This window comes from Calypte anna, chromosome 4B (assembly GCF_003957555.1).
Source record: "Calypte anna isolate BGI_N300 chromosome 4B, bCalAnn1_v1.p, whole genome shotgun sequence".
In the NCBI taxonomy this organism is placed as follows: Eukaryota; Metazoa; Chordata; class Aves; order Apodiformes; family Trochilidae; genus Calypte; species Calypte anna.
This window is the reverse complement of record NC_044249.1, coordinates 7,181,056-7,233,807: the sequence shown is the minus strand read 5'-3', so window position 1 is coordinate 7,233,807 and position 52,752 is coordinate 7,181,056. Positions and strand designations below refer to the sequence as shown.

The 52,752-nt window shown below is 43.2% G+C and overlaps 2 protein-coding genes across 2 annotated transcripts; both read right to left on the bottom strand.

Annotated features, from left to right (window-relative positions):
* Positions 1–7,260: 7,260 nt before the first annotated feature.
* Positions 7,261–19,023, bottom strand: REELD1 (reeler domain containing 1). Its single transcript, XM_030450884.1, has 7 exons — positions 18,804–19,023; positions 18,340–18,562; positions 16,619–16,776; positions 15,391–15,670; positions 14,723–14,786; positions 11,963–12,608; positions 7,261–7,442 (listed from the first exon to the last, which is right to left on the bottom strand). The coding sequence occupies exons 1-7, from the start codon at positions 19,021–19,023 to the stop codon at positions 7,261–7,263; spliced, it is 1,773 nt and encodes a 590-aa protein (XP_030306744.1).
* A 7,471-nt stretch (positions 19,024–26,494) lies between these two features.
* Positions 26,495–33,581, bottom strand: LSM6 (LSM6 homolog, U6 small nuclear RNA and mRNA degradation associated). The gene is made up of 4 exons (XM_030450631.1): positions 33,500–33,581; positions 31,515–31,627; positions 28,765–28,878; positions 26,495–27,304 (listed from the first exon to the last, which is right to left on the bottom strand). The coding sequence occupies exons 2-4, from the start codon at positions 31,606–31,608 to the stop codon at positions 27,270–27,272; spliced, it is 243 nt and encodes an 80-aa protein (XP_030306491.1). The 5' UTR covers positions 31,609–31,627; positions 33,500–33,581; the 3' UTR covers positions 26,495–27,269.
* Positions 33,582–52,752: the final 19,171 nt, after the last annotated feature.

Below are 52,752 nucleotides of genomic sequence, written 5' to 3'. Positions count from 1 at the left end.
TGTATGAGACAGTGCTGGGAGCTGACAGCATCACCTTGTTCAGAATTGTCACCACCCATAAAGCCACCATGTAATGAAGGTACATGAGGTGGCAGCATCCTGAATTCTTTCACTGTCTGGGGTGGGAATCAAGCTCTGAACACTGAGCCCTCCCAGGAGGGCTGAGGGACACTGTCTGCTGCCTGTGTTCCCCTGGGTTGTGTTCTCCTCCAGCAACCCAGGGATGACCAGGGCAGCTGCTGGGATCTCACCGTATGTAGCATGTCAGATCCATGTCTGAAGACAACAGCAGATGGCTTCTTGGACCAAATTGCCCTTCCCTAAGCTCACTGACCAGTAGCTGGCTCCATGTGGGAACAGTTTCCTTTGTCTGGGCTTAAAACCCTGCTTGCAGCAGAGAGCGCAACCTCAGGACGGTTTCTTTTTGATCAGTGCCCATAAACCTGAACTTCCAGAGGATATACTGACTTAATACCAATCCCACTGACTTCCATGGCTCTTCCTGTTGGTTTTGAATGCAAAGCAACAGGTTCAGAAAGAGGATGAGCTTTTTTAAAAAATAGGTAGGAAAAGTTCAAGCATACAATAACTCACTGTGGTTTTGTCAAATAGTCAGAACACTGCAAGTACCTTTACTGAGCTACCTCTGTGTACTGAATCTCTGACTTTCAGTACATCCAACAACTTGCTAAGATTCCACTGAACACATCCAGTTTTTCTTCATTACATTTTCTTCTTCATTTAAGAATATTTCAAACTGTTTAAAGGGAAATTTTGTTAGAGCCTTTACAAAGTTCTTGCTGATTGCTTGGAGCAGCCTAAATATTGTGTATGAGTGTTGGAGGTGCTGGTCTAAGGGGAATATAAAGCAAAACAGAAATACATGTTTTAAATCTGTACTTAGTGAAACTTAATTATGTATATCAATTCTGTTATGTTTAAAAATTGTTAAGATGTTTGTTTTATGACCTGTTGAGATGCCTATATGTCTTTAATAAAGAGAATTGTTTTGAATTTAATTCTGTTAATAGAAAACCAAGATAAAATTACTTATCCTCTAGGTCAAGTTTTAACCTCTGTTACCTATGTTTTGTTCTTCTGCTGGTAAGCTTTTCAACTGTTTGCTTATTCTTTAAAAAAAATAAATCTGTGAACTGTATGGAAATATTTTCTGAACTAAACTCGGGGAAAGAAAGTCCTCAGAATACTGCAAATTACCATCAACTGAAAATTAATAAATGTACTTCACCAGTTTCTCAGTAGAGGGTTAGAACAGTTCTTAAATCTTTTCAGTTTCTTGACTTTAAATTTAACTGGAAGAAATTGAACATATTGAAAATAATCAAAGCTGATGGCAAACAAGAATTTCCCCATGTTATAAAAAAGATTTTCTTAATCATCCACACTTTATCTTCTGCATGTCTGTAATCCCATCTAATGACAGCAGAGGAAAAAAAGCCACCCAAACAATAAAAGAGCACTTTAGAGGTCACAGAGTGTCCTAGCACTTTGTGTTGTTACTCAGACATTTTATTTCTCTTTTTCTGCACTAAATTGAGAAGGTTTTGATGACCCCTGTAGTAGATCCAAGATAAACCATTCTTTATGCAGTTAAAATTGTGGTTGTTTTTTCTTATAGATCCTTTAGTTAGAGCAAATAGTTTATGTGACAGAGAAGGCAGTCTCAGCAGAAGCTGCACAGTTGTGCTCCTTCACAGAGCAAAAGGAGAGTAACCCAGCAGCTGGGTTTTACAGAAGGAGTCCCCTGCTTAATTCTGGCATCCAGGGAGCTGTTGGTTTCATTTGTATATGAGTTTCTGTAGAAATACCTTGACAGCAGGAGGTGAGAAGGCAAGATGAAATATTGGCTGTCTGCAAGTACAGTTATTTTTGTGCATGTGCATACGTACATGAGAGATGAGCAGTTATACATGTAGAAATCACTAAAAAGGACCGAGTCCCCAGTATACATTTTTTGCAAGACTGCATACGGAGAAAGAGCTACTTTTCTGATGTTATTCTGACATTAAAAATGAAATTTCAGACATTGAATTGTGTTTTATATTGAATCCTAATCTCATACAGAACCTTTTTAGCAGACAGTCACAGTGTTGTGCTGGCAAACTGTGGACTATTTTGTACTTAAATAGATGCTGATGCATTTGGAAATTGCAGTACAGTGAAAAGCTAAAGCACAGTTTCTCCATTTTGTTATAATCCAAATGCATTTAAATTACTATTATAAAGTGGCAGAAACACATCCAATCCCTGGTAAAGAGGTTGAATAGACAAGAGACTAAATTCTGCCCCTGGTTACACTTGCATATCTCCAGTGAAAGGGCTGGGAAGCTGCAGAGCAGTCTCCCTAGGGAAGCTGTTCCAAAAGCTCTGCCGTTGTTCTAACAAAGCTCAGTGATTATGATTATGTAGCACATGAGGAGAGTGGGTGAGCATTTTACCTTAGATTTGATGTATTGCTTTTTCCAGCATCTAAAAAACTGGATCTCTTTAGTCTCTGTTCCACAGGTATCTCCAGTGTCCCAGACCAAAACTACAGCATCATGTAAGAACAATGTCTGAAGAGGGCAGTTGTCCCCTCTTTGCCATGTTCTTGTTCAAACTGCATTATCACTGTGATCATTAGACTGTGACTTCTTTGAGGAGGCATTTGGAATTAAATTATTTGAAGGTTTGGGGTTTTTTGTGTACGATTTTTGTAAAATTCTCATTCAATAGAGAACACCCTGCAAGATGGGAAAGTAATCCTCTGAAGCAGTATGGAAAAGGGCTGTCCAAGGCTGTAGATGTCCAGGACAAGAAGAAGCAGTGCCAGGAAATGCAGGTGTGAGGCACTGTTGCAGGCAGGTCTGCTTCATGCTGTCATCTACAGCTGTAGCAGAGAGGTCATGAAAGCAGCCTCTGAATTATTCTCTTGCCACAAAGGTGGAGAGTGAGATCTTCAGTGAGAAGTGAAATTAAGTTTGCTAAAGATTAAAAGGACAAGAGAGATGTGTTGGAAGCAACTGGTGCCAGTGAGGCCTCTCAGCTGCTCTCATAAGCAAATTCAGTCCCAGTGGAATCTCAGCTTCTCAGTCCCTCAGATGGCAGCAATCAAGTCTGGAGCTGATGGGAGCGTGAGTCACCACTTGATTTCCTCATCAGCAGAGGCCAAGTTTTCAAAATATTTTTAGATGCATTTCTGCAGAGATTTCTGCCCGACAGTGACCTGTGGAGTGACAAGAAAATGAGCAGTATTTGCTGTTGAATCAGCTCTGCTCCCTGCCACCTGCCCTGCTGACAGCAGTTTGGGGCAGGGAGATCAAAAGCCTTGGGCATTGCTGTACAGAAGAGAGCTGCAGAGTTGATCCCAACACATGGATTTGGTAAGTAATGAAATAACCTCTTACTGCTAAGGCTGTCTGGTAGGTTCAAATCAACTCTAACTCCGTGGTGTTGGCCCAGGCCACAAGAATTGATTGTGATCCCTGCTGAGAGAGACAGCTGATACCCAACCACTGCAGCACCAGAAGAGGCTGTGAATCTCCTCAGGATTCTCCTCTGTGGTCTGGTGAGTATTGTCTGCTCTTTACCCATCTTCAAAGCTGCCACCCAGCACAACCATTTTCCACCCAGTTAAGCAGCAGCAGCAGCAGCAAAAAAGCCACTTTGGATGGCACCCTCTGCAGGTGGACTCAGTGTGGTATAATGGTAACAAAATCAAAGGCTTGCAAATGTTAATATGCTGATGTTGGTTCATCTCTGTCAGAGAAAACCTTATATTTGTGGTCAGTTTTTTTATGAAACTGTTCCAAATTTAAGGGAAGTCTGCTCTCTTGAAAGGGAAGAAAATGGGCTGCTTTGAAGGGAAGATTAATTCATTGATAGAATCATAAAAGTTATGGAGGTCATGCAAGAACTGACCTTTTGCCAGAAGAATTGTAGGAAATAAAATTTGAGTCCCATGACAATAATTGGATATGAATATCTATTGACAAAAGCTTTTGTAATTCTGTGTTCCCTCTGTTTATGTTGTGACTGCAGTCCTTCCCCATCAGCTCCTTTTCTGCACAGCTTATACCCAAGATGTTAGAAAATTCTTATTTTCTGGTGCTCTCCCATATAGTTTTGCCTCTTCTTGTCAAAAGTATTTGATGAAAATAAGTAATAAAATATTTTTTCCTTTATCTTCAACCTAAATTGCAGCAGACACACTTTGCTTTCTTTTCTTTTTTTTTTTTTAAACTCCTCACAGTTAGCTGTCCCTATCTGAACCTGCTGGTGTCATCACTGGGATGATGCTCTCTGAGAGCTTCTCTAAGATGCTCTCTTCTTAGAGATTGTATCCTGTAGCAGCACAACAGAGTAACTGTGCCCGAGAAGCCAGGGCAGCTTTCCAAGATGCTGCTTGGGGAGCAGAAGTCAGGTTTTTGTGCTGACACTGAAGAACTTTACCCATGCAGATTAAGGTTTTCATGTTCATTAGGACTTGCAGCTCCCCTGGATGGAAACACTGGGATGCACACAGACCTGCAGCTCCCCACTGTATCCATTATAGTTGTTGGTGGTTGTTTGGGCAATCCTGTATTACTGTGTCATATGTTTCACCAAGTTCTCCAGCAAATCCTCAGTTGTCTTTCATAATACTGCTTTGAAGTGGACACATTTCAGGAGAACCTCAATATTTTTCTTTATAAAAGTTGCTAAAAATCTTTGTGAAGTATTATAGAACACTCTTTGTCTAAAAAAATTAACTGCAATTTCCAAGCAGTGCTTCAGGACTGTTATATTAAAAAAAAATGCATGTGTAGTATTTGGCTCATACATTCCCCCTGCCCCTTCCCCAGACATACACAAGTCTCTCAGGTACTTCACAGCAAGTTACCTGCCCCCTTTAAAAAACCACTACATCTGTTTAGGTCCATTTCCCTGATAAATAAAAATATATCCCAGAGGGATAATTGTGTACTAAAAATAAGAGGATGACACAATTTCAGCCAGTTAATACTGATGCAGCTCACAGAGTGTTAATGCTGGAGCCTGGATCTGCTCAGCCTTGCTGCCTGTGATCACCACGTGTGGATCTTTTCCCCACACCAGAACCGTGGGAGCAGTACTGCCCTGGGGATTTTTCACCCTCTGCCCACAAACTCCTCTCTTTCTGGCCCCACCAAATGTAAAAGCATCACCGTGCTGTGATAGGTGAGGTTTTGTGTGAGCCAGGGGAACAGGGTACAAGCACCACGGGCTGATGTTCACCCTGCTCCTGATCCAGGAGGACCTGTTCACCATGCACAATCCTAATGTGTGTAACCTCTCTGATTGTAAAGGGCAGGAAGAGCTCTGTGTAGCTGTACTACCACATATTGCTGTTCCCAAACAACCTCATAGTATCTGTCAGGATGTTGCTTAAAAAACAAAAAAACTCAAATCTTGCTGGTACCAGGTTTTTTTGATGATCGAGGTAGCTTTTTTTTTGTTTTTTAAGTAAGGTGCATATTACACATAGAAAAACATCTGTGTGTAACAGTATATATATTAAGCCATTATTTTTTGTGGTCTATAATTTAATATTTTACATCTATTTAAGAATGTATTTTGCTTTTCTAGCTCTCTGCTTTCAACAGCAAACTCTTGATTCATCCCATTTGAATTTTTAGCTTCAGTATTCATATAAATATGCTCCAGTGTATTGCAAGCAGCAGCTTTCAATGTTTAAAAAATAAATTTCATGAGAAATCAGTGTTTTTCAATATTAGAAAAAACAAAATCTAGTGTGTTAAGGTGGCATATTGGTAGTCTTTGAATAGCTGCTGCCTGGAATGTGCTTGAAATTTTTTTTAGAAGCCCCAGTTTAGGAGTTTATTGTCTTAGTAACAAAATGTTTTCTCTGAACAATCCCAGAAGCACAATACATTAGCAGAAGTAGATGAGTATTTATAGTCAATATTCAGCTGTTATAAATTATGACTGTAAAGAAGAAAAAAGGGTTCCTTTTTAAAATGTGCTGCCAGATTCTGGTTTCAATGATGCTGAGTAAGGTAAGTATCGTTCTTTTGATTAACAGTCAAGCCTTGAGTGGTTTTCATTTAAAGAAGTCTTTATTAAGCTTTTTTCTTGAATTCATCTTTTTTGTTGTTTTGAACTGACTTCCATCTGCAGCGAACTCTCAATGACTTTTTAGCCTACATTAAATTCCCCCTGACAAACAGATGAGAATTATTATTAATTTGCTCCAGAAGGAACTAATAGGCTTTGCCAAATAAATCATGCAGATCGCCACGTGTGCTCTTCATCTCTTCTGCATATCACTGCTTGAAAATCATGATATTGTCCTTTAAAAGGCAAAAGTCAAATGAGTCCTTTGACTTGAAGTGGTAAATTTGGACTGATGGTTGTCTTGGGCCTTAATTTTTTCCCCTTTTTTGGTTTGCATCTCAAAAAATGATGGTAAGCTGGTGGTGAGTGTTGGTTCTTGGCTTTTAGGAATCCGGACATTTGAGCCTATGCTGCTGTATCCGCATCCTTCGCTTTCACGGGGAGTTTCCAGCGCGGCCTCACCTGCAGCCTGGCGGGAATTGCCGGTGTTGACCAAGAGGGCTCGGCCGCTTCCCTGACCAAAATGACGGAATCCTCCAAAGTCTTCACAGAAGCTTGGGTAAGACCGCGCTCCTTCACCGCCATCCTAACTCCGGGACTCCGCTCCGGCCCTTGGTGCTCTGAAGCCGGAGCCCAGGTCCCGCCTGCGCTGCTCCGTGTCGATCCCCTCAGAAGATGGCGGCGCCCGGTCCGAACCCCCAAGCAGAGGGGGGAGCAGAGGGCGGCTGCGGGGCTGTGTCCGGGGATGGATATGGGGGCCCGTAGCGGGAGCCGTGTCCGCTGCACGGCTGCGGCGGGGCCGGGACGGGCTCCATGTCCGGGGCAAGGCTGCCCTCAGGCGGCGGCGCGGGGCAGCGCCGATCCGCGCCGGTGTTGTTGGATGGCACTGGGGGTGCGGAGAGGGAGCGGGAGCCGGGGGCGGAGAGGCTGCGCTGCTCCTGTGGAGCCGTTCACCTGTCAGTCCCTGGATCCTCAGCCCCCGCCGAAACCCGCGGCGGGGTGGCTCAGCCTGCACCGGAGGGTGCTGGAGCAGGAGGTGACGGTTCCCTTGTCTGACGTGTAGAGTTTGGGCTGCATGAGGCGCTGGGAGTTACTCCTGGCACTTTGCTTGACTGGGTTAAATGTTTTTCCACTTTGGCCCCCGTGTTTGCATAATGCAGATCACTAAGTCGCCTCCCCTGCCTTTCCTGCTCCACCAGCAGCCCCGTGTCCTTGGTACCTGACCGCCGCTTCCAAACGCCCATCAGCATCCGCTGGAAGGCAGGGGGCTGATCTTTGACTCGCCCGTGAAATAGCAACACGCAGTCTCAACAGCAAATTATCCTTTGACTGTAGAAGGTGGCAATCTGTAATGGATATTGCAGTCTGAAGATTCAAAGAGACTATCTGTGATCTTTGTCCTTAGCCAAGTAAGCTGGAGTCTCTCTTCCCTCCTACATGTTATTTGATTGTGGTACATAACCTTGGGATGTACTAATAATCATTAGTCAGAGCTGATGTATCCATAACAGGCCTGCCCTCCTCGGGAAGGGAGACGTTCTCTAGAACAGCAGTAAATCAGCCAAACATCCACTTAAATATACAGTAAAATGTGGCTCAAGACACGAGCCTTCATACATCATATAACAAAATGCTTTATTGAGAGTCACACACGTGCTAGTGAGGGAAGAGGGCTGCTACAGTGAGACCCAAGAAAGGGGAATGATCCAGTGGTGGGAGGGAGCCAGGACAGATCCCTGAGCAGCTCTGATCTGAGGGCAGCCTTGACTCCTCGGGTGCTTCTCTGCCCTCTTGCAGGTGATGTGGTGCCTGGCAAGAAAAGGAAGGGACCCTTGCAGGGCGTAGCTGCCATGGCTTTCAGGTGGCTTTGAGTCTTGAGACCATGGCAGGGGCAGTGGAGGGGGTCTGGCTTACCAGAAGTAGTGAGGGGGCTGTTCTGATGTTCACCAGCTGGGCAGGCCAGGTTGCTGAACTGTCATTGGTTTTTGCTGGTAAGCAGCTGTCTTTTTGCAGCTGAGTGTTGCTGGAAGTGTTAAAGCATCTCCACATCTTCTTATAGGCATTTCTATGTTACTGAAAATTTAAAAATAACATGTGCATCTGCAGTTCTGCCAACATGCTGGCTGAAGCAGGGGCAGGCCCTCAGGGGGGAGGGAGAGGATGAATGCCCACCCCTCAGCAAGGCAGCACAGGTGTCACCTCCCTGTGCTCAGTTTGCTGGGGGATGTGCTGAATGTTATACTCTCTGGGATGCTGGCCTTGCTGCTTTGCCTCCCTTGTTTTTTGTAGTCTTAAGATCCTGCAGAAACTTTGCCAAAAGGGTGGGCCAAGCCTCCCATCCAGATCTTTGTAATACCTGTGGCCTCCCCCTGCTCTGCTCTGGGGAGAGCACTGCCTCTGCTGACAGCCTGAGCTTGCACACCCCTGCTGATCCCCAGAGCTGGGCCTAGGGGCCCTGTGGATTCTCCTGTGAATCTCGTCACACGTTTTGGAGCTGACAAAATCAGTGTAAAATTGGTCTATTTTGCTTACTAGCAACAATTCAACCAGTGTGGGAAATGTCTGTGGTGACTTAACCAAACTTTGGGATATCTGTGCTGCTCAATGCAATCTCACATCCTTACAGTTAGTGGGACATACTGGAGGGCTGCCATCCTCTGCTAAGTGCAGTTGAGATGGACAACTTTAATCGAGCAGATGCAATATTACATGAGTCATCTTCTCCAAAGCAGAGGGGGCTTACAGGAGGGCTTGATGAGGGACAAAACCAAACTAGTTGCAGGTACCATGGAAAAGCAGTAAGAATCAGCAGTGGTGTTATATGCTCAGCATGCAGGACTGATGGTTTAGGGGCAGTGATTTACCTTTTTGTGGAGCTGAGCAAAAGCAGGAATCACAGTGACACGAGATGGGAAAATGATTTTGCAAGGCTGTGATGAACCAGCATGTCTTTTAGATATCTCAAGCATCATAATGGCATCAATTTAAGCCACTGGAGTTTTTTGACTGCCAAAACTGTGTTTGATGCCTGTTTGCCTGGTGGGGAGACACAGTCAGGATCAGTGTGCATTAGAGCTAAATGTGAGATGCTTTCTGTGCCTTTGCTCAGTAATTCTGACCCAAAGCCATGTCACTTTGCTGAGGGATGGCAACATAATGCGGGGCACAGATGGCTGCAGGCTGACCTGTGCTGGAGGAACTGGGGACCCACAGTCCCAGCAGAATGTCTGTGACCAAGGCAGTCATGCACCTAGACAAGGAAACAAGTCAAGGCTTTTACTTGTCCCTCTAGTAAATATTAGAATGGTTTGCACCTTTTTTTTTTTCTAATGCAGTCTTTTTTTTCTCCTAAATCTGTTCTAAACATAAGCACAGATGGATTTCCATACAAGGCAAGTCACTTAAGAATGAGGGTGTTTGAATGGTTTGCCTTTTAATAAATTAATCAGTGCTCATGTTTTTAATAGCCTTAAGAAGAAATAAAATCTTCATCGTCTTGTGATGGCAACTACAATAAACGAAACATCATTCAGAAGTCAAGAAAAAAAGCACAAGCACTTTAGGTCTCAGCCAAGTCTGCAAAGTAGCAAAGCTCATTACTAATTGAAAGGAACCATGTCCCTCAGAGCTCACCATTACTGGTTTTACTACTAATAATACTAGAGCTGCATAAATTTAACAAAAGGCAGAGTTTGGCAGAAGACAGAGTGGTGCTGAAGTGCTGCTTCCCTAATCAAACATCTCCACAAAGGTCTTCATTTGCTCTGGTCAGCTTGGCAAGAAGAGGTGTTGGGTCATGGTGAAAGTGCTGGGGAGAGGAAGGCTTTTGGTTTTAAGGCTATACCAATCTGGTGACATTAAACCTAGGAAGATAGTGGAAGAGGCCATAGGTTTTTGTAATTTATTCATAAACAGCTATGCCATCATAAGAAACTTTTTAAAATAATATGTGATAGTTCTTTAAATATTTAAGAGTTTGTTGACCTATTTTCTCAGTTAATTAGGATTTTTGGCTGCATTAACAATGACTTGAATGCAGTCTGCTTTAGTCACTACAGAGTTCAGCTCCACTGGGTTACAGAAATACGTATTCTTTCTAAAGCACATAACAGAGGAGAGGAATGCCATTGTAAGTGTCTAGACTTGTGCTTAAAAACCTATAGAATTCCTAGTAGGTAATGCTTAAGCTTGACTTACTGAACAGAGAACCATTCACCAAGCATCCTTTTGACTCCTAAACCAAATGTCTTATCAATTACAGCACTGCCCTTTGTTACTCTGCAGTGGAAGGGCCTTGGTGAGGCCACACTTCAAAGTGCAATGACTTATCCCTACCAGCTGCATTTATGAGTACACTTCTTTCCTTACCCATTCATTTTGCCTGAGGCTCACTAGGCCTAGAAGTTAACCAGACAGAAATCTGGCCACATGTATAGCACAAAGCATCACATCACTTATTGCACTACAGTAGTATGGTCAGAAACCAGCTCTTTCTGAATGCTCATAGAAGGTGCTCATCATGCTCCAGGTGGTTGTAGAGGAGAACTCATTTATGTCTTGCCTGGCTCCTCTGAAGCCATTGGCAAGGTAAGGGAGAACCAGGGAGCAGAGCTTTGACTGATTATCAAACACAAAGATGCCAGCTGGCTGGAGATGGCTAAAGGGCCCTCCTGGCAAAAGGGGAAGTTGTCATCAGCAAGGATTCTGTGAGCCATCAGACTCTCATCAGTGTTTGCTTAGCTCAGGGTGGGGATTGCTGTGGGCTGTGAAATAAGATGAAGCACTAAATTTTAAGTCTATCCTCCATGACACAGCTTGAGGACCATCTCAACCCTTCCACTAGAGAAAACCAGAAAGGGTGACTCCTGCTCTAAAAGGCTCTAAAATGTACATCCCAACAGGATCGATATCAGGACTATTTCTGGCTCTTTCAAAGCTGCAGTAAAACAAACCTTTACCCTTGCTGTCATCACCTCTCCTTCTTAGAAAGTGTCCAAGGACCTTTGTGTTTTCCAAGGGCCTCCTGCAGAAGACCACACGGCTGGAGAGAAATTTGCAGAAGCTGAGAGTAGAGGATGTTGTTTGTTTTCCAGGCAGCCTTTGCTGGGCATCTCCAAAGTGACCTGGGAAGGGTACTTCTCAGTGCGTGCTTCTGCACGGAGTGTTACTGAGCTGACTTGAGGTAAAAGACCAAGTAAATGCTGGCTGCCAAGCTTCAACAAGCTTCCCCATCAGGTGCAAATGGACAGGAAAGATTTTTCTTCCATTTGCACCTGATGAGGAGGCATGTTTCTCCCCCAAAAGCTGGTGTCCGCCACTCTGTGTTTTATTCACACAGATCAATTCAGTGTTCCTTGGATCAATGTTCTCCACTAACGAGTTATTGCTTTTTATTTTCAGATTGGAACTTAAAATCTACCGGCAAATACTTTGTCATCTGAGAGATACCAAGTGCACGGAATCAAACCTGTAAACTGAATGAGAATGGTTGGTTTTATAGCAGTGCTTTCTCGTTCCTAGAAAGAAATGTAGCACTGGAAACTTTTGCTGAGGTTAAACAAGAGACAGTATCACAGCACAGAGGGAGCAATTCTATTTTTGGCTGCACCCTTAAGGCAACAGAGGAAGCGTCTGTCATGGCTGCAGTGACAGCTAATGAGCAGATATACAATATTAATTGCAGTAAGTGTAACACACGGGATAATCTATCAATTTCTATTTTCTTAGCAGCTGTAGCTTAGATACTTCTGACTAACACCTCTGTCTGAAATGGCTGCTTCGTGTTTGTTCACCTACGTGTCAGCACACAGAGGAACTACCCCACCACTTCCTATAATCCACGGTGGGCTCCCGGGGCTGCTCTCACCCACACCCAGCTGCTCTGGGGCTGCTTTTGGCACTGCAGATGTGCAGATGATTGTCTTCTTCCCACTGCTTGAGGGGCTGACCCAGTTGTACTCAGCTTGCACCAGCACAAAGCTGTTCTCCCGGATCTTGCGGAAGTGCCTCACCTCCCCATTGTCCCTGAGGGTGATGAGGCCGGGGTCGGGCTGGCTGAAGGAGACCTCTGTCTGCCTGTGGCACTGCTGGGCACAGAGGCACCGGATGGCAGCTGCTAGTGCCAGGCCCAGGGCAGCCGTGCAGACCAGAAGGATCCCAAGTTGGGCTGCCAGGAGTCGGGTCCCTCTGCCGGGGTCTTCCACCTTCTCAGGAACAGCAGATTTGGGAGCTGGTCTGGTCACCCATGGCAGGGTATTTCCCCCCACCACTGCCTCCTCCTCCTCCTTCTTCTCCTCCTCCTCTCCCCTGTTGTCCCCCTCCTCTGGCTGGGGTGCCAGCTTTCTTTCAGCCATTTGCCTTGAAGCTGAAGACAAGTTGCCGGCAGCATCTGCATCGCCAAGCCAGGCTGTTGTCACAGTGGTGTCACCCAGGTGAGTGTGAACGTGTGGGGCAGAAGGAGGGGCTGTCACAGCTGGGGAGGCTTTCAAGACAGCCCCACTTTCAGTATTGCCCTTTGGAAGCAAACACACAAGATGCACAGTGAGGGAAGAGAAAGTGAGGCTGATGAGATTCTCACTGCTGATGTTGCAGTACAGTTCAGCTTGGTGTTTCTGACACCCAGGTGTCCCCCTGGCCTTGGAGTAGCCCTGCTCCATCTTCTGTTTACACAGTAGCTTTTAGAAAATGAGGCAGATTCAACCCCACTCTGTCCATTGCCAAGGGAGGGATGAGGAACTGGGAGGCAGTGAGGGGGGCAAGGCAGAGTGGGTTGAAGGAGCAGAGGTGAAGTGCTCAGGCAGAGGGGAAGGGCACTACTTTGGCTAAGTACAGGTCTGCAGCTTCTGTGTTGATGGTGGTATTTTTTACAGGCATTGTTATCACACAACAAAACCCACCAAATTATTTCCATATTCACTGATGCCAGGGTCATGCTGAAAGGACAGGTATGATTTTCCTGGCCAAGCTTCATGCTCAGGGTCACACCAGGCCCACTGGGATTTGGTACTGCCCTTCTGAGGCTGTGGGTATGGCTTTTGGCATCAGCAGTTTTGGGCAGTCACGTACAACCTGTGGACCCTCCCCAAAGCCTGTCTTGCTTTCTCAGTCTACACAGCCAGTTCGAGACCATCTGCCTCTCAGTGGTGCTTAACCACCCATTTTAGTGGGAATGGCTGTTCTTGTATGATTCTGTTCTTAGGGTCTTTGCCTGGTGCCACACACCTTATTTTATCCATCCATGCCATGCCATGCCATGCCATGCCAGTTCTGCAGCTCAAGCTCTGCTGCAGATAACATCCAAGACTAACTGTGAAACAATTGTGAAGTTTAGGAGGCCCCCACTGAATTATTCCATTCCCACTGTGCACCTGAGCCCCCATCCAAAACCAGAGAAATATACTGCAGTTTTTTCTTTGGCTCCACTGAAATTTGGATCTGACCCTCAGTATCTGGCACCTCTCCAGCCTGTCCAGCCCAGCAGGCTTTTTCACACATCCATTAATTACACCAGAGAAACTCTCACCCTCTGCTGTCATTAGCAATTTCTCAAGCTTGCTGGGAAGACTGTGACAGGAGCACAAAGCTGAGGTAGGAGCCCTGGCAAGCTGTGAATCCAAGGAGGGGAGGATCAGAACATCTTTTGTGGAAGGAGACCGCTTCTGTAGGTGCTAGTAAAATGCAGTAGTAAATAAGAGACTTCCAGTGGCTGAGCTGCAAACTGTAAAGGAGTTGGCTGGCAAAGTTAGGATTGCAAGTGTATGGATCACCTTCCCTCAAAATACAAACACCATACTGTAGGGATATACTACAGAATTTGGGACTCTGGCATAGTAAATGGAACTGCCTTGCAAATACTTGCTCTATCTCACCTCATTTCTCTCTTGTTTTTGTACCTCTTTCTTGCCTAATTTCTCATCATTGTTATTTTGTTATGCTCCTCTGATCTTGCCTTGTGCAATAACTCTTCTTTTGATTACCATCTTCTCCCATTTCTCCACTTCTCTCCATGGCTATGCCAGGTACTGATGTTACACATCTCTCCTTTACTTGTTCACTCCTCCACTCCTTCCTAAATATTCCTGCCTCATCCTATGCTTCATGACCCCACCCCTGTGACTAATCCCACCATTACACCACCACTACTGCTCTGCCTTTCCTGTCCATCCAGGCTTCTGAGCTGCCTTCGGTAGGCACACAGCTTCCTTGTCCATCCCCTGGAGAGATGAAGTCTTTGACCTCTGGTGAATGTCATGGGTGCTGCCTATCCAGCACCTCTGGGAAGGAACATATCAGCCTTCTGCAGGAATAAAGCACACATTCCCAGACCAATAGCATCCAGAAGCCTGTAGTTGTGTCTACATAAGGAAAATTATTTTAGATGAGTTTTACAGCACAAGTCTTTAAAACCTAGGCAGCAGGCTCAAAAGGAAAACAAAAAAACTCCCCCCAAATTAAAACCAATTACCAGCTAAAGTATAATATTCAACCTCTTAATAATCTCAGTGTAGATTGAGTCACTTCTGAGATGTACATGGGCTGCTTGGAGCTGTGATGCAGCAGAGAGGCTCATACTCTCTTAGAACTTTCTGTCTTCAGAGATGACATCCTCCCCATCCCTGCTGCTTACCTGCCTGTCTCCTTGGCACATCAGACACAGGTGAGGGGTAGCAGCACTGGCAGTGCCTCCTGCTCTGAGAGAGACAGAGGAGAGGCAGAGTGAAGAACTGAGACTTGTCACTGTGGCTCCCATGGGAATCCCTGGACTCCACACCCCTGGAGAATCCTACCACTCACTAGAGCAGTCTTGGGATGCATGCAGCCAACACAGACTGTACAAGGCTGTATTTTTATTAATGCCTGGTCATTTTTTCATGTCCCTATCATTTTCACCCTCAGTATGAAATACTGCATGAAAGCACATGCAGCCCAAACTCCTCTAAGACTTCTGAACCCTTCTCGCTTTGAACCTTTTCTTCCTTTTCCCTGCAGATGAAGAAATGGGCCTGCTGAGTTCATTGAATATTTGGATGCACTTTTAGAAAATTGCTGTAGCAGTCTACAGTTTTTAATCACATATTTCAGCCACCTGCACAGTCCCCTGCTGGGCTGAGCAGTGGAGTCCTGGGGTTTTAAGGGTTACTTCTCAAAATTTCAGTAAGCAAACACCCTCTCCCCTCCCCCCCTAGGCCACAGACACCTTCCTACATGGACCCTCGCTCACCCAGGGAGAAACTGGTACTATTGTCCCTCCCCTGAAGAGCTGGAGAAAAGAGCTCTTCCCACTGCCTGGTTTACCCATCAGAGGAGCTGTGGCTGGAGGCTCCATCCAGGGAGAAGAAACGTGGTGAGGTGTCTGCTGTGCCTGGGTCTCGTGTGGGGAGGGAAGGTTCCAGCCCCCTGGTGCTGGACCCACTGCTCCCGCGGGATGCAGCCCGGGAAGGCCGTGCCAGCTGCTTGGGCTCAGCAAGGGGATGGGTGTCCAACCCCACACCCAAACCTGGCTCCGGTGATGGGGTTGCCACGATGCTGGTGGTGCTGGAAGGCATGGGGGGGTGCGGGGAGAGGGCAGTGGCAGCTGTGAGAGAGATGTGACCTTGTCCAGCATGGAGACAAAACAAGAAGAAGGGAGAGAGAGATGCAAAAGTTTATTGTCCTTGGTTTGTTTATGTCAAATCCCACTCAGTGCTAACATTTGCCAGGGGGAGTCATAATAGTGACTTTTTTCTTTTTAATTTTCAAGTTAAGTGGGAACACAGATGGAAAGTAAAGCAGTAAAGCCTGCTGCCTAAATTGTCATCAGGTAAAATAGTTAAAACTTGGTCTTGGTGCCATGCCAAAAATGCTGAGAAACACATCTGATTTGAATGTAAGTGAATTTCTGGTGCATTTTACTGCACCAAAGACCACATAAATACAACTAATTATGTATCTGAACATACATTTAGAGACAAATTTTAGAATCATAGAAGAGTTTGGGTTGGAAGAGGCCTTAAAGATCATCTAGTTCCAATTCCCCTGCATGGACAGGACCACCTACTACTAGACTAGGTTGCTCAAAGCCCCATACTGGCCTTGATCAGTTCCAGGGATGGGGCACTGGAATGGGCAACCCATTCCAGTGTCTCACCACCCTTACACTGCAGAATTTATTCCTAATATCTAATCTAAATCTACCTTTCTTTATTTATATAGCATTGCTAGTTGTATTTGCTTGTCTTCAGGAGCTGAGGTTTTAGATAAACTGTGTTTTATTTTCAGGTTTGCATTGAAAGCATAAGATCTGGCAATCCTGTTTATCTTCCTGTATCTCCTCAGAACTGGCTCTATCACCTCAAATGCTGACCCATGCCCTCACTTCAGAGTTCTCCACAGCCATCACTCATCTCCCCAGTGGCTCCAGGAGTTAAATGGGTCCCTCCAGCTTTTTTGGCTCACTTGCGTGCAAGGCTTGCCTGAAACAAGCCATAAAACTACTCTCTGGGAAATGTTAGGTAAGGAACCCTGTAAGTTTTGCTCACCATACCTGTGGGGTGGGGGTCAGCCATTCTCTGCAAGGGTGCCAGGGATATGGGGTCAGGTTTCTTGCCACTGCCACCAGGTGCTTCAGTTTGCCCTCGCTGAGCCACAATAGCAGATTCAATCTTTGCCCAGTAAACAAAGTATGACTGGACAATGGAGATGCTGTTAAAACACAATTAGGCAAAATTTTACTGCCTCTATAGCATTAATAATAAAGCATCCATCTGTTTAACTAATCAGAAGGACTGGTTTAATCTGAAGACAAAAGCAACACAGAAGTATTTTAAAGGATTGGCCCATCACATATTTTATATTATGAATAGAAGCAGGTTCCATCAGAAAGATACAGGGGGAAGAATTGCCTCTCATAATTAAGATCAGCCACAAAACTATGTTTGGAACATAAATGAAAAGAAAAAAAAAAGAGTCTATTATATCTACTGTGTTGACAGAAGTACATTTGGAAAACTTGGACTTGCTCTGCTTACAATCTTCCGTAGGCAGGGAAACAACAGTGGTATTTACTAATTAAAACAAGTCAATGTTACTTGTACAAACAGCAGAATAGGTAGGGGAAAAAAAAGTCTCTTCTCATCCCCTGATATTTGAGCTCTTCTAACCCTCTGCTTTTTGTCAGGTGCCAAAACTGCATTGGCCAAGCTTTAACTATTCACTCAGAGAGCCTTATTTCAGCTGGAGATTTTGGGAGAATTTCAATTTAGATTGCTCAGCTGCCTCTGAGAATTAGTTAAGGGGGAACCAGCTTGGCTTTTCCTGTGCCACATGACTCTTACAGAACATTTCTGAGCCTAACAAGGAGTTTTTCCAGATGCTGTGATAGGGAGAAAAGGGAGAGGCTATCAGAAATCAGCTTGGAGATTCAAAAGCCAGAGGGCAAAAGAAGCACCAGAGCAGGTGGTTAGGAACAAACTTTGTTGGTTTGGGTTGGATTTCTTAGGTTGCTTGAGTTTTATGTGGTTTTAGTAGTATTTCCTGATCTAAAACAATGGGCAAAATTGGAAATGCTAAGCAGCAATATTTTTATTTCAGTGAAATATACAAACCATGGCACTCACCAGGATGCTTATGTTTTGGGGAGCTGCCAAGGATCTGGCTAAGAAGCTTCTAAGCAGTTTTGGAAAGTTAAAATGTAGCAATTTAATATCTTCCAAAATTCAAAGTCACTGTGCTTCCTCTAAGACAGACAGTTAGAAGGTGTTTCATTTCATCCCAAATCAGAACCAAAATACTTGGATTGTCTGTGGCTTTGGTACAGACCAGGAATGTCAAGTTTTGTCTGAGGGCTCACTTTCTCTTCCTACTGTGACTACTTCTAGTTACATTTAGCTTGTTTTAAAAACACTGGTTTTTAAATTATTTTTTAAAAAGAAGTTATGTACAAGATTATCCTGCCCTGTGGGCTGTCTTATTTAGAAGGACAGACAATGTAATCAGTCTCTTTAGGCCTTATTACTTCTATTTCCTAACTGCTTAGGCTGTCATCTTCCAGTGTATTTGTTCTGAGAAAATGTTGACCATGTAAATAAAAAGCAGCAGTACATAGCAGATATAAATGGTGATTTATGTACCAGCTGGGATACTGCTGCAGCATTTGATAAGTATTTAGCTACACGTCCAATCTGTTGGACAGGTACAATGGAAAAATAAAGCCAAGCCTTTAACTGAGAAGACACAAATTCTGGTTAGAAGCCAGCTCATTCTTACAAAAACTTGATGTCTCCAATGGGTTGATCTGGTGCTTTCCATACAAAGGACAGGTTTCTCTTCAGTGACTTGTCTGAGTGGGTCACGGTGTCACCATCTTCAGAACAGGTGAGCAGCTTGGAACCAGGAGGAATGAAGATGAATGTGCCAACAATTTTGTCATTAGAGACTTTGCGAGCTTGAAGCAGAAAGCCCATAAAATCCCGGGTGCTCCTCACTGTCACTGCAACACAAAACATGGGACACAGAGGGATTTGTCTCATAGTTATGGAGTGAATTGTTTCCATGCTAGCACAGAAACCAAAAGAAAACCCTGGGCAACGACAAGATCTTTGTCCTCATGACCTGTCTTGGATGTGCTGACTGCAGGAGGTCAGACATCACCTTTAATTCTGTAGTATGTAACTGCACACTAAATTTGCTTCATTCTTCCCAGCCCCATCCTGCTGTAAGCTGTTCCTTACCTGGAACCTTGTCACCTGGGAAATAGAAGGACATGTTGGTGTGGACAGTGACGTAGATGTTCCTGGGGCTGTGCAGCTGCACTCTCAGGTGCTTGGGCATCATGTCAGTGCAGGCAGAAGGGCTGGCACCGTGTGAGAAGGCAGTCGTGTAGGAGACCAAGCACAGGGTTGTGCACACCCAGCTGATGAGGGCTGTCTGAGTTCTCCTGCCCTCCTCCATCCTACAGCTGTAAAACAACAGGCAGGTTCACTTCAAAGCAGCAGCTCCAGCAGCCTGGGAGCCTGCCTGGCACCTTTGAATTAGCCGAGCTCCAGAGCTGCCCTTCCCACAGCCTTTAAATGAAGGAGGATAAATGATCTCTGAGGAGCATGGAGCTCTTTTGGTAACACACAGCATTTAACAACTTGAAGTAAATTGCTGAGGCTGGGAGGAGAAAGGCCCCTCAAAAGGATGCATTTCTTGTGAAGCTACCCAGGGAGGGAGTGGTCAGGGAAGATTTCCTCTAAAATGTCTTGTAACATTTAGCAGGAGAAGGCTCTGCACAATCCCCCTCAGCACCCCCACCATTCCCCAGAGGTACAGCCTGATCAATGGGGGGAACATCTGCCCTTAGACCAGCAGGACTGCTGCAGCCCCTGTCACTTACAGGGCTGGTGCCCAGCAACTGAGCCTCTTGTCACCATCTCCCTGCAGAGACAACACGTGTCCCCCTCCTCGCAGAAGCATGAGGCACCCTTTAACAGCTCATGCATTGTGGCTTGGAGGTGCTGGGCTGTTTGTGACCATCAGATCTGTTCCTGGCTGCCCAGAAGCATTTCAGCTTCTTGTTCTCATTCAGGGCTTGCTGTTGCTAACAAGCTTGTGGAAATACTACCTTGAAGTCAGCATTGCAAGCCTGAGATAAATGGGCAGCTGTTTGGGCTAATGCCAAGATTTCTCCTTAATTTCCAGTTTTCAATCCAAGCAATCTTTTTTTTTTTTCTTTGCATGCTTCAAGATTAACGTATGGCATGCTGTGTCTTATCACCTCTCAGCTTTGGTGGCTGGCACAACATTTCCAGACTAGCTGGAGTATTGTGGGATTGTGACTCTTCAGAATGTTCTTTAGAAAGTGCAGGTAAAGGTAGAGCCCACGATACTTAGTGTAATGAATTTCATAAGGCAGGTAGCCCTGCTTTTAATGCAGCACTTTCTAACATCATCTTTTCAGCATGTAGCCTTTCCTGGCTTAGGTTTCATTATGCTTAGTTAATAAGTAGATTTAAACAAACCAGAGGAAACCAGAGGCTGAGGTCCAGCTTACACTGTTGTCTCCAGCACTCTTGAAACTTCCCTGCTGACGCTAACAACCCACCACACGCATGGGACAGCTTGTGCCCAGCCCTAAGCAGGGAGCAGAGGGATGCAGTTCATGCTTCCATGGCTGAGCATCATTCCACCCAACCCAGTGAAGGGCCAGAAGATGCTTCTGGGGGTCACAGCAGCCTTCACTCAATACCCCATCCCCTGCAGGACCAGCTGTGGGATGCCTCCTCCTCATGGGATCAGTCCCCTCCCTGGGCACACTCAAACCTCCTTTGCTGAGGATGATTTCTCACAGGAGCTCATGGAAGTGCCCCTGGTCCTTTCCCAGGCCATACCACTGTTCCCACCCCACCTGCACCCCTCATTCTCCAGGCACAGGGCCCTGTTCCCGTGGGGCAGCCATGCCTTACCTCAGGACACGTCCTCTGCCGGGCTCGCTGCCACCACTGCCCTCCCAGCCTGCCCAGTCCCATCCTTTCAGGAACCTTCTTCCCTTCCTCCTCTAATGGGGAGCGCAGCAGCTGTTACTGCTAATACCCACCACCTACAAGCAGCTCTCTGACTCTGCCCAAATCCTGCCTTAATCATCTTAGTTTTTCTCTTCACATCCCCACCCCTTTTTTTTTTTTTTTTTTTTTTTCATCTCCAAGCTTCTGCAGCGAAAGCAAAGGCAACTATTAGAGGGGGCAGCAGCAAGCAGTGGGGTTTGTGTGGGACATTCTGGGACTCCTGGTCAGAGGTGCAGAGGGATCAGACTCCTGCTTTGCTCCCCAAACCCCCCTTCTCCCCCTCTGTGCTGAAACTTTGCAAAACAAAGCCACATCACCTCCCCTGAGGCCCTGACCCCCTACCAGGGTGCCTATCTCCTGTGCTCACATGGGAGTTATTGTGATAGTAAAAGCTGAATTCTGCTAGGGAGATTGGGAAGGTGCGTCCCATGCTCCAGCCCTGCTAGGAGGAGCCATCAACACCCCACAAACCCTCCAGAGTTGTCACAGGATCTGAACAGCTGACAGATGTGTCCCCTAGCACAGGAGCTGCATATATGTCAAGGCTGAGGTCCCTGCTCCTTGCCCAGGCTATGCTTGTTCCCTGTGCCCAGCCAGGGACTGCTCCTGTCCCTGGGCTTCCCAGCCCCTCCTCAGATCCACCTTGTCACTGCAGACTGCTCTGTGATCAGGACGCTCAGTCAGCCCTGGCCACTCCCTGTCACCAGGCTCTCCCTGCTCCCTGCTGAATGGCTCCTTGCTCACAACAGAGGGAAATTAGGGTCCAATCTCTCATCATAATTAGAGATGCCATCAGGAGATGCTGAATAAACTGCTGGCAGGTTAGGGCCCCAAGCAAGGCTGGTGGAACAGAATAACAGCCCCATCAGCTGGCTGGCTTTCCTTCAGCTAGCAGAGACTTAATAAGATGCATCAGATGTCCTAGGGCCACCAGGAAGGGATTTGGCCCTGTGGTGCAGGAAATCTATTAAAGATGGGTGTGTAGGGGGGCCAAAAGAGCTCTTTAGTCCTCCTTTTCCTCCACTAGAAGTGTGGCTGATGGCTGAATGACTTTATGCTGGTGTTTAGGCTGCTCTCTTTGCAGGACACCACAAAGCTCTGTCCTGTCCCATGACTATAAGAGTTGCACCAACATGTAGGTGACACTACTGTGTTTTGTTTCTGCAGCTCCTGCAGTGCCTGTATTTATCTTCCTTCTGTCTGACCAGTGTACTGGGGCACCATGGTGACCCCTGTCTGGGATGCCCTCCAAAAACTGGATGCAGTCTTGCAGACACCCCACTTATTAGTGGTGTTCTCATCAGCCTGCCCTGCTCTACAGCCTTGTCCTTCAGAAGTGAAACAAGATGCTGGTCTGGTGCTGAGACACTGCTGCTGGCAGCCCAGCTCTCTTTTTTTTGACTGATTTGAAAACATGGGAACTGGTGGTACCAGGGTCTCAGCAGCCTGCTTCCTCTGCATTTGAGAGTCACTGAATTTCAAGATAAAAGTGCAATTCTTATTCTTTTCTTTTGTTGGTTGAAGCAGAGTTTGCATTATTGCTTCTGTTCCAGTTTCCAGTGGCCCATACTTTATATACAAAGCAGAGTACCTTTACACTGTGTTTATCCCATCCTTTCCTGACACCTTATGGATTTTCCTTACTTATTCCTAAATTAAACCAGCTCTTGCTTATAATTCCAGCATAACAAAGCAGGAGCTCCAGACCTCTGACAGTCTGCAGGGGAAATGCCAACTACATTGCAGTCATTCTGACACAGTAACCAGGTCTGAAAACAAGTATTCCAGGTATGTGCAGGTCTTCGCATCCCAGCGTGGTGTTACAGCATGGAATGGTCTTTGCATCTGCTGCCATGCATTGAGCTCATTTCATTATGCTGCCTTCAGAGAGGACCATTTCTCTGCTGGTCTCCACCTGCAAAAGGGGGGAAAAGCAGCAGAATGAAGACCCTGAAACAGAGGTGCCAGGTGCTCCAGCTCTGTGGAGAAGAGCTTCAAATGGGTGAGATCCAGACCTGACCCAACCCACCTGTAAGAGCACAGGATGTCCCACAGTGCTGTCCTGGCTCTGCTTGCTGCCAAAGCTGGGGCAGTCTCTGGGCAAGGCAGGACATGCTGTCAAGGAAGGGCTGCACACAGGTCTGGCAGCACCTCTGTGCAGAGCTGCCCCGTGCTGCCTGGTTAACTCCATGCTAATTGCTGGGATGATCTGAAATTCATCCTCATGCAGAGTGCATCCTCGCTGTCTGCTCTCAAAAGGAGGAACTCTGTGGCTTCAAAACTACACTCAAACCAAGTGTCACAGCCATCTCCTCCTTTGAGAGAGAAAAAGCTTGTCACAGTCATTACTGTGACACAAGACCTACCAGCAGCCTCAAACTGCATGTTGAAATGCCAAGTGACAGGCAGATGTTTCCAGTAAGAAATACAGCCTCTCCATAGCCTCTGGTTGCGTCACCCACCGGGACAGCATTGCCTCAGCCTTCTCTGGCCAGAGCCTTGACCTGCTCGAGTCACTTGAGCTCAGCCAGGCTCTTCATATCACTCTGGTGATGGGGCCCAGACAGACACAAGAGGAGCACGTGGCATTGCTGTCACCACTGAGAGGTTTCTTTTTCCTGTCATAAATTTCCTTGTTAGTAGGAAGCTGGCAAGGAGAAGGGGATAGGAGACAACTTACAACCTGCCTATTGTTTTATCAGCAGCATTTGTGTAGCAGTTTTCTAGAAGAAAAGAAAATACGCAGCTGGGATTTTAAAATAGCACCAGGGAAAAGTGTGTGTGCTCTGTAATAGCTTGATAATTAAGATAGACTGTAAAACACATAGCTTGAAGTTTCATTGACGAAGCACAGAGGATTAAAAACACAGTAACATCCCAGGCTCTTTGATACAGAAACTTTCTCTTTGCAGATTGCTTCTCCATCTCCACACCATCAGGACACAACAAGGACAGCAGGCATGGAGCAGGCACAGTGAAGATCAGTATATAATACAGGTATGTATTATATAAGCAATCCAGACCTGACATTGAAGAGCAAGCTGGCTGCTTTTGCATTGACAAGTTGAGAAATACTTTTCTACTGCAAGAGAATAAGGTTTATAACGAGACAGAATTCCTTCCTGGTCAGCTGGGCCACCTGGGTCCTGTGAACAAAGTTAGAGAATAGTGGGCAGGTTGATCAACTAAAGAAACTGAAGGTGGGAATAGTGACTTGAGTCCAGATCACAAGGAACTGATCATTAAACCAACCAAAGCTCGCAGCACTGTCCTATTTTAGAAAATTTCAGATCATCTTTAAAACAAAGAGCTGCAAGAGAAGCAATTAAAAACCCACAGTAGGAGAGCAGTAAAAACAGGGAGAATCATGCCCACGAACTGGGATCCCAGGGCAGGCCTGTGCATGTATGTGGCTCTGTGTTTGGGGACACTGGGGAGAAGAGGACATTTCTCTGACATCTAATTAGGCAGAAGGTTGGCAGAGGTACTGTCAGGATATTTCCATTTCTATCCAGTTAACTATTCTTGCTATTCTATCCCACTTACTGAAGTGAGACAGTGGATTCAAATGTTACTGCTGAGAATGAACTGACACACATGCAACATACAACATGAGCCTCTTTCACTTGCAAATTCAGCCTAAAAAAACACCCCAAACCCTTTATTTTAAGTGGTAACTACTGTAACCTGGGCGATGGTCTGCACTAGAGGCTGAGGACAGAGAGAGAGACATGGTACAGGGCTCTTTCTGGATCTCAGTAAGAAAGACCCAGCAACAAATAGCTTAATGACTGCTTTAATAATATAGAGTAAGATGAGGAATACAGAGAGCAGGTAAATTGTACATCCCTTCAGAAGCTGTGCACACCACAGTCATATAGCATAGGACTGAGCCCTGTTGGATTTTTCCATGGGGAAAATAGCTTGAATAGCTTGAGCTATTTTATAATTTGCTTCCAAGAAAACAACCTTCTTTCTCATGAGAACTTAACTGCTGCTGTTAGATAAAGGCAAGGCCAGGCAGGTGGTGCAATCATGGTGCTGTGTGGGAGCTGCCCACAAGCTCTGCTGTTATGATGAGCTGCCAGGGGTGTCCTGCAGCCCAAAGCAGGGCTGAAAGCTATGCCAGGGGTATGCACAGGCCATACAAAAGCTGTTGAGTGGGTCACTGACTCCTAAATGTCAAAGGGTCCCTTGGTCAAGATGGATACAGCAGCTCAGGAAGAGCCTCTCCCTGTTTGATTTGTCAGTCTTGGAAACCAGTTTGGCACAGGAACCTGAGACTTTGAAGCTGCTGGCTCCACAATGTTTGATTTCCAGACCAACATGAGGCTGGAGCTGGCATGGCCATGGGTTGGCATATTAAAAATCAGGCACTGCTTTGGTACCACCAGCCAAATGTCTGGAAGCTGTCACTTTGCAGACACTTTCATGCTTCCTTGACTACCATGAACAACACAGCCAAAACGTGCAGCTGAGGGGCACAGCTGATTTTTGGAGCTGGGTAAGAGCCTTAGGACTTAATGAGCAAGTCATTCCCAGAAGGGCTCTGGGTAGCTATTCTGTCACACTAGCATCGTGAAAAAAGATAGATCTCAAATAAATAATGCTCAGAGTAGTTTGCATTAGATTCCCTTTGAACCAGATGGCAACAACTTGTAAATCCAGTGGTGATCACAGAATCATGATGGCAGGAAAGGACCTTCAAGATCATGAAGTCCAGCTGTCAGTCCTACACCACTGTAACCACTAAATAAACTCCAGAAGCACCAGATCTATCTGTTTTTTGAATACAATCACTGTAGCTTTAAAAAAAATCTCCAGCATCCTTTGCTCCCTTTATATAGTGGTACTGCAGGGTTTAGTAACCTGACTTCTGGCTGCCCCACCACACAGTGAGTTCTTTGCTCCTTCTTCCAGATTTGCTTTCTCTAGTTTCTACAGATTATGCTGTGCTGCTGCTCATAGCCAGGCTTTTGTTTAAGGAGATGTGGCTTAGTTTGGCTTGTTTTTAACTTGCACTGGATGTGGGGATGTAGCAAATCTGGAGTTACTTCTCTTCCTAGAGTCTGCCTGTGAAGTGAATGTGTGGGAACAGGTTGGAAGTGAAGTGCTTGTTGAACAACCTTGGTTTCATGGAGTGATTTCTATGGGAAGGGAGGTTTAGTCTTTGAAATTCAACTCATTTATTTTTGGACTACTTAATTTTGGGTGCATTCTGCTTTCTGTAAGCATTCTGCTTGCATTCTGCTTACATGCTTTCTGCTTGCATTCTGCAAGTTGTTCAAGGAATGTTTCAGGGTCAGTCATGATCTAAGTAAGTTTGATCCACAAGTAAAACTTTTATAGCAGGTGCTGGGGCAAAATAAGGGGGATGTGGTAAGTAAGATAACATGAAGGACATGAGCATTGCATTAGTGTTTAATGCAGTCATCAGTGTGTGAAAACATTTTATAAGCGTGTATTTGTATCTCACAGTGGGATAAAGATCTTACAAATAAGTTAAAGTCATTTTTAAGCATCAAGATTTTGTGAAGACACCATCTACTTTGATGTTTACATATCTATACAATGTATGGCTTACCTTAAAACTTAAATTGTGGGAAAAGTTCCATGTGCTAGTCTGACAGCTGTCCAACTAACATCCCATTTATTTGGAACTGGTATGTTGTCCTACAGAACAGAGTACGTCAAAACAAAATCTAAAAGGTAAGCAAAATAAATCCACATTGAATCTTTTATCCAACTCAGACTACTTCCAACCACTGGACTGCCTAATTGAAGTCAAGCTTAAATATTCACTTGATTTAAGCACAGGGACTGAAAACTGAATTAAGGGGAGAAAATCTTGTGAAATGTACATAAAGGTCTGTGACTGTAGGAATCAAACATTTCATTTATTTTGTTGCTTTTAAAATTTGAACATGAATTACCATAGCTTATCTTTAATGCAAATCCTGCAACACTGCAAGCTGAGGTAGGGTGGGAGGCAGAGGCAGGAGGTGGAGCAGCTGCCATCTGTGTTGGTACACCAACTGAGAGCTCTTCATCAGTGAGTGACTTCCTCAAACTGGCACAAAGCTTTCTTTTCACCCTTAGAGCTTTTCTTAAATCTGATTCAGTTCTCTCCCCACCCCTAACTATTGAAGTGTGACCAACTCAATCCGCAATTCAAGATTTTTTGCACAGCTGAACTTTTTTTACCCAATGACTTTTACTACCTTGGCATTTAAAGCTGACCCCGTGCCTCCCAAAAGGGACAGGTCATTGTCACTAAAACATTAGTATTTCCCTTCCCAACATCAGTTAAATTACTTTTTTGCCATCAGTACAAGGCTGTGATTTGCAATTACTCCAGACCTGTTTACCTTTCTATCAGTATTTTTGTAACTGTTTGGATAATTAAACGAGCTGTTGCATTTAATTACTCCTGAGGCACTATCATATGCTTCACTTTTATTTCTTCTGGTACACTGGAACAAAGCAACACTTTGAAACAAAAACATTTAGGAAGTTTACACTGTTTTACATTTATTTAAAAAAATACTTAAACACTTGTGAATTTCATCTGTGAATTATTAACTAAAAATCCAGTAGGGCTCATCACTCTGAAGAGGTTCACAGGTACAATAAAGCTTCTTTCTGGCATCCTCACATCCTCCTCTTCTGTGTGCTTATGTACAATACTGTGAAAAAGAGAAAGCAGCACAAATGAGGGCCCTGGTCAGTAATGTGCAAAAGTTTGAATATTTAAAGCATCTTATTTCCATGGCTTGTAAAGCAACAGTGTAACATCCCATTTAGCATTAACAAAGTCAGGAAACCTTTAAGTCCAGGCTTGGACTTAGGTATTACTTTACTTCTGAATTTATTATATTCAGAGCCAAGCTACACTCCAGCAGATGCAGGATGAACAGAGGGAGAACAAAGCAGCCACCCCGCAGCATTACTGAGGGAAACATGAGAGGGGTTCTAAGCAGCACAGTTTTGGGTGTCAGGAACTAATGCTGTGATCTGTCAACAAAAGTTGTAAATCCCAAGCACTAAGGACAAAGCTAATGAGTGCCTATGAAGAAGCAGACATCTGTCCTCCACCTGCCTCCATGGTGATACCCCCAGAACAGATCCATCCACAACATGAAGCTGCATCACACTCCTAGACCTGGCATGTCCTCCTTTCACTGCTCAGCCTGTTCTACAGCCTCCTGCCTCTCATCCATTTGTTTAGACTTTTACAATACATTCTTATTTCTGTAACTGTTTCTTCAGGTGCAATGTCACTAAAGTCCTTAGTATAATCATCCAAATTCCTTGCAAAAAGCATCTGGCCTTATTCAAGGATTATTTCTGCCAGAGAAGTCTTTCACACCGGTGCCACACGGGATTCAGTTCTTGTTTCTTTTTATTCCCTCCCTTCTTCTAGCCTTCCATTTTCTTTGCAAGTAATTGGTCAAACTCTGCTTCATTTACCTTCTGTACAAGTCTCTTCAAATCCAACATGTGAACCTTTTCTATTTTTAGATATTCTTCTCCATGGCATGTCCTGCTGTTACAGCCTAGCTGATAGAGTCATTTTAGGAGCCTGGGATTTGACTCTAATATTCACTAATATTCCCCACTGCACTGCAATATTCAAAGGCTCAGTAGAAAGTATAAGGGATTTTCTTGACTGGTGGTAAAATCTTTACACACAAAGATGAAAATAACCTGCAGGAGTAATAAGGAACATTCAGATCTGGAAAACTGCATCACAAGAAAATATTAGTTTCATCAATATCTGTACTGTATCATAAATTTGCCTAAAAACACATAGAAACTTCTATGGACCAGAGGCCATCTCAGCAGGCAGTAAGTGCAAAAAAGTGAATGTGTCAAATGACAGGAATTTAAACCCGAGAAAGGCTAGAAAAGACCATGTTTCTCTGAGTGAACTTCAAGTTTAGCACCAAAAAGGGCCCCAGGAATGCAGAAAAGCACAGACAATGAAAAGTGAAATTGTTAAAAGTAATTATGTTGAGCTTTCCAAGAAAGCCAAAAAATAGTACTCTTACAGGCAGCTTGCTTACACCTCAGCCACTCTTCAAAATCAGAAATAAATATGAAAACACAACCTTCCAGTGAGCAATAACGTAGGCAGAGGAGTTACCATTATTTCCTCGGATGAATGCGTCCCCATACTTGTTCTTTAATTGTCCATTTACATATTCTTCTGTCTGCTCCAGAGCTATGTTCATATATCCATCCAGGCAAGCCAGGACACCTGAAGACAGTGATGGTTTAAAAGCAAATCAGCTTAAACTGATTTTAAAATAAACAAAGATGTATCCTGTTTGAATAGCACTGAAAACCTTGCAGCTTCATAACAAACTCTAAGCCCCAGCCTGGCAGATGAGTCAGTGGATCTGAGTATTCTTCAAGGAATTAAGCTGGGAGTGAGGATCCCAGGGAAGCCAGCAGCAACTTTATCAGCTGATATAAGACTGGGGGAAAAGAAGTCCTAAAGGCATGACTTTTAAAAGATTGACAATTTCCCTTTTTCTTTCCACAAAGTTGTAAGTTGTCCCTTCTCATCTGTATTTTAAGCCACACATCTGAAGAGAACTTGTGACATTAAGTGTAGCTGCATAACCTAAGGACAACACTACATCAAGTTTTCATCAAATCTTGTGAAGAACATAGCAGAAAAATAGCCCTTTTAACACATGACCCCAGACACAATTTTTCTGATTTATTTTCATGCACACAGCTCCAGAGGAACACTGGCTGCAAGTCTCTGGTTTTGTGTAAACAAAATTCTACATTTTCAACAAGCAAAGTGACAGTGAAATCTTTTCTCAAAACAATAAAATCAATTAATATTTAATTTTAATTCTGTTTAATTTGTAATAATATTATCTGTTCTTTTGACTGGGAAAATATGCATTTGAGTAGCAATGCTTTTAGAGAAGTGCTTGTGTTCTCACAGCCCCTGCTGAAGGCTGTACCTTGTTCACATAGTGCTGCCTCAGTGCTGGCAACATGATGATGTTTTTTCATTTAAAATCACTCCCACTACACCCACCCTTAAGATCAGAACCATGGCTGTCTACAAATATAACTTGACTGATGAGCAAACTGTAAGGAACTGAATGTGAGGATTAACAGATGTAAAGAACTGCTCAGAGAATACAATGATTTGTTAATCATGCACACAAAACCATCTGTAAAAAGCTGTATTTATTATCTCCATCTTGCATGTGTGTTCTCCTGACCTCATCCTTGCACACACAGCCAGTGCTACTCAAACACTCTTTTTCTCTGTTTGAAAAGCACCTGATTTGCTTACCTGGCATTAAAAATTGAGAAATATAATTTAATGGCTGTGCTTGGGGAAGGGGAGAAAACTCCAGTTTGAGAATCCTCCTCTAGGACATGTTCTCATTTTTCAGAAGTGTTACTGTAATATCTTCCATTAAATAATTAGGAATTCAAGTTCCCTTGCCAACTTGTCATGGTCTGAGGATTATGATTTTCCGATGTTTTTCTTTCCCCTGTTTCCATAAAATTGGGAAAAAGTGACTGACTGCTCCAAGTGTTATTAAACAGACAAAAAAAAACCAAGAAAAAATAAAGGGTTTTTTTCCTTTCTAGTAATCTCAAGTGTTCCACATAGCAATAAGAAAAATGTTTGGCCAAGATTAAACTGAGTGAGGTTTCTTAAGCTACCATTCAGAACATAAATGCAGTATTTTAGAATTCTTTTGTTCCTCAAGTGCATTTATGCTTGTTTCATTCTCTCTGTGTCTGTGTTTAATCTCAGGTCTCTAATGGCATTAAATCTTGTCCCTGCCCATCCTGGCTAGTATTTTATCTGTTTTATCTATATGAAGAGATTTTTTTTAATGTATATACTCATATATAAATTGTACATACTTATTATTGATTACTTTCCACAGGCTTCTTTCCTCTGATGTGCACAGCACTTGGCAGCAAATCTCACATCAACACCTGTATTAGGCCACATCTGTGCTTATGGTGGCTCAGAGGGTACTGCCATAAAATTAGCAATGCAGTCTAGAGGCAGAATCTAGACAGATTTGCAAAAAAAAGCCTGAGGTGCTGGCTTTTTTACTGTGTGGCTTTTACAGATGTTGGTAAAAAATGTTGGTCGGAAACTCAGCAGAATGCATATTTTTCATATGAGAATAGCATGCAGGATTTTAACTGCCAGATCACATCAAGTGGAAAGGAGGGAGAGCAGAGGGAAATAAGGAAAGGAGAGGAAAAAAAAAAACAGTAACAAATAAGGGTGGTCAAAAGAATTATAGTTCAGTTCCTGGTAAGTCTGCCTGCAGGCATGTTAAACTGGCTTTGTTGAGGGGAAGGCTGAGTAGTCCATCTGCAGCAGTTACCAATGGATCTTACCAAGCAGAAGGTACCAATGTTCTTAAAATAGAAATGGCATCCCAAAATGAAATCTGGTTTTGCCCTGCCTTGTGCATATCTCTAGGGAAATGATGACTTGCTTTAATTTACTTTAATAAGTTGTTGCTACATTCTCCTGCAAGAAAGAATGTAGAGGTCAAAGACCAAATATGAGAAGCAGTGAGTTCAGCCACCAACCCTACCTGAAGTGCTCAATGTGTTTCTCACAAAAATGACAGATTTGCAATTTTTGCACATCATTAGAGTCAGATTGATAATAATGATTTAGATAAGTAACTCTAATTTCTAAATCCACTGTTAACTTTCTTTTCATCAGTTTCTCCACGGAAGATTTTCTGTTTTCAATGTTACCACTCTGAGACTTGGAGAATCTCCAAGATTCTGGATCAAATTGTTTTGCTTTCCAAAACCAATGTGCCTGTTCCAGCCACCCCAAACAATTTCAGTATGAGAGACAGATGGAGAACTCACCTCGATAATCAACTCCAGAATTTAATTTTACAACAACTGGCCTTCCAATGATTTGTTTTAGGAAGTCACTAGGGGTTTGCTTCCGTAGACTCATTTTGATCTTCTCTGGTAAGCTAGGAAGAGAAGTTGAGAGAAAATATTTGGGTAAGCAATACACTCATATATAATCTTTAAACACTGAGTACAGACAGGCAATCCCCTGTCTCTTAATACTTTCAGTGTCAGGAAACACGGAAGGACATGAAAGCAAAACTTTAAGGGTCAAGGTGGAAGAGCAGTGCTTCCAGAGCTATAGGAATAAACTTTCCCTTTGGCATTTTTATAACTTCTCAAAATGATAATAAGAATCTTTGTGTCCTGGTTTGAGAGAACAAGGATAGAGGACCAGACGCCTGGGACCCCACCAGCAGGTGCCAGGCTGTGGATGTGGCAGTGAGAATGGGGAGCAGCTGAGCCCATGAGAGAGGAGGATGGGTCAGGAGACCCAAATGGATCAATCACAGTGTTCTTGCCCATGGTGCTCAGTATAAAATGGCTCCCAAGAGAGTTCTCTGGGGGCTTCTCTGGCTGGGCTAAGGTCTGTCTGCTGCTGCTCCTAATTTCCTCGCTGAAGAAGACCCTCATTCCCAGCGGGTTACCTTCTGCCTTCCCAGGTAAGACCAGCTTGGTTGCTCTGTTGTTAATTGTCACTGAGACCCTGGGCTTGGGCACCCCTATCTGCTGCCCATTCCAGTGTGGGACTGTTCTGGTGACACCTGAGGAGGGCAAGCTCCACATTTACATCTGTCTATACATTTGTCTTATATGATTTGCTGTTACTACCTCATTAAATCTGACCAAGTTTTTTCTTGTTAAAATCTCTCTCCTTTATTCCCTTCTTCATCTTTCCCTGTGAGGGTGGTGGGGAATAACAGAGAGCATCTGTCACCATCTGGAACAGTGACACCTTGTTTGCCATGCTGTGCATCTTGTAGACTTACAACAAGAGCCAAAGGTCTCATCACATCTGTAATATCTTCTGCTAAAATGCTTTTTTTTTTTTTTTTTTTTTTTTACTAAAACTAGAGAGCTAAGCCATAGTAAGTGATTCATATCTTTAGGGGGTGGAGAGAGAAGACAGTAGAGGCTCTACACAGAGCAGTCTGTGCTGGAACAGCCCGAGAAGGATTTGTGACCTCAGCTGATAAATAAGAGCAAAGAACAAATGTGAAAGGAGGCCTTCAAACAACCCTGTTCAGTCACACTAAGTTTAGAATTACGGTCTGTGGTTAAGTTGCATGGAGACCTGAACGGTCACTGTGATTTTTTTTAAATAATCGTGTTGCAGAACAATCCCAATTTGCCCCGAAGCCCTCCCCAGCCGGTATTACTTAATTTCTGCTTTAATGTCGCTGTGTCTAAGTTGTGCACTTTGAATCGGTGGTCAGTGACAGAGCTCACGCCGACACCCAACAGCTCAGTGCTCGCCTTCGGGGGCAAACTGCAAGGAGTGCTCGGAGCCCCGCACGGCTCCCGCGGGTCCTTCCCGCAGCACCCGGCTGCAGGGCGGGTGCCGTAACCCCTCACAGCGCAGCTGATCAGGAAAGCCCCCGGTTTGGCCCCCGGTTTGGGCCCCGGTGCTCCTCTCGCCCTCACCCGCAGGTGAATGCTGCCTGCTCAGAACCCCCTCAAGCGGCTCTGCTGCCTTGGGACCAACCTCCCCGACAGAAACCCCTGGGGTGAGGTATGAGGTGAGGCGTGAGGCGAGGCTCTGCCGCCGCTGGTTTGAAACGCAGCAATGGAGAAGCAGCGGCCACGGCCCCAACGGGCACCGGCAACGGCCGCCGCACGCGGCCGGTGGTTGGCGCAGCCCCCGGGAGCTCCCTCCCCGCCCACACCGCCAGGTTACACCCTCCCTACCATCCCCACAGCCGTCTCCCCTTTCCCCTCTGTCCCCTCCCCTGGGCCGCCGGGTTCAGCGCCGCAGGGGCTCCCCCCGCACTCACCCTCCGCCGCTGCGCCCCTGCCCGGCGCCTCCGCCCGTCAGCTCCGCCCCGCTACGGCGCGGCGGCAGGGACAAACCGTGCCGGGAGGGGCTGTGGGCGGGCGGGCGGGCGGGCTGCTCCCCCGCCTCCTCGGGCAGCGGGGAAGGGCGGGAACTGCCTCAGCCCTGCCCCTGCTATCCCCGGGGCGTGTTTCCCACCCGAACCCGCGGATTTGGGTGGGTTCCTCCAGGGGCTACTGGTGTGTGACAGGCGGCGCGCCCCAGCTGGTTTAGGACCCGCTGACTTCGTTAGCTGAACTTCGGTTTCTTCACAGAGATGGGTTCTTTTTCTTTCTTTTTTGTGTTCTTTTTTGAAATAGTGTCTCATCGATTTCTAATGCAAAAATTCTATCTTAGAATCAGAGAATGGTTTGGGTTAGAAAGGACCTTAAGGTAGAGTTCCAACCCCCCTGCATGGGCAGGGACACCTCCCACCATCCCAGGCTGCTCCCATCCCCATCCAGCCTGGCCTCAGGCACTGCCAGGGATGGGGCAGCCACAGCTTCCCTGAGCACCCTGTGCCAGTGTCTCACCACCCTCACAGGAAAGAATTTAGTCCTAATGTCCAGCGTAAATCTATCCTCTTCCAGTTTGAAACTGATACCTTTCATACTGTTGCTACATATCCTTGTAAAAAGTCTCTTCCCAGCTGTCCTGTATCCCTTCAGGTGTTGGAAGGTGCTATAAACTCTCCCTTCTCCAAGCTGAACAACTTTCTGGGCTGCAAACTCACATTGCCAGCTCATCTTGAGCTTTCCATCACTCAGCACGCCCAAGTCCCTTTCCTCAGGGCTGCCCTCCATCAATGCATTTCGGATTTCCCCAGCCCGTGTGTGTATATGATCCAGTATATAGTTATATGATCTTATTAATTCCAGAATGATCTTGGCTTACATAGGTCTTATCAGAGAAATAATGAGGGTCCCGCAGCTGCCAGTCTGTACCAGAGCCAGATAGGAAAGTGCTGATCAGTTTATTTTTCAGGTGGATTACTGAACACAGAGGCTAGGAGATTTATTTATTTTTTTTAATGTCAAATGGAAAGAAAATTGCACAACAAAAGTGAACTTTAATTTTCTCCATATCTTCTCCCCTTTTCCCCAGCTATCCCCTAATGTCTGGAAAATACTTTCCTCTCTCTCTCCTTTTTTTTTCTTTTTCTTTTTTTTTTTTTCTTTAGGGATTTAGTACCATGGTAGGAGTTAATCAGCTGTGAAAGCTTCTAGACTGGATTTTTTATTCTTCCATTATTGATTTAGTATCTTGGTGAAACTCTTAATTCTAGTGATACAAAGAAAATGTACTATGGCTTTTCAGAACACAGAATTATATTCTCTCTTCCTTCCGGAGCTGTTTATCTTCTCTCTTTGAACACATATCCCCTGATATTTTTTTCACCCCCAGGCTTAGGCTAAAAGCCTTTAAGAGGCAAAATCTGCAAACCCAACCGAGTTCACCTGACTGTCCCAGAGTTCAGGCACAGGCACAGTCAGAAAAGTTGGACCATATTGCGCCCATGTTTCCAGGCAACCATCGTGTTAATCAGGAGCATCCAACTGTGCTGATTATATCTAGTACTTGAAGCAGAAAAGGAACGTAAAGTAGTTACTCTGGGGAGCAGGCTTGCAAATTTTTGTTTGGCTGCGTGGCTTCAGTGCCTGATGGTCTGATAAAGCAGTATTCTGGTTTTCAATTTCTGTGATAAAGACTGACTGGGCAAGTAGATTTTTCATGCCTGGGCTGGCAAATTGTCTTGACAGTTTTGCAAATCCAGTTGAGAACATTTTATGGTTTGGGAGCCTTCCTCTTTGTTTTATTTCTTATGAGTTTGTCTTTGTAGCTTGTATTTCTTGAGTTGTTTTGCTGGCCATCAGCCTGCTGAGCTACTTTGCCTTCTGCTCAGTAGGCTGCTTTCTGGCTAGCTTAGGCATATACTTAGTTACAGTTCCTGTGTGTGTGAATACTTGGGTTGTTTGATGTCAGTCAACAAAATCCTTCTGCTTTCCCACATCACACCCTTTTAACCTCACAAATACATCTATTTTGAATCACAGGCAATGAGACTGGCAAGAGCTCCTCTCTTTCTTGGTTTAAGACCAAGTCACAAATCCAAATCTGAGGTAATTTTCCCTGGTTTGCCACAGGTCTCAAAGCAGCTTCGTGTGCTGTTCCTAGTGGTAAATTACCCTTCATGTACAAAGGCATATGTTGCTGAGGACTCTGGTGTAGTGTGATTTGTACCTGGGAAGACAATTCCCATCTGGTACATTCAGAAATAATCTGTTAGGCAGCAGATCAGACAACCTAAAGAATGTGTTATTTCCTGAGTGACAAAACCCCAGTGACCCCAGGAAGGTGGGCTCTAAAGGGTTTGGGTAACCATTATTCAAGTGGACTCCTTAAAGATTTCAAAGCTTCGAGTGGAAAAAAAAATTCACTGGCTAGTGATTCCTTTTTTTTTTTTTTTTTTTTTTTTTTTGTCACCTAGACAAAAAAAGATTTTGACCCAAATCGACACGTTCCTTGCTATCAGTAGATTCTTTTAAATACTGAGTTGCTTTTTCCTTTCATAGTGTATGATGACAGAGCTTTTTCAGCTGTATAACTCATGGAAATCAGGGAGAGACTGCCCTTGTGTTTTAATCAAGATGAACTTGAAAGGTGAACATTGTAGCTGATAGAAATTATTTATAATTTGGTAATAAAAGTTTGTCGAACACTCCAAATTCCATACATCTGCTATGTGCTGGCCTTGAGATACAGAACAATTGCAATTGCCATTACATTTGGCCTTAGATGAAAGATCATAAATTACAATGATAGAGTTCGTATTCATTCCCAGCTCACAGAATTTCCATATTAACATCTTCACCTCAAATATAAATGGTTACAAAGTTACAAAGAAAAGAGTTGTGCTGGCCTTTGTCAACTGGATTTAATGATGGAAGTCGGTGGCTCGTGTACTATTGCCAACTTTTAAACATAAAGCCTTGCAGAATCCTTGTTCAGAGGACCTAATTAAAACTTTACAGTTAACTTTAAAAATGAAAAGGGGTCTGTCAGTCTCTCTCTCTCTTTAATGCAATAAAAGGCATTTCAAATTTAGGGAAGTTTTTCTCTCCCAGCTACTTGAAATAAAAGCATTTCCATAGAGTGAGGTGGCTGATTAATACAAAATCCATTCAAAGGAGTGTCCAGTTTTTCTACTTCTTGTGAAGTGCACACCACTTGTGTGAGCTAAATGCAGAAGGACAACAATCCAGATGACAAAAGAATGTCTGTGGCAGATTTTAATTCAGTCTAAATAATCCCTGGTTATAACCAAGAGATGGAAAAAAGAAAACATGCTGAACAGTCCTCACCTGAAAATTGTGTCAGAGAGGACAAACTCATTCCAGACACAGTCACACCAAGTTGCATGTTTTTTTCCTATGTTTTTAAAAATCAACCTTGGTGCCTTTGATGCTAAAAAAAAAAAAAGAAAAAAAAAAAGAAAAAAAAAGTTTTAAAATTATACAATTTAATGAGAGGCCAAGAATGAGCTTCACATGCAGAATTCTCCTTGTTCAGAGCCTTTGAGTGTATAGGGGCAGCGGGAGTTCTCAGCCTCCATGAAATAGAGTTGAGCCTGAGAAACTGCAGTTCAGGATTAGCACTGTTATCACAGGGTTTCCTGAGGGCCTAGAAGTAAACACCAATCTACATTTCTGGAGTTTGAGAGGTGGAAAGTGAGAGTTTGTTCCTACTGAAGCCAGTGGAAGTTTTCCTAATTACTTCTATGTATATAGGATGCCTCTATAAATTATTGGAAATACACCTGAAATCTCAGATCTGTCTTTGTGGTACCAAAATAGAACTGTTAGACTGAGAGCTATCACTGAGAGCTGGGTTTTAGAAACCCAGCAATGGATCTCAGCTGCTGAACAATCAGTGAGCCCACTCACCTGATCCAAACTTCCCCCAGTGGTTTTAGGATAAATCTCTTAAGCTGCACATCCATTCCACCCATTTTGAATCAAAGCGCTGCCCATGTTTTCTCTGTAGCTCTCCCACAGGCTTCCTAAGGGAGAACCTTATGACAAGAAAGCTTTTGCAACCCAAGTGTCTTGCCTGCTTTTCAGTCCTGAAACAACTCCTGTGCTAGGAGAGCTTCCCCTTTGTGCTGTGGGCCCCCAGGCTCTTGTGGGGTGTGATCTGGTGAAGGTTCCTGTGTGCAGAGAAATGACCAGTGCCAGCTTTGCACTTCACAGGACTACTGAAGCTGACCTCATGGCTTTCTTGAGGTTGGCATAACCTCCATGCTCTCTGTCCCTTTCTTTTCCCTGGAGCTTTGTTCTTCCACTCGAATTTTTACTTCTTAGAGGAAGAAGCAATAGAAAGGAAGTATTAGGTCCTCCCTCCTTTTCCTCCTCAGAAAACTTCCTGGTAAACGGGAGCTGTCAGCAGGTCTTCAGGGACCTGGGGAGAATAATGAGAACTCAGCCTGAGTCTCCAGGACTCAGGTCTGTAGATAAGATCTACAAGTCTGTAGAAAAGAAAAGTCCCCAGCAGCTTTTAGAGATCTCTTAACTCCCTCCAAATTCCTGGGAGTGCTTCCTGTGGCTTCTCCAAGGGACAAGCTTTCTCATGAGCCTGCAGAGGTTTGGCATCCCCCTTTGTGTGCATTTGGGTGGGAGAGCTCAAGCCTTTCAGCTTTCGAATAGTTGTCTCTCTGTGCCTATACAGTAAAAAAGAAAAGATTTTTTTCACCTTAGATGAAGACTTAGTTATCCAGCATTATTTCCCATGCTATGCTAAGATCACCAGAAATGCTGATTCCCAGCCATGTTTTCAATTAAAACATTAATGCATTTTTAGATTGGACTGTGACCAAAAGGTACTTGGTTTATGTTACAGATTTTAGATAGAAGAGCCCAGTAAAATTCTGTCCTTCTCAAGTTCTTACACTGTCTTCACTACTGTGGGATGTTCATGTCCTGCTCTGTGGGCTGAGTGACATGATGACCTTTTATCACGTTTGTCTCTCCTACTTTCTGTCGAGTTAAAATAGTTTGAAATATCATATGAAAATTGTACTTTCTATTATGTATGGGCTGAAACCTCCACTTGATTCTTTTCTTTAACACTTAGCTAAATATATAAAAAATATTGTGGAACTGGATGCAGTCTTTTGTGTTTAGACTTTCTAAAATATTTACACCAAAGAAACACAAGCTCTCTATCTTTTTTTCATTGTGGAATATCAATTCCAGGTGAGAAATTCCTGTAGAGTTTTCCCCAGACAGTTCAATGATGCTAAGCCAGTATTTCAGGCTGAAAACTCTGTTGGTAAGTGTAAGCACAGACATGATCTGAGGTGGCTACTTTAGATTGACATGCTGGAATAAAGCATATGCAAGGTCCTCCCAGCTCCCCATAAATGCTTCTGATGCAGACCCGGGGATGTGAAGTAAACATGAGGCAGCTCTGATTTATAGTGTGGTGAAAGCAATCCATACTGTTCTGAAATTCAGCAAAGCAGCAACATAAAAAAAATGTTTAGCCACCTTTCTGTCCCTCTCTGACCCTTTCTACTTAAGGATCCAGCTGATGCTCTGGGGAAGAAGTATCATCTGACTCCTAGGATAATTAAGTCTCCTTATGGGACCTGATTGGATCTGCCAATTACCTGGCTTCTTCCAGCTTCTCAAGCAAATTTTCCCATTTATCTGAGCCTCCACAGGTCTTTCATATATGGGAAGAATTTGTGTCTGCTTCTCCTTAGAAAGATCCTGAGAGCCTTTCCATGGATTTCAGCAAGCTGCAGATTAGGGATCAAGCCTAACATAAATAGAGTGGGTTGGTTTTTTCCATCCATATATTTCAATTCTTCCAGAAACTGTGAGACATAATCCTGAACCCAGCAGTGTGACTTCACTGTATGGAGCAGCTAGCACAGCTTAAGTAAGAGCTGTAAGTAGCAAATTGAGTTTTATTGACACAGACCAAAAAATTATATTTAAAAAGTGTAGATAACTGTGAAATGCAAAGCATTTGCTGACAGGTACCAAGAAAAAATACTGGAAAATGAAGACACGAAAAAAGAGTTTTCAAGGTCTGGACTTGGAAACCTTTGTTTTTGTTGCTAGTGTGCATTTGTAGAGTATGCAGAACCTCCTTATTTTACTGAAATGTGGAAAAAAAAAAAAAAAAAAAGGAAGAATAATCAAATATTAGAGAGAAAATGAGTATACAAAGATGACTGAGTTTAGCTGAGTGAGTAGTACCTTCCTGGATATTAGCCAGACTGGAAAGTACATGTGGAGGCTACCAAGTCAGTGTTTACTCTGATATTACACGTTGCTGCTGCCAGGACACTGGAAACAGGCAAAAATGATGGTGTTCCTTGTCACTCAGAGTACCTGGGTTCTCATCTGCCTCTTCCAGAGGCTTCCATCACGTCCTCAGTGACTCAGTTCCCACATTCATTTAGCAGAAATTTGATTTTATGGAAGAACTTACTTTTATTACTATAAATAATTTTGGGGGTGAAAGGAAAATAGGAAAGACTTGTACAGAAAAATCTCAAATATTCCTGCTTTCAGTAACTTTAAATATTTATTCTACTGTTAATCTAGGAAGTGAAATAATTAGGTATTATAAATAGTGGAGACTGTGATATAATCACTCTGTTCTTTATGTGCCATTACTAACTGAAGAGGTCAGTTTCTCTAGAAATAAAATGTGATTTAATGTCAATATATGGTCACTCCCAGAGCATTTTGGAGTTGGTATTTTCCAGTGGCCTCAGTTCTTGACCATTGACTACAAAATCATTATTTCTGAGGTTAAGGAAATAATATAGAATGTGATTATTTTGTAATGTAGCAACAAAAATAGGTAAAATAAAAAGAAAGGACTACACACTATATATATGCAAAGTAAACAGTTTTGCTAGGAGTGGAATAAAAGCATAAAGTTTCATATTAAGTCAAAGTTGATTTTTCACTGAGTACATTATATACACTCGTGTCTTTCTATCTTTATTATTATTTCAGTGGATACACCAGCAAAAAAAAAAGAATGGTATCTATAAATATAGATCTGCCAATATGGTGTGACTGCCTGTGCCTGAGGCCCCAGGGCCTGCAGTTTCAGAGGTAGTAAAAACATCAAACAGTCTTCAGATCCAATTTCTTGTTCACACATGCAAGAAAGTTTTCCTATGCACTTTAGTTTTGGCTGCTTTTACAAGAAAAAAATATAGTGCTGGCAAAATTACATATAAAAAAATTAAGGTTATGTCCTAACACTTTCAGGTCTGTGATAACAGGTATGAGTGATGAGGCCTTCCAGGAGAGGGGGATGATACCGGGCAACTGTTCCATGGTTTGTTTTTCAGCTTTCAGGCAAAGCTGCCATCTGTGCTATCAGTGCAGCTCCACTGGTCCTAGGAATTGTAGGAGCTTTAGGGCAAAAAAAACCACCCATGTTTTCTCACTCGCCTAATCCTACCTAGGAAATTTAGAGGGCAGTAACATAATTAGCCTGTAGCAATCCAGGCCACCTGCCATTAAAAAGAGCACACTTGCTGCTGGTGGTGGACCTGCACAGGTTCTGAAAGCAATGGAGAATGCTGGTAGCACCAAGCATAGGCAAGACTTGAGACAGTGAAACAGAAAAGATTCAAAAGCCTGTTCTGAGGAGAAGAGAGATGATAAAAAAGCCTGATCAGCAGTACTTGCAGCGTTTTGTGGTTAGGAAAGTGTTGGCAACACTGCTATAAAATGAGTTATAAATCCTTATGACTTGGATCATTAAAGAATTACAGCTCTCATTACTTCACTCTCCTCTGCTCTACATAAACAGAGGACTTCATTCTACAAAGGTGATGAAGAAAATCCCTTCTGCTTTCAGGAGAAACTGGAAGGTTTCAGGAAGCAGCAAGCTGTTTTCATACCATGCATTTCTTTCTTTAGCTTCTTGTTTCACTTCACTTCTAGCTTCACTGGGTGGGTGACACAGGCTCTGGTTTCCTCCATGACATATGTAGAATCTTCTGGTTTCACCTCTTCAGACCATATCCCAGCCATGTAATCTTCTGAGCTACTAAATTTTTCCTATGCACCTTGTTCATCCAAATAATTTTGGGGGTTTGTTTTCTTCATGATATTCACCTGAGCAATTGTCTGCTTGGAATGGGCGCTGCCAATTGATTTCACAAAATGCACATAGCCCAGCCTAAATATATATTTCTGTCTCTGGATGTTAGGGTTCAGACATTAAAATCAATGCCTTGGAGGTGAAAGGCTTCATCGCCCATAAATAACTCTCAAACCACCCATTTCAGCTCCTCAAACAGAATATTGACAATGGAGTATGTCATGGGAAGATGAAAATACACATCCTATGCTTAGATGCTGAAGCTTCCTCAGCTGGAGGGAATTCTAATGGAAGTGGGGAGTAGCAGTGGATTTGTATTCTTGTACAAACGATGAGATTTTTTTTTTTTCTCTCTTATTATAAAGAATTATCTGAGATAATTTTAGCCCAATAATGAAAAATAAATGAGTAATCACATGCTCTGTGAACAGTTCAGGGATGCACCAGCAAAAGATGCAAATTTCCAGTTTCAATTAAGCAAATCAAATAGCAGGCAGGCTACTTTGGAGGTGTAGGATCTATTCTCACTTGTGTTGCTGAGCTGCTCTCAAATGTCAAGACAGGGCATCTCACCTCTGTTTCCCTTCTGGAACACAAAAAGAATGATATGTCTGAAGGGCTTTCAGATCAATGAATGAAAAGCTTTGTGGAATAGCAAGGTATTATTAATATCCTAATGATGCTGTGGGAGAAAATGATCAATAAGTGTTTATATTTTTCCTTGCTGGTTTGGAGATATTTTTCTGTTGTCTGTATTTTCTAAAGCCATCTGCATAACAGCAGAATGCTGTCACTTTCCTGCAGAACATACAAGTCTTTTTGTACCACAATGATATAAAAATGAAAAACAGGTTAAATTCTGGCATGCCATTCCTCTCAGGGCTGGAGGGCCAAAGTCAAAGGGAAAACCTAATGATTTACTGCACAAGCAAGTGCAAAATCTATACATTAATAAATTCTACAAGACTGTATAGTCATGCTTTACTCAGGCTGGGTTTTGAGCTTGTATTTTTTAGAAAATGAATTAAAAAGGATTACTTTAAAAAATCACCCCACATTAAATAGTCCATGTGTAATTATTTTTGAAGTAACCTCACTACTACTATACTTCTTCCTTTTGGCAGTAAAGCAGAGTGCTTCTCTTCCATATTTTCATAATGAAGGCTCCCAAGCACAGGATACTGTGGCAGATTTACAGCCTGTGAGCAGCAGAACTGACAGGCATTTTAATATGAAAGGAGATATGATGTCTTTAGTGTACAGTGATGTCACTTCTAACAAGGTAGAAGCCTGCTTTTTGCTTTACAATCACCATAAGAAGTGAAACCTGTCTGCTACAGGAGTGACCTTTTAACCCAGGAGAAGGTCACAAATAATAGGAAAAAGACAGACCTCTGCTTCCTCAGGTGGAAGGGCACACTGATGTTGGAGGAGCAAGGCTATTGTGGATGTGCATTATCACCAGGAAGTTGAAGCTAGATATAGTCTGGCTAGAGCTAACCTTGAGAACAGAAAAGGGAAGGATAATGAAAATCCTCAAGGGAGTGTTTAACTGAAAGCTGGGCTGCCTGTTGACCACCTTTTTTTCTTTTATCCAGCATTGATTGGGCCTAATAACCTGAAAGCAATATTGACAGCAATATAGTCTCCCATTAGCTGGACACATGATTATTTCACTGAAAGGACAGCAATCCAGTGCAAACCCAAAGGGCTTTCATTCTACATTAGACCAATGAATTTACTACTTTTTCTAGAACCACTTGCCAGTGATTTTAAAGGCTGCTTTAAAATGTGCATGTCTTGATTCCCTTCTTAAATGTGTTTCCAGCTCCTGACTGAAAGATTTTATCGTGTAATTCTGAAGCTGCACCATTCTTAAGCTTTGTATACAAGAACATAAACTGAAAAGGCAAAAAGGGCAAGAAATCTCAAGGTCCAGTATCTTGTGTTAGAATTTTGTTGGTGACTTTGATTAAAGCCAGAAAATAAAAGTATACAGGCATATATATGTATACACACACACACACACACACACTATATATATATATATATCTTCAAGAGATTTACTTCCTCTGAACTATAATTCAAGAAAATCAACTTTGAATCTCATGCATTTTAGTGTTTTGACATTTTGATCTTGAAGGAAAATACTAAGAGATGGGAAGAACAACAGAAGCAGCAATGCTATTGTTATCCATTGTCCCTGTAGAAATGTTAATTTTAAAAGAAAATCCTTTTCATCGTGATCTGAACCATCATATTCTCCCATCTGGGGTGCCAGGACACTGAGGCAAAACAAGGAGGAAATCAGAGTGTTGGCCAGTGTATGTAGTGTGATCTCCAAAAGGAAGCATTGAGTCAGCACAGATCTGTGTGTCCTGCAAAATCAGAAATTATGGTTGACCTCATGAAGATGCCTGCAATATTCCACAGCTAGCTCTGTATTGTTTTGAATTTAATTTTTATAAATTAGTTTGTTCTGGGAGGTGACATGATTGGTTTTAATTTACATTGAAATACCTCTCTCTCTTCATCCCTCTTCAAAATGGAGCTAAGAGAAAAACTGCAAATTCAAGTTTACATAAAGAAATAACCAACCCACACTTCAGTAGAAAAATGTCAGAAGTATAGGCAGTATAAGTAAATTCTTCTCCCCATTTTAAGGCTGTTCTTCTGACAGCAAATGAACTTTCAATGTGCTGTGCATTCATCTCCCTATACATGCTTGGAGATATGATAATATTCTTGTTATATTTTCCAAAAAGTAAAAATACTGGTAAATCCAGTATGATGTGATACTGCTGAAGATCCATAAGTCACTGCAAAAAAAAAAAAAAAAAAAGATCTGATGCTATTATTATAATTTAATGACTTTGTAATTGTTTTAAAAGATCCTGAGTCTGAAGACAAAAGCAGCTTGACAGCCTGAGCAAGTTGTGAGCTGCTTCAGTTTCCATGCTACCTTCTTTCTGTCAATATATTGGTTATGAAGTTCTGTGAGGCCAGTCTCAAAAGGCAGACTGTCACATTTGTCAAAAGATAAAACATCCCCATGGGTACAAAGAATCCAGGGACACAAGCTGATAGACAGGAGCAGCACTGCAACTCTAACATTTTATGGCTAAGTTCAATGAGTGAGTCCTTAAATGGGTAATTGAATTGATGAAAGGCTTAGAGTTGCCCTGATTAAGCTTGTTCTTTCTCCATATGAAAGACTCAGGACAGTTTAAGCAAAAATTGAGGAAGAAATTCAGGAGAGTGACATTCATAAGCACTTTGAAAGTTGGTCTTGCATGAAAAGGTTGCCATTTGTTAAGCCATGTGCCAGTTGTAGACACAAAGAATCCCCTTTCCCACCAAGTGTCATTTGCAACAGCCCCTTTTTATTTTCCTAGGTGAGGGTTTGTAAATATTTTTAGAACATGTCTCACCACCTCATGACTCATTCCCCTTATGATCTTTGGTATTTTTCCCATTTGTGCTTGTGTAGCATCCCTGTGGCATATGGTCACCTGGGAAAGTTCTGTTAGGGCAGAAATTCAGGGATTTGGGCTGTTTTTAAGGACTCTGGAAGCTATAAACATCAAAGAAGAACCAAAGAAATATTTTTCAGTCGACTGCATTACATTGATCAATCTCATTGTTTGCTCCTATTTTCCATGCTCTATTCCTCTATTGTATCTTTGATTATAACTAAATCATAAGCTGGGAAATGTGCCTTGCTTCTATGTGTGCTCACACAGTGCAAAGTGAAAGAGATTGATGTCTGTGACTTGGATCATTAGGTGCTACAATGATACAATTTTAAAATAAATGCATATTGGACCAGAAATTAATCACTTCCTGCTTTGAAAAGTCTTGGGTTTAAACCTGTATCTTATTAGTAACTTGCTTTGCTGTTGTTGATTTAGGAAAGGTTTAGTGTCAGTGAGCACACACAGAACTGAAAGCTGTCAGGGAAGGTACCCAGTTCAGGAGGTCTGAAATGATTGAACCAGTCTGGACTCTGGGACTGTATTTGAGTTAATTTCTGATGTTTGAGTCTTGTATAAGTAACTTAATACAAGTTAATAAAGAGCTTCCTTGCATGCTTACACCCTCTACCCAAGTGTGTATATATTTATACCTTGAGTAGATATTTTTGAGAAGAATAGATTTAATCAAGTTTGTCATTTTTATGCATGTTTAGTGCAACTATGTATTTACACTGGTCCCACAGAATATGACTGACAAATTAATGTACCGTGTGCTTGAATATTCATTTTTGAATTCTCCATGAACTGCTTTTGGATTCCTTCCACACAAAGGGCATCATTCACCATTCTGTTTAAATAAGCAGTTTGGTCAGAATCTTTGACTTTTTGAAGTACCTTCTCTTTATAGCAAATTAAAGGTCATAGCTGGAAAACTGGCCACCCAAGCTCTGTCATTTCTATGTATTTTGTTAATTTTTCCTGCTTAATGGTCCTTTCAAATTCAGATTGCACTGTTACTTCAGACTTGCATCAAATGCTCCTCAGAAATAGCAGCTCACAGTGGGAAAAGGTAACCTATTTCCTTCAAGCAGTGTAGGTCTATCCGAACTATTGGCATCACATGAAGATTGATTAAAGCTCTGCAGACACCTAATGCAAAAAAAAAAAAAAAAAAAATTCTCTCTTTGCCTGCTTCAAAGGATAGCTGTCCTGAGTTCTAGCCACTTGCCTCTGAGGTCTGAGGCTGCTGAGTCTGTTTATCAATTAAGGTTTAGAACAACATTCAGAGGATAATGGTAATGAGGGACCACAGCCATGGCTCCAGGGGGATGTATTAGTATTAACCTCTGTGCTAGGTCATGCACTACCCCTTTTAATGAGGGGTGTCAGGGCTTCCCAGACAGGTGCATTTTGAGCTGCAGAGTAACATAACCTTTTCTACGTTATCGTGTCACATGGCAAATTTAAACCACAGTGGGCTGCAATAGGCTTGCTCAGCACTATACATAATTTAATTCCTCAGCTATCTTTCCTCTTTATCTCCTGTTGACATGCTCCAGACTATAAAACAATAATAGAAACCATGTTCAGATAAACATAAACTTTATGAAGGTGTATGGTAGCCTTAGTGCCTTTCCCCTTGTTCACCTCTGTGAGCTGCACTATGGGGTGCTGTTGGTGAAGAGGTGAGGGGTGAAGGTTGGGTGTACTGTGCTTTGGGGTCCCTGCCTGTGTCTGATACTGCCCTCAGCAGCCTTGCACTACAGACTGTGCAAGCCCAGAGGTTTTGTGAGGGGCTGGTAGTTGTGAACAGGGATATATGAGTTTGACCCAGTGCTTTTCTGCACGGTGTGCTTTTGCTTGTCTGTGCTCCCTTGGAGTTTCTATTTTTAAATACTATGTGCATGTCTCCAGAAAATTACCTATTTAAGCTTATAATGAGAAGTTTCCTGGGAACCACCACCTTGTTACCTGTTCCACAATGGGCTCACTCATATAAAATAGGCTTGAAATATACCCTATTTCTCTTCAGGTTTTGGAAGCTGAAACCAGTTGATTCCATTAGCCATCAGTCAGAGACAGAATAACTCATAGATCTGAAAGTGCTGGATCCAAGTATCATTATTTATGGCTGGGAGACAGCATAATTCAGTGAAATATGCTGCTTTCCCCAGGAATTACATAAGAATTACCACCTTTATGCTGCTTTGTAATCCTGGATAAGCCACCTAAACAATTTGTGACTCAGGTTCCCCTTTATAAAAGGAGCATAATGGGACTTCCCAATGAAAAATGCTCAGAATCAGTGACAGGGCCTCTTTGCCACACTGACAATAGCAGTGACCTTTGAGGCAGGACAGCAGAGAGATGCAGGTGAGATCAGCCTTGCCTGCTCTGCCACAAGGGAGGGCACAAGCAGCAGCTAAGGCTACAAAACTGGGTGATGCTGGAGAGCCTTTGTAGCTGCTGGGCTGGCCAGGCTTCTGGCTTCTCCTTCCTCTGCTGCACTGGGAGGCCAACCAGATGTTGTGATCTGGCTCTAAGTAAAGCCTTTTCCTAAGAGCACTAGTGAGTATCTGATGAGGTATCCTTGTTTGTGGTATTGATTTATGCAGTCTTTTAATTGCATTCAAATAGGTGTAGCCAGATACATGTTGGCAGTAGAATAAGCTTTTATGAGTCCAGGCTAATGAATGGGTCCCTCTGCACTCTCTGAAATCATTTGAGTGCCTCCCTTGTGCATAGATTGAAATTACAGCAGCAGCCATGGCACAAGTGTGCCAGCACCTAGAGAACAAGTCCAGTGTGGACACATCAGTCAGTGTCATATTGATCAGATTAAACTAAGGGGAGTAGTAGTCTGTCAGTGCTAAAATGTTGCCCTTGTTTTATATTTGTGCATTTTTCTAGAGCCAATGTTTCAATGATATCTGCTATAACTGAATATTATTAACAACCATGTTTTATTCACTTAAAGATTTTCTGGAAGCGTCAGTCATCTTTTTTCATCTGATAACAATGCAAAATTTCATTTGGAAAGGGCTGCAGTAGCCCCAGGTGGAGCTCAAGAGCCAGCTGAGAGATCTTGAAAGAAGTTTTGATTAGTGGAGGAAGGTCCACATCAAGAAAAATACACTGATGCTCTCAGTTGCCTCCTCCTGACCTTCCCATTGACTTATGCTAGCTAGAGGCCAGCCTATGGTGGAGTTACTGTTGAAACTGAGGGGGATAAGCAATAGTTTTTCAGACATGATCTATTCCTGGTAGCTGATGATGGATTTTAGATGTTTGGATAAATGTCCCTGCCTTTTTTTTATAGTGATAAAATTGTTTCTGGTGCATAAAAGTATTGCATGACATTGGAACACTTGTAGAGTGCAGCAGCAGTGGTAGCTATATTTCAGGTGCCCTTCTTAATCATTCAGATCCAAGGAAAGAATGTGCCTTTGAAGTGCCTGAGGGACAGCATGATTGGCATCAAGGATAAGCACACCTCCTGGAGAGCTGTGGCACTGTGGTCAGTGAGGAAGGAGGCTGATCAATGCCACCCCAACCCAGCCATCAGCAGTAAAAGAAATCCGTGACAGGAAAGGCTTGTCAGGTGCCACAGAGTGCCTCTGGTTAGCAGCAGTGCTCTGCTCCTGAGTGGACAACTTCTGGGCTAAGAAACAAGGTGGCATCCAGTTTTAGGATGATAGAATGCAACTGTCAAAACTTGTGGGCTGTGTGTTTGGTTATATTACAATGGCAATGTCAGGTGTTTAGCCTTTTATGATTACATTGTGTAACACTAGAAAAAGAGCATAGCTAAGAGCTACATTTATTTTTGCTAACTCTACCCTTTACTGTGATGCAAGAAGTGTTTCTTACCCTATATCAATACATGATTTGCATATTTGTCTATGTATTCACAATAAAACTACTCTTGGTATGCAGAATTACACATAACTGCATCTTCGTTCTCCATCTGTACAGTACTTTACAGAGTGCAATGTCAACAGATCTGCCTGAAAAGGATTCAGGAATGCCAGATACCCCCTCTTACCTCTGCTGCTGTAATTCCTATAGGTCTGATCCAAACACACCAGAACGTTTTGAGAAGTCTTCCATTTATCTCAGTGGCCTTTGCATGAAGATCCAAGAGACATTTGCCTTTTTAAAGGTGAATTGTCAAATTACAGGAGTTACACTTTCAGTCCTTAGAGACTGATCCTTAAAACAGTGGTCTCCAAAATTTCTGGATCATGCGCCCCAATTAGCAAAAAAATCTTCAGCATGCACCACCAGTGTATGTATAATCATTAATTTATAAACTATATACATGTACTACTGTATCAATGCATTATGTACCTTATAAAACTTACACAAAAATATCCAGAAGGCACAAAAATATTCAATACTCACAAAAGCTGCTCACCTAAATGTCACTCTGAACTTTTGAAATCTCCTTTATAGCTATCTTTCCCTTCTCCATTTTTGACCTTAGGACAGAGAACATGTCTATTTAATGCTTACATTAAAATGTAGCATGTCTGCATTAAAATATTCAGCTCCTATTAGCCACTCTAAAATGAAATGGTCACCAACTTCCTCAGATCTTGCTGTCATATTAAAATTATTATAATCCCATTTCTCCAAGGAAACATTGTTTTAGCTGAACATCCTAATGCAACGTTTAAAAGTGGACTTCTTTATTTTTAATACATGCCATTCGTTGCATGCAAACTAAGTAGTGTAGGGAAAATTTGGCCCATTCCCCTGTTAACATTGCCATACCCAGCTTGTTTAAGGTAATCTAGCACACCACAGAGTATCAAGTCCTGACATTAAATAGGAATCCTAGCATGTCAGTCACTGATTTAATATGAAAGATTTCATAATGAAACCTTGGTGTAAAAAGCCCATTGCAACAAATCACTGGAAACCTTCCCTTTTTTCATTTGAAATATGTTTTCAGGAGAAGAGAGGAGTCTGTCCCACCATCAGCTCAAACTAATGTTAGTTCACCCCTCCCCAGTAAGGAGTGCATTAGAAATTAACTCAGTAATTCCTTGTCTTCTGCTGTCACAGGAACTTCCTCCACCAAGATCAATACAGTAATGAGTAATCTGTACAATAGCAGATCATGGGAAGTTATTATATTAAACTGCATTTGGTTTATCCATGACTGGAGCAAAGCTCACCTAGAAGCTCAGCCCAGAAACTTGCCCAGGCAAAAGTGAAAGGAAAGCTCCATCTTATGGGCAACCTGCTGTTCATTCCACACATATTTGGAGCCATTATTATGCAATGTAACTTTAAGTAAAATATGTAACATTTACACATAAATAACCTTTACATCTGAATATAACTCAAAACCTTGCCTCTGTCATGGAAATAATACCTAATACCTGATAATGTCAGATTGAGGAAACTGATTTCAGCCACCATGAGCTGTTGTTTTCGAAGGCACAGGTTGTCCAGCCATGCAACAGTCTGATACAAAAGAAGTACCTCTGGCAAGTTGATTGAATTTATCCATTTTGCAAGTGCTTGTTCAGCCTTTGGATTTCATCTCTTACTGTGCAGGAGCGTTTTGCAGCCAGTATATTCCTGTAGGATGCATAGGCAAAGAACGGTTGAAGACTTGCCAGGTTCCTGAACCTGGAACAACACATGTTTAGTTACATCAAGAGCCCTACTGAAGTAGTGGTGACTATCTGCATATTTTCAGATTTGGGACCTTGCTGGTTAGCTGGTTAGCATTAGCAAGTTTAATATAAGAAAGGCAATAAATTAGATTGATCCCAGATCTTCTTAACGGTGAGTTATGCAGTGTGAAATGCTTCAGACAAAAGTGCACTTTGCAATAATACATGGAAGAGGTTATGCAAATGCAGTCAGAACAAGCAAAAATAAGTTACACTGAGAATCATTTAGTACAAAGAAAAAAGTTTATTCTAGTTCATCATAACCAGATGTGTTCTACAGTGTACCACAGTTTCCATTCTTAAAAAAACCACCGTGGGATAGGTCAAACTGTGTTGCTGAACCCCTTTTTCCATACAAAAAATACACCCTTGAGTAGATAGTCTTGGTCACAAACAGCTATGTAGCTTTTCCTTCTACTTCCTAGTACAAGCAGTGCTGTTGTGCTCAGACTGAATTGTAACAGAAATTAATTTATGTGCAAGGACAAATAGAATAACCCAGGAAATGAAAGACTTTCTAATTATATTTTCTCTTTAGTATTAAGCACATATCAAAATTCTTCATTAATTTACATCCTGTGCTTTTTCCTAGATTTTTTCGTAGTAATTTTTTTTCTCTTCTTAGACAAAGTGGTTTGAGGTGATCTTGGCTTCTCCAGAGAGTTTCATAAATCATGGTAAATAAGACATATCTATGTTTTTTAAAACTCAGGATGAGAATGTTAGGCCCAACTGTGCAGTTTGAATTTTTGTTGTCTATAGTTTCTGTTGGCACCACTACAGAAGGGAGGGGAAAATCCCCATATTTCTGACAACTTACAGCAATTTCAAAATTCCATTGTTATTTAGAGGATGTTCAGATTAAGACCAGAACTTTTCTCCTGGACTTTCAGAGCCATTTGGCATGCATCCTGAAGCACAAAAGAAGAAATGGAAACTCTTTCATAAAGAAGTACAGCTTCTGAAAGATGAATGCTTTGCATGAGTTAATTGAAATTTGTTGGATTATTTTCTATAGCTGTCTTGGATAGACTTGGAAATTTTCCATGATTACCAGTCTACATGTAGCAGCAGTACAAGAGCCTCAACTGCAGATAATCCATTTCTGTCTTTCCCAACAGATAACAACTTGTTCAGAGTAGGTTTGTGTAGAGAGACATTGTCAACCAGGTGCCTTGAGTTGCCAAAGAGTGGGTGTGAGTCCACCTGTGCCTGATTAGGACAGGCCCCTATTGCGCATGAGCAAGACCAGGGGGCCAATAAAGGTGGGACACACACCCACAGAAGGCACCTCAGCTCACTCTGGTGTGAGGCATGGAGAGGCCAGCAGCTTGTTGAGCCTCTGGAGCAAGAAAGGCTCTTCCTGCTACACTTCTACCCTGGAAGTGCTGTGTGGTGGCTGGAGTCCTGGAAGAGACCAGCAGCTCATCGAGCTTCAGGAGCAAGAATGGCTCCTCCCGCTACAGGTTTGGATGACACAGTGTCCTGGTTTGAGAGGACCAGGATAGAAGACACCTGCCTGGGACCCCACCAGCAGGTGCCAGGCTGTTGATGTGGCAGTGAGAAATGGGGAGCAGCTGAGCCCATGGGAGGAGAGGATGGGTCAGGAGACCCAAATGGATCAATCACAGTGTTCCTGCCCATGGTGCTCAGTATAAAATGGTTCCCAAGAGAGTCCTCCGGGGACTTCTCTGGCTGGTGTACTAGCTGGTTAAGGCATTGTGCTTGCTGCCCCTAATTTCCTCACTGGAGAAGACCCTCATTCCCAACAGGTCACCTTCTGCCTTCCCAGGCAGGACCAGCTTGGTTGCTCCAAGTCTGTTGTGAGCTGTCCCTGAGACCCTGAGCTTGGGCATCCCCATCTGCTGCCCAGTCCAGTGTGGGTTTGTTACTGGGTTGGGTAGTAA

Excerpts from the sequence above, each read along its gene's own strand:
- REELD1 (XM_030450884.1), bottom strand. The coding sequence starts at position 19,023 with ATGGAGGAGGGCAGGAGAACTCAGACAGCCCTCATCAGCTGGGTGTGC. Across the intron at positions 14,787-15,390 it reads AGCCACAGCTCCTCTGATGG|AGCAGGAGGCACTGCCAGTG; the intron begins GTAAACCAGGCA and ends TGTCTCTCTCAG. Across the intron at positions 7,443-11,962 it reads CCCAGAGCAGCTGGGTGTGG|ATTGCCACCTTCTACAGTCA; the intron begins GTGAGAGCAGCC and ends TATCCATTACAG.
- LSM6 (XM_030450631.1), bottom strand. The coding sequence starts at position 31,608 with ATGAGTCTACGGAAGCAAACCCCTAGTGACTTCCTAAAACAAATCATT. Across the intron at positions 28,879-31,514 it reads TTCTGGAGTTGATTATCGAG|GTGTCCTGGCTTGCCTGGAT; the intron begins GTGAGTTCTCCA and ends CACTGTCTTCAG. Across the intron at positions 27,305-28,764 it reads ATTCATCCGAGGAAATAATG|TATTGTACATAAGCACACAG; the intron begins GTAACTCCTCTG and ends TCTTTTTCACAG.